We start from the raw sequence: 69,690 nt of genomic DNA on the forward strand, positions 1-69,690 counted from the left end.
ATGGGGGAAACAAAAGAGAAGAAAGGTATTATAGAACCTAAGGTAATAAAAGCAAACAAGAACAAGCCTAAAAGTACAAGTGAAAAGTCTTGGGAGTCTGATCTGGTTTTCAAATGACAGTTCTCATACCTCAGTTTCCTCTGCTGCTCTGCACAACTTGAGGTATTCCTGCTCTTTGTGGTGCCAGCCATGCATGTTACCCACAAGGCATGTGCACAACAGAAAGACTACAGGATCAGACACATAACAGACCATTAAGTTCAGTGGAACAGAACCAAGTGTAGGTTCAGTGATGACGATCCCAGCAGGCACAGCAGGGAAGGGTGAATGCCCATGGTCACAGACGACTTTATCCACTTGTCCTTCCTACTCCCTGCACATTCACCCTGGCCCTCAAGAGTGCAAGGAGAGAATGCCAGTTGTGGTACCCCAGGCTCAGACAGCTGTCTGTCCCACCACCACGCCCAACATCCCTAATCTCTATTCAACTCTTCCCCAATTTACTACACATTAGAAATTTGTTTGGATTTAGCCAACATTTCACTGATTGTTAGATGACAAGATTGCTGTAGAGTTATTACCATAAAATAACCTGTGTCTTTATTAGGTAGATAGGACTCTGACACTCAAGGCTGCTAACATACATCAGAGGTACACAGAGGAAGCCTCCTCCAAAACCTCCTTGACCAAAATATGAATCAGATAAAGGACCAAATGGAGGACAAGATATTCCAAAGAACAATAACTAATAGAACTCATTAGATCTGATGCTGTAGTTTACTCCATCCTGTCAGTAACCACAGCACAGCAACAGCATTCAGGTCAACACAGAGGGGAATTTGTTCCCTCCTCACCAACACTTGTTATTGAGAGGGTTCAAGGATACCATTTTTACGCCACCTTTCCTTTCAGGCTTACAGAAGTATGGGGAAAGTCATGAAGACACAAAAATGCAGTTGGTATTGCTGTTTTGAAGGCATTTCTGGAGACCAGCAGCTTTTACCAGTGAACACAAGCTACCTTTCAGTCTTTCTAGTAACTCTGCTTTATACACACACACCTCCTTACGCAGCTCTCCTATACAGCCACTCACAAAATAAAAGCCACACAGTTCTGTTGTTCAACATTGGTTGTATTTAAGAACTACACTTCAGAAGGTACCGTGTGTTTGTCACACCCCACCCCCTGCACACACACCCCTAGCAGAGAACACACACAGCTTCCCAATACCATGGCAAGGGGCATTGAAAGCACAAGGTGAAAAGGGAAGGGGGGGAGTCAGTCCATCAGTGCATTGTAAATGAGCTTTCACAAAGTCAAGTGCAGCAAAACCTGTTCAGACACTTTAAAAGTGAGACCTTTGGCAAATAAAGAAAAAAAGGATCCTAAAGTTTTGTAAGTACCATTCTCTCTCCACATGGGATATCAGCTCCCACCCTGAGCTTCAAGAGTTGATGGTGCCTAACAAGTAGTACTGGAGACTACTGTGTGCTGAATAAACAGTACAGAGATGGGATTTAATTTGAGCATCTTTCAACCAAGGGCATGTGCCCAGGATTCCTGGAAAGGCCTTGCTTTTGGCCAGTCAGCAGCTTAGCCTACTTCCCCACCTGCCCAAAGGCTGAGCATTGGTAAGTATCCCACTCAGTGACCTTCGTCTGGATCTAACCACAGCTCTGGAGAGTCTGCAACAAGTAACATGGCAGTCAGACTACTCAGCAACACAGACATATTTCTTAAACAAGGACCCTGCAGCTGCCAATTATACTTCATTTGTTCTGACCTGTAAAGCAGCTAGACAGCTAGCCCCTGGGACCTCCTGTTCGAGAAGCCTTTCACCTTTATGCAAGACAAGCTCACAGCAAGTGGTGCAAGAGCTGTCCCAGCAAAAGATGCGGCCCAAGGCCAAAGACTGAGTGCTTCTTAAGCAGCACGTTCTCAACACATTTATCAGAATCCCATGTCAGAACAAGCCCTGAAGAACAAGGGGGAAAACAATTTGGTCTCAAAAGACCAAATTCCCCAGTATTCTCTGGGATGACATATATGGGCTACAAAACAGCTTCTCCCACCTCTAGCTCTTGGGATCCATTACAACCACAACAAATATACAAGACCATTGCACCACCCCCCCAAACCAGGGACAGCAGTGCAGAACACCTCAGGAAATAAAAAGCCAGCCTCCATATGAGCCTAAGGCTTTTGCATGGAAGAAGAGGACGAAAAAAGCAAAATAATTTTTCAGAGTGATTGCTGAGGACTCTTAAGCAGAGTCTTGTCTGGTTCCTACGCCCTGGTCTTGTCACCTTCCCACCTGCCATGTCAAGTCCCGGAACACAAAAAGGATCAAGATAAACTTAACCACATTTAAACAGAAAGCCCTGACCTCTTTCACATGACTGTACATGGAAGGGAACCATACACTGGCATGGATTTAACTGATGGACAGGAGCCACACAACATCACACAAACATGCGCACCTGTGCGCAACCACACACACTTGAGTTCTTGCAGTTTCAGTAAAAAGGGCACTTTCCTGTGTTAGTCTGAGGAGCCAGCACCCCTGGTGGGGAGAAGGGAGGCTCTGTACCTATCTGACACTGCATTTTGACAGTCTAGCTTGGCACCCCTGCGGAATTTAATTTAAAAATGTGGCTTCATCATTCAAGACTTGGAGAGTGCCCTGGCCTTTATGCATCTCCCTTCACAATGCTACATCCCCTTTTAACCACACTTGCAGCTTCAGAAGAGCAGGAGAAAAGCCTTCGCTCCCCAGAGAAAGCTGTCAGAAAGGAAGTTTATCTAGGCTCCTACAACACAGATGTTATTTGGAGAGCATAGGATTTGGAGCTCACACACTAGATTAATTCACTCTGATCTCTACCCTGTACTAAGTCCAAAGATGTCTTAAGTTGAAGAAATTGAATCATTTGTCCAGTTGCTCACCACACACAGGCCATCTCACATGTTCATTTCTGTTATGCAAAAAGGTGCCAGAGTTGAGCGTGGACAGGTCCTCTAACAACAGAGGACTGTGAAACCTATCACTTCCCATCTTATTTCCTCTGCAGGCACTAACACATAAACTCAGTCAGGAGGCCCAAACCCTAGGAGGCTGAGGAAACAAGATCACTCCTGGTTCTCCTCCAAGCTCTTCTTCAAATGCCTGAAAATCCTGAAGCAACACATCCGAGTGCCAGAAGCCATGCTCTTTGTTGTGGCAAACAGGGAAGAGGGAGAAAAAACAAGTTAGTGAGCATGAATCCAGCTTCCAATAAGTGCAGACTCTTTCTTGGGAGGTTCGGTTAGATGAGAGTGGAGGATGAATGGGGTACTAATGGTTTTGCAGTTCCAGTAGCCCCCTTTATTGTAGTGGGGCAGGGATGGGCCAGGAAACCCATCAGTCCGTTAAGTGCTGCGTGCAATACTAGCGCTCAGTATCTTCCATTGCTTGTGAACAAAGCAGCTCCAACATCAGTCACCCGGGCAGCCAGGCATTAGTCATACCGTCCCTTAATCATCATATTCAACAAGGGACCCACCTGTTTAAAGCAAAAACAGATCATTAGCTAAGACAGTTACACAGAAATGACAGCTGCAGAGTCTGCTCCCTCTCCATCACAACACTTTATGAGCTGAGCAGCCCAGGGCAGAGGATCTCAGTGCACAAACTGAGCCTAAGGTACACCAAATCAGTTTCGAAGTATTTTCTAGATAAAACACTGGAGTACCTTTGAGCACATCCTCAAATACCCTACCAAAATTTCAGGCTTCTCTGCCAACACACTGCTTTAGTTGTCACCAAAATGTTGCAGCTATGGTATTTGTTTGAAACTTTTTCACTTCCTACCCTACATTTGTGAGGAGCCAACAGTCATCAGGGGTTGCTTTTTGCAGGGCAGAGATGGAACATTCTTACTGAATCCTCTCTGGTCCTTGGAGTCACTTGGAAGGAAGGCTAGGACTGACAATTTTGGTAAGGTGTTGTTTTCAGTCAAGACCACTCTCATTTCTCAGCACTGCCTGATCACTGAGGGAAGTTTATCATGCTATGGCAGTGAGATAATTTAAGGGGAGAGGCATGATCTCACACAAGTGCACTAAAGAGGAGTTCCTGCACAATGTTAAGGATTACAGACCATGAAAACATTTCTAGTCACGTTCAGTATTTCCACTTTCAGATCAGCAGGAGATCTTCAAAAGCATACTATTAGTACTTCAAACTGTTTTTCTGAAATACCAGTTGGTTAAAATTGCAAAGAATTCAGATGACTGAGACATGCATTAAGGGGGAAGAACACAACAATAGAAAATATTTCTCTTATTTAAGAGATTTGGATTCAACAGGTAAAAGGGTTTTTTTTGACAAATACTGGGTATTGTTGCTGCAGAGAAGGCTAAGGACAGTTTGGGAGCAACACTTTCGTGGCAGTGCCCACAGCCAAAGTATACCTTCCCCCACATACAAGAACGATTACTCCATTGTTTGCAGCCTCTTCTGAAGTCCGCTTCAGAATTATAATTTAAAGAGCTTGCCTTTTTGTAGCCAAAGGATCTTCTGAAGACAGCAGGAAGAACCATTCACAGCAACAGAGCAACCCTGCTTTCTCCTACCCTCACTGTGAAACCTGCAGAGCCAAATAGTTGGCATCTCGAGTTTTGCATTAAGCCATAACAACTTTGACAGCAGTGACTATATGGTTCTTTTCTGTACCTCTTGTGGATTTCCTAAGGCTTCTCCCAACATCTTCTCAATGTTCCTCATTATTGCCACTTTCTGATGAGCCTTTAATGGATATTCAATTCTCTTTGGGGTTGGAGCACCCTGAAATATCAAAATAGCTCATTGCATGTTTCCTGAATTGGCAGATTATTCTACCACCTCCCAGCCACCCAGTTCTCCACATGCCACTGGAAAGGGAGAAAGCAGCTTTCAGCTTTAAAGCAAAGGATTTGGTGCAATGAAGTTCTCATATTGACAACACATGCTAATGCACATCTACCTGAAAAAATCCCCTTGGATAGAGCTATCCAAGCAAGCTGCACAGGAAGGTGCTTGTACTTACCTTGTACCAGAAGTTCACAGTGATGGTAATTCCCCCATTCAGGAGAGACTCAATGTGGTGCCACCTGCATAGAAACCACACGATAAAGAAAATAAATTATTGCTGTAGCTTATAGTGAAATACCTTGTATGGATGTGTTCAGACTGCACTAGACAAGCCTTGCCCTATACTTCCGTCATGAAGACCTCAGAACTTCTGGAAAGCTCTCCTTATTTAAATACAGATCCTTTTCTCACACATGTTAGTGGAATACTCTCATACTCCGGGAGAATTACCATGCCCACCCAAGAAATGAGAAGTAGAAGCAGATTGGCCCAAGATATTCCAGAAATTATCATACTTGCTGGAGAAGTCAAAACAAAATTCTCTTAAGACCCAACCCAACACTAAGCAGAAGACCTTTTAAACCTCTGTTTGCTGGTCACTGTGCAGTCCCACCATCCTTCTTACCAGTACATAGGTATGTATAGCACATCCCCTGGACCCACCACCGTCTCATAGCCAACCACACTCCGGAAGTTTGGAAACTTCTCATAGTCAGGATTGTCAAAGTCCACCTAATGGAAGAAAACATTAAGAAACTCAGAAGAACTTCCTGCAATGACAGTCCTCGTTATTGGCTCTCAGTATCAAATCCCCGTGTCTTATTAGTTTAATGTCTTAACTCCATTGCAAGGTCCTGCAGTATCCCAAAAGTACCACCAACTCAGGATTCCTACAATTTGTCTCTGAGAAAATCTGTATTTGACCAACTGATCAATGAAACAGAACAGAGAAGGCAACAACTGCAGCCCAGCTGCACTATCAGTAAGAAGATGTTTATAGGCCTAGCACATGCAAGTCAGGACCAGACACAAACTGAAACACCGCTATTCTGAATGTATTCGCCAACTAATAGATCTGAACTCAGGTTTTGCAAAGGCTCAGCAAGTGGTATGCAGCTTTAATTCCAACACAGCTTCCTCCCACCTAGCATCTTCACAAATGCCCTTTTTGGCACAGAGCAGAGAACAGAACTGCTACTCTCACCTGGCTCTGTCTGTCACACGGATGGTGCACAGGATAAGGGTAGAGGCATTCAAACTGATCAGGAGGGAACAGGATGCACCTCTTGTAACCCTTAATCTGAGCGAAGAAGTTCTGCTGCTCATCATAATGAGCTGGTGTCACATTCCCTACACACAGAGAAAAGACGATAATCAAGACACTCTCCGTACAGGTATGAAAGACTGAAGCAAGTTATATTCCTTGCTAAAGACAGTAAATACACTCGCACACATTCAGAAAACTAAACAAGGAAAATGAACACAGAAATGTTACAAACTGATCACTGTATCAGTCAGCCTTTATTAAGCAGTTGCTATCTCACTTAATTTCCATCCTAAGTCCATATTCAGCAACTTATGCTCTACAGAATTAGGATTTCCAGCTTGCTTCCACGAACAGCAGATGGTAAATGTTGACGGGACATTTTTTTCCTAAAACACTGTTTAGATGACAAGTTGTTTTAGATGACAAGTTGTGGAATGGACTTCCAAAAATTATTAGTCTAGAGAAAAGGAGTCTAACAGTCTGATTTTGAAAAATTTCTTGCAAGAAAACAAGTAAGCAGATCTTTGTCATTGGGGCTCCCAATAGCACCTCCTCAGTCTGTTTAACAGTTATGAAGCTTGTCTGCTGCTACTAGATCTTAAATTTAACCAAATATTTAAATACAGTGGGTTATTTTGTACCCCACAAACCCAAGTTTTTCAGGCTGTTTGCCAATCCAGGTATTACTCTTTTAGCTTGCTTATTATATGTGTTTTCACTAAGGAGAATTAAGGTAAGTTAACTCCATAATCACATGCTCCTGTAAAGACATTCCTTTCTCTAGCACACACTGGTTGAAGACAATTCCTTCGTTCTTATGCATAACCTGTTGATAACAGGATTTTACTGATCATATTATGCATGACCTGTAAGGAAGTGTTGGTACAGTGCTTTATAGGAAATTCTCTTATCTCAGCTAGTGAAACAAGTGACAAACTACTGTAAGTTGAGTACAACTTGTTGCAAAGGGGAAAAAACATCTGCTGTCAGAACTAACGGCCATGAATTGCCAAGTAATTATAACTGGACAATTATAATTGGATGTGACAGGCACATTGATTATAGGCCATCCCACTTCACAGAACTATGTGTTTTCCTTGCCCAGTTACTGAGATTACTTTCTACTAGAATGCTCTCCTGTTCACAGCGCAGTAGTACCTCTGTCTTTTAAGGCACCTGCCTATGAGTCAGTCTCCACATGGATTTGGAATTTCACTCTATCCAGATATTTTTAGGATTTATCCATCTTCAAGCTCTCCAGTGCCCTTTAACCTTCCAAGAAGAAATTCAGCTCCTAACTGAAAGAGAATTCCTCCCCACACTGTACCAGCTCATCCAAAACAAATGCTTCACAGAATAATCTTCCTCCTGGGGAGACACTGGACACGCTAAGAAAAACCCAGGAGACTAACTTTGCTCAACTTGCAAACCCTTTTGCATTTTAAATCTGCAGACTCTGAGCATTTTAAATCTACAACATCTGAAGAGTTCAAACAATAAACAGGACTCAGAATATGATTACCAATTACTGAAAACATAGCCCTACCAGCATCACACAGAGCCTCTCCATGAGCAGATTACATCCAGGCATTCACAGTATGTCCTTAAGGAATCACAAGCTATTCCTCTGGTTGTTTCCTCTCTATAACCCAAGTTAAGTTGTGACAGTCTCCTCCCAACACAACGCTTTAAACTGCCTGCTCTGAAGGAACACTTTGAAACTAGTGGAAAATCTAATTGAAAGACCTTATGGAACTGAAATGCAGAACTGCTCACCAAATCATCTCCCCTTCTCCTCCAGTCAGAGGAAACCGCTTACCTTCCATGCCAATAAGAAGCAAGTTAGAAGTCAGTTGACCCCAGCCACGTTTCCCTTGCTGTTTGTTAATCCAGTTCCAGTTGAAGCCAAGGAAATCCACCACAATCTTCCTTCCAACTGTGTCATTCAGGGTTTGCTGCAGATATAGCCTGTATTTTCCCAGAGACAAGCAGAAATCACGTATTAAGCTTTGTCATGAACATAGAGACGCATCTCTGCGTCGCTTCAGAAAGATTTCAAAACAGAGACATAACTCCTAGAAATTCTGTTCTACCATCACATGCCATAAACATCTGTGGAAAGAAACAGTTTCAAAAAGTCCACAAACTTTGCTGAAAGATTTCTTGGTACAGAAAGGAACAGAACTCGGTTTGGCTTGAACAATCACAAGGGAAAAAGAATTTAGAGCAAGAGCAACACCCTCACAGTGCAGGAGGAGGCAACTGTAAACAGACTGTCCACCATCAAATATAAAATACACTCATGAATAATCCCGAGATAAATGCCACCACTCTAACTCATCTGCAATAAAAGTTACCTCTTCTACTGGAAGCGCATGACAGCAAAAAAGGTCCCGGGAAACCTAGCACGTTTCAGTATCAAATTACTTGAAAGTCACACTAACATTTAGACATAGAGGATTAGAGGAATCAAATATCTGTATTAATAATCGCAGTATTACAGACTACTGTCTGCAATGCTGGAAGAAAAATGCATTTTTAAGCTCAAGGACTGCCTCCTCTCAGAAAAAACACACACAAAGCTGAGAAAGAAGGGAAAGTCGGAGATGACAAGTGGATACAGACACAAGAGTTGCTTCCAATTAAGACACAATTAAGCATCCGTAAGTTCTTTTAGAGGGCCAGTGACTGATAAAATTTACTGATGGTTTAAGTACAGTTGCTAATAGTTATGTTTTGTATAAATGTGAAGCTCCTCTCAGTAACTTACAGCTCTGTTAGTGGTACAGGCCATCACCACCACAAATACACTGCACATATGCAACCTTTTCTCACCTTTCTGAAAGAGGGTTATCACCAGCTACCTTGGTATTCTGTAAAAAAAGGCTGGGTGCTATAGCTTGTACCTTTTAATCAGATAACTAAGCTCCTCTGCCAATACCATAGTCTGCCAAAAGAAAGTGAAGCTTAAGGCTTTGTCTTTCCAAACCCTACCTCAGACAGAGAAGAAAAAGTCTCTGCAATGTGAACAGTTTGATTAATTGTGTGATTAACAGTGTGACTTTTTTATCAGGTAACAAGGCTGCTGTCAAGTAGCAACCCTGCAGGAAAAAGCAGCCTATAAAAAAATTAAAAGTTAGAGAAGTTTTAATCACCCACACTCACCGAAGAGAGACCTACCCCCTACTTAGACCTGCAGAAATGGAGAAACCTCCACATATCACTTACCTCTCGGCACTCCCTTTTTGTTGTATTTCTTTGAGTCTGTCCACAAACTCAGCAAACTTCATCTCTTCCCTGCTTGACTTGGGTTTGAAGTTCTTAAAATTGGCCATCTTCTTCTCATCGTAGTATAAAAACTTGTGAGTGCTGGCACTATACACTGAGAAGTCCCCATTGCCAATGTTTTCCTGGAGGTAATCCAGGTCCCATTTCAGAGCAGGATAAACCAGATTCGTATCTGTCAGCACCACCGGCTCCTGGAGAGAAACAGGAAGTTTATTGATTCAAGGACCTCTTGAACTTGAAAACGATCACATTCATTACTGCAACCACACAAACTCTCTTTGAAAATAGGGAATCAGAAAAGGCATTTAGAGTAATCAGACACCTTGGTCTGGGGAGAAAAACAAGCAAAACATGACAGGAAGTTTTAAGAAATTGTTAGCCTGCTCTTACAGCAAGCTCCTGGTAGCAATGGAACAGATTCCACTATCTACTTAGCTAATCCCTAACACATAAGGTTAGACAAACACTAGGTGGGAACACTTTTAGGCCTATTTGGTCCTGCCACATAGCAAGGAGACACAGTAGATTCTGTCTGGTCACTTCCAGCCTCAACTATGAAGGGGTAAATGCTAGCAGCAAGATATCTCTGAATCCAGAAACAGACACAGCACTCATCTCTTTTGTCAGAGGATCACAGATAACCTTCAGCCATCAAAAAGCTGATATTACCCCATCTCTTCTATACAAAAAAAAAAAACCCCACTACAAAAGGAAGACAAAGGGCATTACTTATCTCTTCACCTGTAAATAGTAAACAACCTACACGAGAATGACAGCTGCTATGTTTCCATAGTTGTGCATGCACAACTTCCTTTTTTTTAAAGAAAGACTGCAAGAAAACACCAAGCGATCTCATCAAAATTAGATAGAGCTTGCCCAGAACCAATACAAAAGCTGCTACTGCAAGGCAACCTTCACATCTGTGGCCACTTTCACTCAGAAAACAACAAACGTGTGCCCATGGTTTTACACATGTCCACAATTTCCATCCGGACAACAAAGCACTTAAAGCAAACGCTTCCCGCAAATTTCACAACTCAACACTGTGGCACCGAAAAAAAATGCCCACTACAACTACGAGGAACGAGACTGGGGCAACAAACAAGCCCGCGCGCGAAGGGGGCATGGCGGGCGCTCCGCAGCTGACAGCGCGGTAGCCGAGAGGGACAGAGCAGGGGTGGGAAGGTGGGTGCACCCGGGACAGCACCAGGACCCGGGAGACCCCCGCTGCCTGCGAGCCGCTCCACAGGCCCGGGCCTGCTCTGCCCGGCCTGGCGGGCTGGGCTGGCAGCCCCCACGTGGCGAAACACAAGCCCCCCGGTCCCGCCGTAGCCGCCGGGCCGGGCGGGGCCGCCGCTGCCCACCGCACCTCGTTCTCGATGAGCTCCTCAGCGCGGGGGTCGCTGTGACTGAGGCGCGGGATGGGCCGCGTCTCGAAAGAGTAACGACGGAACTGGGAGTCGCTCCAGCCGGACCCTGCCGCTATCGCCGGGCCCTCCCGGCAGCCCGCAGCGGCGGCCGCCGCCGAGGAGGAGGAGGAGGCCGCCGCCATCGCCGCCTCCACCGGAGAACCCGGACTTAAGAAGTCGGAAGCGGAAGTTGCCCGCCCATGGCAAAGCCGGAAGCGAAGGGAGAAGGCGGGAGTCAGAGGGGCACCATGGAGAGGGCAGGCGGGAGCGGCGGCGGCGGCGAGCAGCGCCCCCGCGCGGGGGGAGGCTGAGGACGGCGTCAGCTCTTTTCCGCGTTTTGGCCCTTTCCAAGGTGTTTAAACATCTGTGGGAGCTGCGAGTACACGCGGGGAAAAACCCACTATAGAAAGCAGAAAGGATCCTCTGTGAAGCCTCGTGCGGGCCTTCGGGGCCCTCGGGGCTTGGCCCCGCGCCACACTGCCTGCTTTCAGCTGAAAGCCCCTTCCCCTTCTCTGCTGAGCCGCTCCGCCGCCGTGCTGCCATTTTTTCCAACTAAAACAATGAACTGCCTGCTGTCCTCGGTCCGTCTACAGGAAATGTACAGCCATGTTTCGTGCCTGAAAACTAGAAGTTTAATTAACACTTGCTACAAGAAAAAATATGTAGCACTGCTCAGTGTAACTAACCTCTGCCTTTCGATCACGAACAGACATTGTGTGGCTACCTCGTATTAGCAAGACTTCATGAATTGCCTGCCTGGGGCCAGAGCTATTGATTCTTTTTTCTCAGTGTATGTTTATTATGTGAGACAAAGTCTACGTTTTGGTTTTAATTTGCAAGCAGCAAGAACGATGATTGCTCTTTCCCAAGAATGAGTGCCACATGAGGTATCAGCTTTTGAGAAAATTTGGTCTCTGGCATTCAGTGGTTTTCATCTTAGAGTAGATGGATTTGCTCTTCTAGCTGTGTAGAGCTTTGCCTTCATGAGAATAATGCAATCTGTTTTCCTCTGTCCTTCCAAAATTTATTAATGTGCTTAGTTTCTCGGAATATCAGTGCCCCTTTGCCCTTTAAGTCTACAGCACTGCTCCTGTAGAAGTTAAGTAAAATTTATACAACGTATTTGCAAATATATTTGGATGTTTAGGAAGCTTGAGCCACATCTACGGAAGACTTAAGCATCAAGCCAGAAAGTAAATCACCAGTGGTGAAGAGCCAATGTAAGCAGCAGCTGACCATGATCCAAGCCTGCAGTGAGGTCAGAGCCCAGACCAACAGCGCAGCCGACAACCAAAGGTCCCCATTCCCAACATGACGCTGCTGTCCCCAAAGTGTTGCGTGCTGCAGAGGTGGGACAGGCACCCAATGCTGCTCCACAGAAAACACCAGCAGCCTCCACACTGGAGGGTTGGGCTCTGAGTTAGTAACTTTATTAAATAACTAACTGACATACTAACTTCACTGCATGCTTGGTTGTAAGGAAGATGGTGGAATTAAGACATCATCCCTAAAACAACATGATGAGGCCTTCCTTTGGGATAAGTGAAAGGATCCTATTCTAGCCTGCAACAATGCCCCCACCTCAGGCATGCTGTATCTCAGATATATTTGTGTGGTTCATCACTATCTTCATTCAGTTAGTAGGTTTACAACTAATGCTGTTATTAGAAGGAATGACTTTAATGACAAATTGTCTATGATAGTTTTTGATCTACAAAGGTTTATAATGTAGATCGTTATAGAGACATTACCCATTACAGCTGATGTGAATAACTGAAGGAAAATGAGTTCAACTACCATGGAGTTTACATAATGAAGTAAACTGCAAAATCCTTTAATGTTCATATTGATTTTATCTACAATAATACATCGCTTACATTTGAAGAATAGCATCACTAAATTAACATGCCATTTCAGCTGTTTGCATTTCCCTGGCTCCACAGAGATAAGACGATTACATTTGGGTATTAACTTTAATAATATTGATACTGATACAAAGAAGGCAATTTGCATAACGCCGCCAGCAACGGCATCGATCCGATTGAGCATCGACCCGGCTGCTCCACAGGAGGCTGCCCCCCGTCTGGAAGGTAATACCTGCCATAAATTCCCATTACCCGCTTCAGACAATGACAGCCTGAGCGAAATATCGCACCCATGCCCGCTCCGTCCATTAGTTCTTATGTCAATATTATAATAACAGCGGCTGATTAATTAAATGCCCTGCACGGGTGTCTTGTACCCTGCCCCCGCAGACGGTGGCTGGGTCGCCCCGCCCCCTTCTAGCCCCGCCCCCGAGCTTGTATGTCCCTGCCGGCCACCGTCGGTCGCGCCTGCGCGGTGGAGGCGATGGCGGCGGCCGGGCTCCGCGGTGTCCTCTGGCAGCGGGCGGCCGCCCGGCTGTGGGCGACGCGGGCCGCCGCGGCGGTGCCGCCAGGGGCGCGGGCGGGTGAGCGGGGAGACGTAAGCGGCGGGGGGGGTGACCTCATCCGGCGACGGGGCGGGTGTCCTTGGGGCGGTGGGCTGGTGATTCCGGGGCCGGGGTGTGAGGGCGGTGCGACCTCCCTGGCCTGGCTGCGGTTGCCGGCGGCGCCCGCGCCCACCCTGCCTTGTTGCTCTCCCCCCAGCCTCGGAGATGTCCAAGGACCTGGTGCCCGGGCCGTACCCCCGGACACCGGAGGAGCGAGCAGCTGCTGCAAAGAAGTACAACATGCGGGTGGAAGACTACGAGCCCTACCCCGACGACGGCTTTGGGTGAGCTGAGGGGGTCCCGTGCCCCTGCAGCCGGGGAGCAGGCCAAGCCAGCATCTCCTGGCCTTGTGGCCAGGTGCCGCTGTTTTAATGCGAGGCTAAGAGTGATGAACTGAAAACCATCTCTGAAATAAGGATTTCAGGAGGTGTTTAAATGTTGGGGAATACTTTGACATGTGTAAAATGCTAGACAGCTAGGGTTCTGTATTTCAGTTAAGCTTTCATTTTCTTCTAGCTAGTATAGCCGAAAAAGGCCACTCTGAGGAACGCTATTTGTTACAATGACTGGTATCAAAGTAATGATTGTTGTACTAGTTGTGTGTGTGTATTTAAAAAATGCATATACATAGGAGCTATAAAAATAAAATAATGTTTAAGTCTTCCTTTTCATTAGGCCTGCTGTATAGTGTCTCCTGCAAAATGTATCTAAATTAATACAGATTTCTTGTATGTTTTATTTTTTTGTCTGTTTCTTGCAGGTATGGTGACTATCCCAAGCTCCCTAATAAGTCTCTTCATGAGAGAGATCCCTGGTACCAGTGGGACCAGCCAGACATGAGGCATAACTGGGGAGAGCCGGTAGCTCCTTTCATTATGATTACAATGCTACTGTTATTAAATACTAACATGCATGTCTTGTTAGTGCTTTATGTTTAATTCTCTGTGTAATTGTACACCCAAGTGCAGGTGTGTGTTGTCTGTGCAAGCAGGGACAGTCAGTGGGAAGCGAAACTTAGGCTATGGCTATCATGGTAAATATTTTGAATGTGCTGAGGAATGTTAACATCTTATTACATATGAGAAGGAAGGTTTCACAAACTTAAGTTTCTTTGTAGGAATAGGAAAGTCTCATCCATTTTCTTTGCCTGATCTGACTCAAAATGAGAGCTTAGTTCAGAATTATTTAGCAAATAAGCCATTGCTTGAGTAAAGTCCTTTTAGTACAATGGAAGTAGCTATTGCTGCTTTATTCCTCCAGGGTTGTTTTGGGATAGAATACAAATAAGGAGATTTTCTCTGAAAAAAGTTTGCAAGATATGATGAAGAGAAATGGATGAATAGAGCATGTGTGTTAACTTTCAAAATCTAAAATTTCTTCTTGTCAGGAGTAACTTTTCAGTTAATGTATGGTTCATCTGTGATTACTGAACTTGGTAATTGGCTTGAGCTCTCCTTACTGAAAATAGTGATTATGTAAGCATGTTTATATAATATACAGTAGTATAAACATGCCAGAGCATCATAGCATGTGTACCACAGTAAAGTGTAGTTGTAGTGACTGTGGAAGCACGTGAAAAAAAACACGGTGATTCTGTGTTGTTGTGGTGCTTGGTACAGGAAGGCTTGTATAGGTACCCTTGCACATATGGGGTTGGCAGTGGTGGGGCAAGTGGAATATACTGGTGCATTCCAGGTGTCAGCAGATGCTTCTGTTGAGGCAACTGAATTCTGCTCAGTCTGTCTCTCTTGATTTGATAGCAAACAACTCTGTGTGCAAAGGTAAAGATGGGGAGCTAGAGGCAGTACTTGAGCTGCAAATTAATGAGTTACGTGTGTTCATTAATGTGAAAGGAGACTATAGGCAGAACATGCATGGGACTTCCTTGTGTATACTTCAAGGCAGAAGCTTAAATGCCCTTCTTCAATTAGGAAGGGCATTAGCTTGCTACCAGCCCTGCTCTTGTCATGGAGTAACAGCAGCAGGTGCTCTACTTGTTTTGAGGAACCAGCTTCCAAGTTGCAGGTAGTTGCTGCTTTGTTTGAAATAACACTGCTGCTTCTGTTTGGGAATGTGACTGAACTTCCATAAATGAGGGTACCGTTCTATACCATGCCTTTTCAACAGTGCTGGGGAACAAATCTAAGGTGGAGTGATTATGTATATAAATAAAAGCTGCTGTTATGCTCTAATTAAGCATATTGCCTGGTATAAGCATAGGATGGAATTTGGAGTCTTATTTTGAGTTTTACTGTAAGTGAATTTTGAGTTTTACTGTAAGTGACAACTTGCTGTGACTCTAAAATCAGAGGTAAATTGGTTATCTCCTCTGTGGCTTTATCTCCACTTCTAAAGTGGAGATGAAACAGTTTCTGGCAGTTTTGTGAATGCCGTAAAGTACCACTTCCCTTAATAAAAGCAGCTTGAGCACTGTTGGTAAATGTGCAGCTGTTTTCCTTTGTTCTTTAGATGCACTGGGACTTTGACATGTATATTCGGAACAGAGTTGATACATCTCCTACTCCGGTTCCCTGGCACACCATGCGCAAACACTTCCTTGTCTTTTTGAGTACCATGCTGATCATGTTTGGTCTTGGAGCGATCTGTCCGTCTTACAGGCCTGTGGTGAGTGACACCCTTGGGTAAAGGGAGGAAAAATAGCAGTGTTTCTTGTCACTGCCAATGTACAGAAGAGTCGTTTTGCTGAAGCTGAGTGATGAGTGTGAATGCAGAACCTTGCTGCTGGCAGGGGATGGGCCAAGGGATGTCCTGTGGCCTCATCAGCCCGAGTTATTCCGTTGACTGGTTTGGCTCAGCTCATAGGTTCTTTTTCATAGTGAGCAGTTCCTGTTCACAGGGAATTAATTTTGAGCTATGTTTCTTACAGTATCCCTTCTTTAGTCTAGGTATTCTACTTCTCTGTGTGCATCTGCTTGAGGGAGATACTTTATCTCTTCTCTTGCCCTGTGTTTTTAGTTATATCTCATGATCTGGATCATTTGGAATGTACTTCTGAAAAATATGTCTGAATACACAAACAGCTTTTGCAATATATTATTCTCATGCTGTGAGACGAACATTAAGATTAAATGCAAGACCACCTTGATGTTTCTGTTAAAGGACATGGGTTCATGAATTTCTGAATTTACTTTCCTTGTACTCTAATATTGCTGCTGAAGCACCTAAGAAATGGAAATTTAAGTTGTAAATGACAAGCCTTGATTTGGGCAGGGGTGGGATGGGATGAGACTTTTTTCCCCTTACCCTTTAATTTGCTTGGTGAATTTGCCACTCTTTATCTCTCCTTGTAGGGACCGAAGCAATATCCCTTCAATGACCTGTATCTGGAGAGAGGAGGAGACCCCAATAAAGAGCCACCAGTGGTGACACACTATGAAATCTGAAAGTTACTGAAGTGCTATATTTCTCCTGTGTCAGCTCTGCTGGGGATGGCATCTTCTCTAGTGTTCACTGTGGCATATGTTAATGCTTGTTCGTCAACGTTCAACCACTAACTGCAGTGAAATATATCAATGATACCTACTGTGCTAGTTGTCTTCTGTTGGTTTGAGAAGGCTGAACGTTGGCCAATGAAATTGAATTACCTTTGCCATTTTTCTAAATGGGCTAGTATCTGTGGGCAAAGTTCTGAGTGCAGTCCTAGGACTGCTGCTAGTTTATGTACATTGTGCACAAACATTCCTTAGCTAAGCTGTTTATGTAGGAGATATACTGCCTGTTACCAAGTGCCTTACTGCAGGTGCTGCTTGGAGTTGAACTACAGTGTCATCATTTAATGTGAAATGACAGGCAGAGCCAGACTGGCAAGTGCCAGTGCTTGGGAGTTCATACTGTGTGAATAACTGTCCGTCTTTACTGGTATTTGGTTTTGATCTCTTCCTGGTCTAGATGCCCTCTTAAGTGAAGCTTGTACAACCAGTAGGGAGCACTAGTGAGGCACAGAGCCTTGCAGTGTATAGCTTGAGGCTGACAGCAGAGCTCTGGACAGCAGTGGTATGAAAAGGCTGATGAGCAAGTCCAGCTCTGGCCAGACCTGTTGTGGTGCGCCTGGGCTTTGGTCCAAGAGCACAGATGCCCAAGTTGGTTCTGTATGGCCTGAGCTCATCCACTAGCGTTGGAGTTATATCTGACCCATGAAGTCTGCCAGTCTTGCTGCAAACCAGTGGTCTAGGGACCTCCTATGGCTTCATCAACAGTTTGCTTGGGAAAGTTATTCATAGCATTTTATTAAGCTGCTAGATTTTTTTCCAGCTCCACTCTTCACTTAAGTTTTTCCCCTTGTTCCTGAAGGAGACAGTACCTTCAATACCAATTTACGGTGAAAGTTTTCTCAACTCCCTTGTGCTGTGTCTTAGACCCCGCTGTTTGGCTGCAGGAGTGGGTGATTGCAGAAGGCTAAGGGCTTGGCCTCTTCTGCATGCTTCCTATAAACTGGATGCTATGCCCTGCTCTCAACACCCTGTCATGACTCATAGTTTTGCGGTTTAAGAGAAGCCGGTATTTGAAGACAGTGATTCACAACTTTTCAATCTATAAAGATTTTTAACCCCAGATGCTAAAGGACAATTAGCTTGATCTCTGTGTAGGGGTTTCTGTAAGGGTGTATGTTCAAGGGAATCACATGATTGAATGCTAGGACATAGGAATATATATGTGTAAATAAAACTGACCTCTCTGGAGGTGCTGAACAATCACCATTCCTCCTGGCTTTTGTAAACTGTCACCTTCTCATTACAGAAATGCTTACTTTTAAATTATAGGCAATGATGTTTTCACCCTAGAGGGGTTTTTAAAGTATTTTTTGAGCTGTGGGGACCTTAAAGCTGAATTCTATTACAAAGTGTCATGCAGGGGAAAACACTCCTTAGGGATACTTAAGTAAGAATTGCCATTCCACAGCACTTATGTGACAGCACTATATACAGTGTTGTGAGAGTTGTAAGAGTCTTCAAGTAAAATGAAAATGATCAGAGCAGTAATAGGAACTTTATCTTGGTGTATGTAAAATGATAGTGCAGCAGTTGCACAGAGGCAGGTTGAGGCCCATCCAGCTTCTTGTACAGCATACCGCACGGCTGCCCTGCCCCAGCGTTGTTTGCTGCACTCTCCTTTGGGGAGTTTCACACCCAGTCTGTATCTAACCAGTAATTTAATGATATTGTTTTTCATCGGGAAGGCCTAAAGGGTTGGGCAAGAGAATATGGCTCAGAAATCCTTAGGAATGGGGTTTGTAGTGCAGGCAAATTTTCTCAGAACAGGAGAGAGGTGAGGGAAGAAGGTCTGAGTCTTTCTGCTTTTTTTTTTTTTTTTGGCAGCTAAGAATGCTTTTAGGAGAATATATTCCTAGGCTGTGCTCCTTTTGCTTCTGCATGCTGTCTCAGGAAGGCTTAAATCTGTAGCTGAGGTAAAGTTCTTCTGAGGGGGATGACTTCAGAGGCAGCAGACCCCAGATCCAGCTACCGTGTTCCTTGGCCTGCAGCATGAACCATTTTGGACCAGTGGATGGAGCAAATCCAAGTATCTTAAAAACAGAAAAGGTGCCCGAGAGCCTCCTTTGGCTTGGGAGCCCCGTGCTGAGGTCCCTGGTCGTGGTGCCGCGGCTGAGACACACCCACCCTGGTCAGGGGAGACTGAAAGCAACGCCCCCCGCCCCCCCTTTCGGGATACACCCAAAGGGCGGTAGTGGCCATGCCCCAGAAGGCGACGGGCTCCCGCACCCTTGCCGGCGGTGACGGCTGCCGCCCTGCGCGGTGACCCCGAGGCCGTCGGCGGTAGCAGAGCGCAGGACGCTCCCGCCGCCGGAGAATGGCGCAGGCGCGGCGGGGCGGGCGGCGCGCGCTCCCTCTGGCGCCGCGGGGGCGGGGTCACGGGCGGTGCTTCGCGGGCGGGGGCTTTTCGGCTCCCGGCGGCCACCGTCGCGAGGGCTCAGCTGCGGGAGTCGTCCGGGCTTGGGTCGGCGGCGACGGCCAGCGAGCCGGTAAGGGCCGCCGCCCGCCTTACCCTCCCTCCCCCGCCGCGTCGCCTCCGCTCCGCTCGTCCTGACGCGAGTGTCTGCTCCTGCCCCGGCCCTCGCGTCCCTCAGCCCCGCCACCGGGGGCAGGGGCCCGGGAGTTGCCCCCGGGCCGGCCCAGCCCCGCCTGCAGCACCAACCCTGCAGGGCCGCTCGCCCCCATTCCCGCTCCCCCCCCCCCCCCCCCCCCCCGCCCCGATCCAGGCCTGCTTTGCTACCCTGCCGGCCCCGTCCCCAGGTTCCGTGGCTCTGTCCCTAGCCCTCTGCCCCGGGAGCGCCGGACCTTCCTTCCCCTCTGCCGGCGGCCGGCTCCTCGGCAGCGGTAGGCGGGGAGCGCCTGGGGGCAGCTAAGCTGTTTGCCCTGGGCCGCGGAGAGGCCTCTGGGGTAGCCGAGAGCTCGTGTATGACAGCCCGTGTCCGAGGTCAATGCTTTCTTCCTAGACCTTCACCTTTTTCACTACCATACAGGGTAATGCTGTTGTGCGAAGTAAGCTGACTAGATACATGTATGCGCACTCTCATCTGTACAGTGCTGTGGCGCTCAGCAATAGCTTCTGAAAGTGCTCAGAGCACAAGAAGTTCCTTTATATGCCATGGGAGCTGTCATGGAGGAATGTGCTGAGCTCTGCCCTGCAACAACCCCGCCTTGCAAACACCAACGATTAGCTGAGATTATTGTTTCTGTGCCTTCTGCTTTCTGTAATCGGGGTTTATAATAAGCACTTATGAGAACAGCCTGGCTATAGGGTATTGGGGAGCTGCGAAGGAGAGTGTCAGAGCAACGCAAAGGGAAGGGGCAGTACAAAGATTTTTAAACTGACGCTGGGTTGTGGAGGCTGTAGGACAGTTTGTGTCTTAACCGTTGTGCATTGGTTCAGAGGCCTTTTTCAGTTCTGAGTGTGGCTGCTTGTCACCTGGGTGACCTTGGACAAGACTGTTCTGCCCAAGTTTCCCCTTTAGCTAAAGGGGGTCAGGCTATCAGCTCCTTTGTGTGCTGTGCTGGAAGTCCAATATTAGCAGAAACTGTTGAAAGAGGAATGGTTGGGTGCCCAGTGGCCGGAGGAGGACTGGGAAAGTCAGTAGGAGGGGATTTCTGATTGACAGTATTTGGGTGGTGCAAGGGAAGGCCTCACTACAGTGGTACCTGGGATGATTATCATGGCAGCTTTGAGACTCAATTAGCTGATACAACAACAACCACGGTCTTTTACAACATACTTGAAAACCACAAGTTAACGTAGGTGAGGCATTTTTGCCTCCGTCAGCATTGTTTGCATGGTCCATCATGATTTGAAAATATGTGTTTTTACTTTTCGCTGTTTAGCTGTGTGCTCTCCATTTCCTAGTGGTGGGGAGCACTCTGACCTGCTGGGTTTTGCTTTGCAGACAGTGTTACCTTTTAAGGACAGCATGTAGGAAACCATGGCTGGGGCAGGCTGTGGGGAAATGCTTCTGTTCCGCGACTTCCTTTGAGGCTGAGATTCATTAATATGCTAGATCTGTAATCGGATGTCTGTAGAAGGAGGAGGAGGTGGAATTGTCATGATTAATTAATTAGAGGTCCTGAGAAAAGCATGAGGTTTCACAGAAGTCTTAGCTGCTATTTTGGGAGATGACAGCAGGTGGCAACCTCACCCTAAAAATTCTCCTGTGGAAGAATTCAGTACTTGTGAATTTGTCTCAGGCAGCCAAAAGAGGTTGCTAAAGGAGGGCTTTTTCCTGCCTTAAGGATCGTGAGTCCTTTCCTGGATACAGACATTGCACAGTGTTTAGAAGGATCACTTGTCTAAAAGTAAGACTCAAATAAGGCTTTCCCCCCGCCCCCCCCTTCCAAACTCAGAGCCCATTGATTTAAGGAGGTGCTGCTGCTTATCCATGCAGAGCCTCAGCTTCAATGGAGCTGAACTGATAGGAGTTGCTTAAGAGATGGTGTGATACTGTGATCTTTTGACTTCTTTTGCATCCTCTGTGGGCCAGGTCTGTTGGCACTGCTGCTGCTTTGCCTTGAGGACCAGGGACACAGTGTACCTGTTCAACATCTATGATTCAGAACTTCTACAGTTGTTTTGTTGATATTGAGCCACTCTAAATGGTGCCTTGTTTGCTTTCCTATGTCTAGGTGAGTTACCACAGGCAAGACTCTTTACTTTCATGTTCTGTCCTGACTTAAGTGTGTGAAAAGAGTACAGTAATGTTGACTTTCTTATGCGAAATGCTCTATTGACAAGAAAAGCTGCACAACTGATCAGTACTGTTCTGCACATTTTTTGTGGCTTATCTTTGCGTGTTAAATGCAAATTATGCCAGCCATGCAGTCAGTCCAGCACAGAGGGTAAGGAGTGGGAGCTTGTACCATTCACCTGGCTAAGTTTGTGATGCTTGTACTCTTCATTGTTTCCCTACTAGTTAATTTACTAGAGGGAAGAGATCTCTTGGCCATTGTCTAATAATGTTTACAAGGGACTTGCCCTCTCAAAAGCCAAGAGGCCTGTACAACTGATGGATTGTAACTGGAGGAGGAAGAGGCAAGAAAGGGACTGGTAAGGAACATACCAGCTGTCCTGCTCCCCCACATCAGTGGAGTCAGGTAGTGTGTTGTGCAGTAGACTGTTGCTAGTCTAGGTGAACAGTAGACTGTTCACCTGCCTCCTCCTGGGGATATTTTCATTGTCCTCTGACAAAAGGAGGAGACCTGGACAGTATTCCTGCACTAGTATGGGAGACAGATGAGTAGGCATTGGAACTTCTTGGCAGAGAGAAGGTGATGGAGCCTTAAATGTACCCTGCAAAATATGTGCTGGAAGATTGGAAAGTAAGCTTTAGAGGTCTGTTATGGTGATGAGGAGATGACCTTTCCACCTCTGTTTTTAGGCTGCATGAGGAAATAGTTGCACTTGTTTTATTGTACAAGAGTTCTGCTCAGATTCCTGTGGGCCTCAGCTAAGTTGGGGTAAGGTTAATGTGAGAATAGCAATAGGCAGTTTGAGCTTTGGGAGATACTGCTGCAGACTAATACTAAAAAGTATCAAATAAATTCTAATCAAACAGCATATCCTGATAGTGTATGGGGGAGAGAGAGGATGTCCTTATCCTCTGACTGATGGTGGAGAAGAAACTCTAAAAAGGGTGTGGAGTTATTAGTCAGGAAGTCGAAGCCCAAGAAGTAATGCTGACTTGATTTCCCCTTGTATGGGCCTCAGGAGGCCATTACTTCATAAAAGCCACAAGATGACAGAAGGCTTTTTCAAAACTGGGTTGGTTTGTTTCTTTGGATGGTTTGGATAGACAGTGGGCTGGCCACAGCAAGCTACCTTTATGAACTTGGTTACAGATAAACATTCATACCCTGGCCTGAGTAAGGCCAAATGCTGAAGCACTGACACTTGTAGCCCTGCATCTGAACAGAGCGCCACGTGATGCATACTATGGTTTAACTGTCAGCCCAGGTAACACAAACCATGTCAAGTAACCAGGAGAGGTTAATCACAGCGAGCTGGCGAGGCACAGAGTGTTTAGCTGTGCTGCCTGCTGACAGTTTTACCTTATTCAGCACGATATCATCTGCATAGTTAGCAGCTCTGTTTAGCTAGAGTTAAAAGACTGCACTGCAGCCAAACTCAAAAGGTTTAGGAACTGCTCATGAGAGTGACCCTGCTAGCCTGTGTTGCTGACATGCCTAGAAGGCCTGGGTATAGTCTGGGATGGAGAGGTGCTAGGTGCTTTCTCATCAGCAAGAATGGGATCCGATGTGGAGCAATAATTTGTATTTACATTCAGTTTTGCAGCCTCCTGACTGCGTGCTATTGATGTTTGACTTTCAATTATCCTGCTACATTATTCCTCAACTAATCTGTCTCCAGTGACATGGGGAAGTTGTGTTCCCATTTTACAGGTGTCAGTTGATCTATCCAGAGTAAATAAAAAGAATTGTTTTCAGGTGTGCGATTGAAACACAGTAGTTACATCTGGATCGTTTCTTCTCACCTTATCCTACCATTTACAAACTCGAGCAGAAAGTCAAAGGATCTTTTCCTTTTGCTTTTCCGAGGAGTGAGAACAAAGTACATTAACTGAATTGGCACATGATAGCATTGCACTTTGTTTTCTGTTGCCACGTCACTTTTCTGCTTGGAATTTAGCTTGCCCTGTGATTCCTTCTGCTCCCTTTTTTCCTATGTATATACTGACATCAGCGTGTTCAGAGAGACCAGCTAGTGCTTTGCAAATATATTTGTTTAAATTAATTTCTGCAGCTGATTTAAACCATGCTGAACTGAAGACTTCAGTATGTGGTTTAATTTAGATCCCCTTCCTTTTTCTGAAGCTCTCCTATAATTGGGATATATTAAAAATAGAAAGAAAATCAGGGATCAGACAGCTGGGGTTGTGGGGTTGTTATGAAGTCTAAAATACACTAATCCATTCCAGTAAAACTGTACTTGCTACCTCAGGAAGTAGCAAGTAACTTCTCTCTCTTGAGAGCAATTTGTTCTTGTGGTATCTTGGTAATGGGGATATTTTGTTACTGGTGTGATTATTTTCGTGTTGACTTTATCTGGTTATTCTAACCACTGTGTGAAATTTCTTCTAGAGCCTAGAAAATGAAGCTAAAAGAAATTGAGCGAACAGCTGTCCAGGCATGGAGTCCAGCAAACAACCACCCCATTTATCTAGCAACAGGTAAAGTTCTTCACAATTCGTGAATATTAAAGAACAAGTCACAGAGAGATTTTATGTAGAGTTGTATTGGTTTTAACTTTCAACAATTCCCACCTTAATAATCTCTGGAAAATTTACAAGCAATATACTGAAAACATTACAGCTTCTTTTTTTTTTTTTTTAAGTGATTGGTAGAGGATTACTTTTATGCCCAACTTTGACATCTTAAGGGACAGTGATTTTTCAAAGGGTGAATATGTAGCTTTTTTGATCTAACTTCTAATTAAGTCTGTATGAACTCCCATACCTGCTTGCTATGAAAAATAAAACTAAATAAGGTTACATACTTGGTATGTCTGTGGGGAAAAAAAGTTCCTTCTAGTCATGGCCATTTAAGCTCACTTTTACTTTGTTGATCTTCAGGCATTATCACATGGCTTGACAATCAAAGAGTAGAAACCTCTTCTCCCTAAAGTTGCCTGTTTTGATTAACATTCAATTTTCCATACTTCTTCAAAACCTTAAATTTGCATTTTGTTGATATTATTCATTATTCGCTATTGTTGTTATAATTTTATGTCCTGAAGCACAAAGTCAGCCTGTTAACTGAGTTGGCAGTAGGTGAGTTTAGTGTCTGTGTGGAGCTGACAACTTGGTTTGTTGTATTGGGTTTGTGTGGCAAAGTTTTGGTAGCGGGGGGCCTACAGGGGTGGCTTCTGTAAGAAGTTGCTAGAAGCTTCCCCTGTGTCCGATAGAGCCAATGCCAGCCGGCTCCAAGATGGACCAAGGCTGAGCCCATCAGCAATGGTGGGATAACGTAGTTAAGAAAGGAGGGAAAAAAACTGCACAATTGCAGCCAAAGAGACAAGTGAGAATACGAGAAACAACTCTGCAGACCCCCAGGTCAATGAGGAAGGAGGTGTAGGATGTGCCTCAGGCACCAGAGCAGGGATTCCCCTGCAGCCTGTGGGGAAGCCCATGGTGAGGCCGGCTCTGCCCCTGCAGGCCATGGAGCTCCATGCTGGAGCAGATCTCCACCTGCAGCCTGTGGGGGACCCCATGCTGGAGCAGGTGGATGCCTGAAGGAGACTGTGACCCCATGGGAAGCCTGTATGGGAGCAGGCTCCTGGCAGGACCTGTGGCCCTGTGGAGAGAGGAGCCCAGGCTGGAGCAGGTTTGCTGGCAGGACTTGTGACCCCATGGGGGACCCACACTGGAGCAGTCTGTTCCTGAAGGACTGCACCCCTGTGGAAGGGACCCAGGCTGGAGCAGTCTGTGAAAAACTGTAGCCCATGGGAAGGACTCACATTGGAGAAGTTCATGGAGGACTGTCTCCCTTGGGAGGAACCCCACGCTGGAGCAGAGGAAGAGTGTGAGGAGTCCTCCCCCTGAGGAGGAAGGAGCGGCAGAGACAACATGTGATGAACTGACCACAGCCCCCATTCCCCATCCCCCTGTGCTGCTGTGGGCTGGGGAGGTAGAGAAAACTGGGAGTAAAGTTGAGCTGGTAGAAGGGAGGCTTGTGGAGGGGAGGTGTTTTAAGATTTGGTTTTATTTCTCATTATCCTACTTGGATTTCATTGGTAATAAATTAAATTAATTTTCCTCAAGTTGAGTCTGTTTTGCCCATAACAGTAATTGGTGAATGATCTCCCTGTCCTTATCTCGACTCACAAGCCTTTCATTGCATTTTCTCCCCACTGTCCAGCTGAGGAGGGGGAGTGATAGAGTGGCTTTGGTGGGCACGTGGCGTCCAGCCAGGGTCAACCCACCACAGTTGTCTGACCAACATGAGAACTAGTCAGCTCTGTCTCCTGCCTGGGTTGTGCAGTGCTGCCATATTGTTTTGATTTTTTTTTTTTTCAGGAATGACTGTCAAAAGAAAGTGACAAAAGTTCAGCTGTTGCCTTAAAAGCAACATTATCATTGTTGGGGTAGTCTATTTTGTGTTTCTCTAATAAGGCCAGAGTTGTGGTTGGATCAAAGGTCTTGGCTTCAGTCTGCTTTATATCAGAAACTGCATAGTTTCAAAATTTGTACTGCTTTTTAGTAGTCTCTTGGGCACTTTCCATGCCATAGGCAGTTACAAAGCATCCCTGTGGTAACTGGGTGACTGTTTGCCTGGCAGTGTCCCATTAGGCAATGTTAAATCAATTTTTAGCTTTTATTCTGTAAGCTAGGGAGAAGGAAGGAAGCCACCACTGTGTGACTGCTAACTGTTTGTGGGTTGTTGGGGCATGTTTAGTTGGCTAAGGTTGAAAACCCTTAGCTATAGACTAGGTTTAGAAGGTGTGATCAAGACATCTGGTCATGGTTGAGGAGCAGTATACAGAAGTATTTGGGATCTAACTGTAGCTGGGTTTTATGATGCGACTGCATTTGTAATTTAGATAAGGACTTAACATCAGAAGCTGTGGCTGTTTGGAAGAGGGTATATGAATTACGCCTATCCTAAGAAAGTAAGGTATTTGCACAACAGTGACCCTGGTGCCCAGAATTTAATGAAGTTTAATTTCTTTCAAAGTCTTTGTCGTAACTGTTGATTCCTCTTTCTGAGGTTTTCAGACACGTCCTTTCTTTGAACAGATGCAACACCAAGGTGGTGTTGACTATGAAGAATAGGTTTAGAGTGCCTTGCTCTTTTTGTATCTTGTGCTCTTGAAAAAAGTGCCCACTTGTGTTGCCCTTGTACTTCTGCTAGGAACATCTGCTCAGCAACTGGATGCATCCTTCAGTACAAATGCCACCTTGGAAATATTTGAGGTTGACTTCAGGGATCCCTCCCTGGACATGAAGCAGAAAGGAACACTTCCTGTCTCAAACAGGTACTGGAGGCTCATACTGATGTATCAATCAGTGGAACTGAAAAGGGTTTTTCTGGTACAAGAAAGGAGAGGAGGAGATCATGTTTTCAGGGTATAAAGTGATCTTTTGGATCAGTTGACCTCTGTCTTCAAGAATTGAACATTTTTGTCGACACAAATCATGTTGGGTTTAAAAGTTGAGCAACTTGACCATTGGAAAAATCTGTAAGGACTTACATGGTAGTCAGTGAGTAGAGTCGTTCTGTACCATGTGAATTTGATGAGGCTAATAATTTGCAATAAAAAGACTAGAGGCAGAGTGAAACTTATCTTTCAGCTTTTTAAGACAAGGTTATTTCTTGGGCTCATCACTGTGGGTAACCACCGAGTGTAAAACACAGCCTTGAATTCTAACCAGCAGATTTTAAAGGGCGTAAACATATTTTTCAGATAATGGCTCTGCAAAGGAAGGAACCTTGTCCTCTAATCTAATTTTCTGTATCATGTAGGTTAGAAGATTTCACCCACCAAATCCCATGTGAGGTCCTAAACGTTTTAAACAAACCAAACCAAAACCAAACCAAAAACAAAACAAAAAGAAGAGAGAGACAAGCTCTTCTTTTGTACGTTCCCTTTAAAAGTCTTTGGAAGGAAGCTAATTTCTCTTTGCACACAAGAGCCATAGTCCTCTTAAAAGGGAAATGGTTATTTAAGGTGCAGACTGATTGTTATGTTTGATAGGTCAGAACATGTGTGTGGTTTTTGGTAATGCAGAGGGTGTCTTGACTTCCACCAAATATTGTGGCCTGCACCAGCTTTATTTTCTTCTTTTTTAGGTTTCATAAGCTGATCTGGGGTGACTTTGGAAATGGGTCTCCAGAGTCTTCTGGAGTGATCATTGGTGGGGGGGATAATGGTGTACTCACAATGTACAGTGTGCACCGCATCTTGGCCTCAAAGAGTGAGCCTGTAATTGGGCAGACAGAGAAGCATTCAGGTCCTGTCCGAGCTCTTGACTTCAACCCTTTCCAGGTATGCAACATTAAGATACTTATAACCAAACGGAAGTTAACCCCCATCTTAAAATGTTTTTCCCTTGTGTATAGGGACTTATAAACTGAAGGAACAGTTTTTAACTTGAAAGAGGCATGGTAGTTGTGACATAAGGCTAGTTTGGGACTCAGATTTGGGTTCTGTTCACAGCTTTGCCACTGAATTCCCCTGTGACCTCGATCCAGTCTCTTACCTCTCTGTGTAAAAACATGTCTTGTAATACTGTTACATGTTAGACCATTACCCAGTTGAAATCAGAACTTCTTTTTTTCATTTGTTCACTTGATGTTTAATTCAGTAGAGATCTGATCATACAACATAAGCAAGTAGTAAACAATACACAAGTTCTCATAGTAGCACAAAAGAAAATTGAAAGTAGTCTACAGACCCTTGTGGGAAGCCTGCATCTTCTCAGAAGAAATGTCCTTGGTGCTGGGATGCAGGGCAAAGGCTCAGTTGGCCAGAGACAGTGGCTTCCAGGCCTGTGACAGAATTTTATGATGACTAATAGCAGCCACCTGCACATGTAGTTTGCTAGACAATTTTAAACAGTTCTATACCATGGCACAGCTGAAGGCATGGAGGCCAGAGATGTGCTTGGTTTATAATCCGGTTAGTATCTTTCTGCTTACCAGTGGCTGTGAAATGCAGCTCTCATCTGGACTTTGGAAAATTTTGGGTTTTTTCCTCAGATTTATTTTTAAGAAATCCATCCCCTTTCCTTGTGAGCAGGAAACTCAGCTGAGCTTTTTTTTTTTTTTTTTCTTCTATAGAGTAACCTCTTGGCTTCTGGAGCCAATGATTCTGAAATTTTCATCTGGGACTTGAATAACTTCAGTGTACCTATGACTCCAGGGGCTAAATCACAGGTAAACAAGTTTTCCTCTGGGCGATACCCCTACAGTTTTATATCTCAGTAGGCAAGGCAAAAAGATGTGAGTGTGTGGAGTCATCCTGGTCTAGTCAGTCTTTGAAGGGGGAACGACTTTGATGTCTGTCAGGAGAAGGATGAATCAGAAGTGACTGATCGGCTTCATTCTGGGGAGGTGGAAAGAGTGTTGTAAAGGCGGGGGAGGTAGGCTGACGAGTTCTGGAAGGATGCACTTTGCATGGATGGGTAAACTCTTTGTGGATTTGAATCAAGTAACTGACCAGTTTATCTTGTGATCCAGCTGGGGCATGTGTGATGGATTAACAAGGTTTATTGGACCTTCTCTGAGGAATGAATTTATTTCAGGCTTCAGCTGAAGCTTTTCATATCTCATGAAAGTAATATCCATAGCAGAGCCAGTGAGCCATTTAATGCATCTTGGCTATTACTCCTAGATAATGTTTCCTGAGTTTTAAGGAAGAAGCTTCTGATCTTCTGATGCTGATTATATTATTCAGGGCAATCAACTCCTGAAAATGGAAAAATGATAGTAAACTTGTCTAAAAGCAGGCCAAGTTTTTCCTCCAGTAAGCCTCCCATTTGTTTCCTTGCCTATCTCCTGCCTTGCGGTAGATATGGTAACGACAATTAATCTTGAATGCTTCATCATTTTCCATCTCACTGCACTCCTGAAATGTTGCACAAGGTCATCTTTCCATTTAAGTTTGTTCCAGGAGGCAGGGTAGAAGCATCTATGTTCTCTCAGCTGCAGTTCTCTCTGGACTGATTCATAACACATTTGTCAAGTGCAGAATCCAGTACCTGCTCTCAAAATACAAAGGTGCTTTTCCAGGTGACATTCCTCCATAGAATTTGACTGTCCACTGTACTTTCTGAGCAAAGGACTTTCCATGCTCCCTAGTCTTTAGGGTCAGTGCTGCTGATATTTCCAGTTAATTGATCAGTGACTGAAGAGAAGAATCTATATATCACCAAATCTCTTAGTTAAGCTAGTGACAGAATCCTGTAATTCGTGTTCCCTCAACATGGCGATAATGGATGTGTGGCCCTTCCTGTCTTGGCAGCCTCATGAAGACATCAGTGCGGTGTCCTGGAATCGGCAGGTGCAGCATATCCTGTCCTCTGCTCACCCCAGTGGCAAGGCTGTGGTTTGGGACCTCAGGAAGAATGAGCCTATCATCAAAGTCAGTGACCACAGCAACAGAGTGAGTGGAGGAAAGGCTGTGATTCTAACTAGCTTACAACATGCCATGTGTAACTGCAGAGCAGTGGCACAGGCTCTTGGGATCAACTGTTTTTACTGTGGGAGCTGTTGGGACTGGTTCTCTTGGAGCTGTAGCATCAAAGCACCTCTCTCTTTTTTTCCCTAATGAAATGGAGAAACAAGACCCATAGCTGTTCCTAAAATTAGGGCACCCTTGCGTTCAATTTCAATGTTCACAGCTCATTTACGAGAAGCCTCCTGTGTTTTAATCCCAGCTATCTTCCTAAGTCAACTTTGAACTAGTCCTTCAACTTCTGTATGGTTAGTGTTTTTTTTTTCCTGTGTAGAGAAGGTAGAAATACTTGCTTCCCACAGCAAGATGTTGCTAGACTTGCTTTATGTCAAGCATTCTAGGCGAGTTAAGTGCAGAGTCACATGGCTCTGGGCCATTTGTGCTATTGCCAGCTTGCTTTGCTGAATTTTCAGCCTATGCTATTTTTGTTCCTAGATGCATTGCTCAGGAATGGCCTGGCATCCAGAAGTTGCAACGCAGCTAGTCCTTTCCTCTGAGGATGACCGCTTGCCAGTGATCCAAATATGGGACTTACGTTTTGCTACCTCTCCTTTGAGCCAGCTGGAAGGGCACACAAGGTGAGGACCTGCTTGTTGTGTTGCCTTTTCAAGGATCTCCATCTTTAAAAGGCAGACACCTGGGAGACTGGACTTAGGAGAACTATGATTTTTGCTGGGCCTGCTTTGTTTCACAGATGGTTGTGAAACAAACATCTTGTCTCTACCCTCAGCAATCTGGTTGAGGGTAGAGATAAGAACTAGTATTTCTGAGCTTAAGTGTTGGTGCGTGCTGCTTTCTTGGTGACGTGGTGGGAGAGTGGACTGGGTATGAAATATGACTGATTTCTTTCTGATCTATTTTAGAGGAGTTCTCTCTGTCTCTTGGTGCCAGGCTGACCCTGAACTGCTCTTGAGTAGCGCCAAAGACAACCGGATCTTGTGCTGGAACCCAAGTATGGGGGAGGTACATAACCACAGCTATAAGTACACATGGTCTGCTTTATAGAGTTGTGTGCTATGCTATGTGTGTGTCCCTTCTTTGTATCCCTGTGGAGTGCCAATTTAATTTCCTCCAGTATGTCTCCTGCAGTCTTCCTGTCTGGTGTGAGTGAAAGGGCTATTCGTATCCAGACTGAAAACAGCAGAGACAGGGTGAGATTTTCTCTGATACATCTGTGTCCAGAGATCATAGAGGGAAGAAAGCTTTAACTAAAACTTAGTTTTCAGCTAATTATAATTACTCTTGCTATGCTCACACATGTAGTGTTCTCTGTGTCCGTTTGTTTCATCTTCTTTCTTCTCCTAGGGTAGTAAGTTTTTTTGGGGGAAACTTGAAGGGGAATGGGGAGCATTTGTTAAGGTCATTGAGAGGGGAACAATGTAATTAAATAAGTGTGTAAATTTTATTCATAGTACAGTGGCTTCACATGTATGTTCTTATCTAGCCATGTATTTCAAAATTATCACCTTTGAAGTATTTACATATCACCTGAATTAAAATAGGACCATGTAAAAAAAAAATCTTCTGCACACCTACTCATTCAATGCTGAATTTCTGGATAAAACTGAATTTTGGACTTTGAACAAAATTCATGTGGTTGATCTTGGTAATAGCACGGGGAAGGTACTCTAACGTTACTGAACGAAGTCCAGCTGGGAGCCCCAGGCTGGATTCATTTCATGGGACAATTTAACTTAGCTGACCACGTTTGCCTTGGAGACATGTAAAAAAATTAATTCATTTTCACAAAACACATGAAATGATGCTGTTGTGGTTTCATGGGGTTTGATGCTCACTCTGTACAAATTTGTAGTGGTTAGAAGAAAGTCAGAGTCTTAACCATTCCGGATGTCTAATTTTTACAAAAGTCTTTTCACTGTGTTTTAGCAGAAAAATTAAAAAAACCCCACAATTTTAGTGCAGCTGGCTCATCTTTATGCATGCTATGGTAGATTTGCAGAGTCTGAATTCAAGTTAGACATTTATGCATAAACTATTGTTAGAGGACTCTTCTTGACTTGGTACCAATGAACAGAAAATTTTCAGGTGATACAAAAATTGGAAAGGTTTTCAGTACTAAAGACAGTACAGTTATACAGAGTGGCTGATCTGGTGAGTTTGGGGGGAGGGTTGGTTTCTTTGGTTTAGGAGGATTTATTTTTTTTTAATTTAGCAATCTAGATTTTAATATAAGCAAATGCAAGGTTTTATATCTAGGAACAGAAAGCGCAGATCATGTTCCCACAGAGAAGGAAGCTGTGATTCTCTGTGCTTTGTGCCTGTGAGGCATAAAGGAAATATCTTCATTTTACAAACTGGAGGTTCAAAGTCAAGGTTGTTAGTGAGTTGCCCAACATCAGGCAGGAAGTCTGTGACTGGGCCATGAATTGGACTTTGGATTTTTGAGTGCTTGACCAGAAACTTTTTACCTGCAATATCCTTCATAGTTAATCTGCAGCTATTGCAGTCCTCTTTGTTCTTCTACTTTTTTTCTGTAGGCTTTCATTTTCCTTGCCAAATTTGTTATTCCAGACTATTCTTTCTGTTTACATGTTCTTGCTCATGGCACCTTCTTGCCTTTTGGCTTCTGTTTTTCTTGTGTTGTTTTCTGGTGTGTCTCCCTTGGTTAACAGCAGGTGCAACAATACTATAGGAAGAAATTTTTCATGATGAGGGTGGTGAAACATTGGTCCAGGTTGCCCAGAGAGGTAGTATACACCCCATCCCTGGAAACATTCAAAGTCAGGTTGGATGAGGCTCTGAGCAGCCTGCTCACTGCAGGGGGGTTGGACTAGATGACCTTAAAAGGTCCCTTCCAACCCAAACTAGTCTATGAATCTATGATTCTATAGTACTCTGATAGAGTAGGACTTAGATAGCAGAGCAAAACTGACTTGTTGCTTCGGGGTTTTGTTCTACAATGAGAATCCTATTTTATAGCAGCTTTCTCTGGCTTTCTGCTGTTTGAGCTCAATGCGCTGCAACTCTGTTGCAAATGCGTCCTTCAAGAAGCAAAAATAAGAGACTTGTATACATTGGTGATATGTCAATAAAGTGTGACACACTTGCTGTGGGCAAGTAATTTGGGGAAAGCAGGGGACTACTCATGTCGTGCTTCTGCCATCTCTCTTTCTGTGATAGGTGGTTTACGAGTTGCCCATTCGGAGTCAGTGGTGCTTTGACGTCCAGTGGTGTCCTAGGAATCCTTCAGTCTTCTCTGCTGCCACTTTTGATGGGTGGATCAACATTTATTCTGTTATGGGTGGGAACTTAGAAGCTCAACAGAAGACGCAGGCTGACAAGGTAAAGACCTGTGAACATGTTACAGCTTGGCAGATTGGCAGTTACTCACCTGACTTTTGAGTGTGTTAGAAACACACATGTATGACAGTATGATTTTTAAGCGGTGCAGTCTGTCCCACCCACCGGGACATATAGCTGTATGGTGTGAGAACAGAAGCTACCTGTGTGGGGACTTAATATCCACCAAGTCTCAAAGGGACTACATTGCCTCTTGACAAAGATGTCTCAGTATTTCTTGTAACATTCATTAAACTGTGTGAAGAGGACCAAGATAAAGTGTAGTTTTGATGTTACATATATTTTATCGTTATTACTAGTAGACTAAAAATAAAGCAGTGCACCTGTTAGAGCAACAAGCTTGTCTTGTCATTAAATTAAAATTAAATACATTGATACTGATTCATACAATACATTATTCTTTATTAGTTCAGAAGAGAATTTTTAAAAGTAGCTTAATTAGTAATTTTCCTCAAATCAATTGACTATAACTTGGAGCATGTTAATATTTTTATACTGAATCCCATTACTTAGCCAATGAATAGATGGACAAACTCTGAACAGATTAAATGTCAGTGTTGCCTGAAATTTTAGTTTTGATCTGGTGTCTAGTCTTCTAATTCCCTCTGTCTCTCCCAGCCAACAAATGCCTTACAATACAGGTTTTAAGAGAATATGTATGAGCTGGCTTAAGTGTTATTTATATAGTCATTTACAGCTGACTGAGTTCAGTTTCATAAGATTTGTGGGAGACATAAAATAATTTATCAAGCAACAGCTGTAGGAGATTAAGGATTTATTTAACCCATGGAGAATTTTTTTCTGTTCATTCTTCATGTGCATGTGCTGCACTTCCATTGTTCTAAATTGGAGAACAGTAGGGCAGAATAACTCCTAGATAAACAGAATAACAAGTAAGAACACAAATAGGAGGAGATAATGACAGGAGGTGGGGAGTTCATGGCTAAGAGGTCTCTTTCCTCTGGATTCCATGCTATCAGGACAGAAACTCTACTGAAGACCTGGTGGTTGATGTTACTGGTACCCCGGGAGCATGTATTTATTTTTTCAAGGTTTAGGGTGATTGATCTGTTAGGTATAAGCTGTTCCTCCAGGAAATGGGCTTTCTTTGGAATTGGTTTCTGCTCAAGAAAGACTTGAAAGACAAAACATGTAGGTCTTGCCTGTGATTCTTTGTTTGGCAACCTTAGCTTGATCAGCCTTACGTTGCTTCCTTTAAGGTATGCTGGTCAGCTGTATTTTGGAGCTGTACCCTATGGTCCAGTCAAACTTGAACAGGGTTATCTTTAGCAAACAACAAATCTATGCCAACAATGTTAAAAATTAAGAATGCTTGTGAACAACATTTTATGTATGCTCACCAACTTCCTAAATGTCAGAAATCCAGATCAGGGGCCACTTTTGACACTCTCTTGTCTAGGCAAGAAAGTCTGGAGAGATTATTTCACCAGCCTCATCTAGGCTATAAAAGCTTGAGACAGTCCTTAAAACTAACCCATTTGAAAGACCCCAGCAGCAGAAGGGGAGTCAACATTCCTTTGTGAGCAAAACAAGAAATAAGCTGGACAACTTTTGACTATATGTTGTCATTGTCTTGCATAAAACAAGTAATTTTGTAACTCCTGTGTTTATGAGCTGGGTGCTAGGCCAAGCAGTGTTTGTTAGGGAATTTGCATTTTGCTAAGGAAGAATTACTTGAAAATCTCTTGAGGTGAAGCTTTCTTGAGAAATAATTTCTGGAACTGTTTGGAAATAACCATTTCTCTCACACAGGGGCTTGGTGGTGTTCCAGGAAGAGGTGCTGTAATAGCCTCTTTCTTCATCAGCGAGGAAAGTAACTAATTACTAAGCAATCGTTTTTTATCTCCGTACAGAGAGGAATTGAATTATATCTTATTCCTTTCTCCATCTGATTCTAGATCTCTTCCTCCTTCAACAACCTGGATCCCTTTGGCACAGGACAGATACTTCCTCCTCTACAGGTGCCAGAGCAAGTAGCTCAGACCACCTTGATTCCACCGTTAAAAAAGCCACCCAAGTGGATTCGCAGACCTGTGGGCGTTTCATTTGCAGTAAGTGAATGGAGCATTCTTAGCTTAAAATGCAATAGATGTGTCGTCTTGTGACACAATCTTTTTCTTTCGCTAAAGATAAACCTTTATCTTCCCATTGCTAGTTGTTTTAAGGCCTGTTTAAGGTGCAGTGTGGTGTCCTGTAGAGCGAAGGTCTTTTGCTCAACATTCAGATATATTTCCAACAAGAAAGAGAATTCTGTAGCAGAGAATGGCAGGTTATAAGTAGGAGTTAACAAAGCTAAGGAAGATTCATAAAAGCTGTCCTTGTAGGCTGTGACATGCATTCCCATCCTCCTCTGTCTTTCTCCTTCCTATCCAGGTATTTAATTTTCTTCACCTCTTTGCTCCTAAATCAAAAGGCTGAATTGTTCTTTTAGCCTGTGTCTTGATTTGTTCTCTGTCTAGTGCCTGGCATTCGCATGATAGCTTTTACCATTGCAGCCTGGCTCTCCATGTCAGAAAAGAACAAACAGTTTCAAATGGTACTTTTTCTTCTGTGGCTCTCTGGCATTTACATCTGATAGCACATACACAAGTGTCATGGTTATCAGTTTTCAGCTGAAGGGCTTGTGATGTGAACTCTCTCAATGTCCCTACCATCCATACACATTAAGCTATTTGGGTTCCTTGCAATCGCAGCTGCAGCTTGAGTCTGCCTTGCTAAATGAAGAGCTAAGTGAGTTGCTTTTACCTTAATTTATAAGAATGCTTACTGTGTCTCCTTCTGTCTTTATCAGTTTGGAGGAAAACTGATCACCTTTGGTCTTACCAAAGCACCTGGACAGCAAATGCAGCAGACTTACCCACACCAGGTATTCATCAGTCAAGTCACTACTGAAACTGAATTCCTGCTCCGATCCAGAGAACTGCAGATGGCCTTGCAGTCAGGGAACCTCCTTGATTATTGCCAGGGCAAGATCCAGACAGCAAAGTTGCCATTTGATGAGAACCTTTGGAACTTCTTGAAGGTAGGATGTCTGTGGTGAAACACAGAAGTCAGTTTTTTTATGATCCTGGGGTGACACGTGTTCATTACAGTCCTCTCTAGCCCTTTTTAAGATATAAAAAGGAACTGAATAGGCTAGTTAGTTACTTGTCTAAAGAAAAGTTTTTGCAGTTGAGGTCTTGGAGGTTGTCTTATTTTTCAGTAGGAATGGTCTTTTCAGTGGACTTGTTTGGGCTTCCTTTCAAGGTGCTAAACCAGATTTTCTTATCTCAACCCACTGTCAAGCTATATCTGCCTGCTACCTGTGGAGTTCTATCATTATTATTTCTCATGGGGACTGACTGTAGCCCTACATAGGATGATGACTGACAATTTGATAATATGAAAGAGTTTGGTAATGGGGAGCGGCTGCCCTTCTGGAGAGGTAAAGCTTAGCCTTGGTAATGGTTTACAGACAGTCGTTGGCAGACTGTGTGTGAGGCGAAATATTGGGATCTTTTCTATAGTATTACATTTGCATGGGGAATCATATCTCTTGAATAGGATGGCCAGGTGTTGTCTAGGTGCTGACAGGAGTCTCCATTGCAAGAGTCATTGCAATGATGTCTTCAGCTGCATTGTATGAGATACATCAAACTGTTGTTCTCATGAATTTTTATAATCCAGCTCACAGTCCTGTGAGACCACTCCAGCACATGGAAGACCTATTACTATTGAATGTCTTAAACTACAAACAAAGCTTCTGTATAAAAGACTGTCCTGCATGACGATTTCTGCATCTGCAAGAACAGTTTCTACTGACTGTTTACAAGTATCTTATCCATGTACAGTTTGGTCAGTTCTATAGTAGGAACAGCCTGGGACTTACTGAGACAGACAGTTTCTCCTTGCAGAATGTTCTAAATTAAATTAAACAATACAAATAGCGCCTATCAATTAGGCTGCCTGCAGCCTGTGGGAATTTCTAGGACTGTCTGAAATCCCCACCCAGGGAGCATCTGTAACAATTAGTTAACTAATTTTTGTGAAGCCAGCTAGAAGTTCAGGCAACCGCCTTGTCTCAGTTTCATCCAGACTCTAATCAGTCCATTGTCTCTATGCAGAGATTAGCTTGGCAATTCCTAGACTATTCAGGGAATTAATGACCAAGTACACTAGGTATGCATACAGTCATAGCCCTGATATGCAGTTCTACCTCAATTGTAACTATGTGACAAACTTGAATTTCACCCTTTTATCACGATTATAACTTAAATTCCATAGATTTTCTCACAGTACTCATTAGGAGGACTTGTCATAGTTGAGTTCCTTATCTATAAACTGGGCTCTAAACTTCGCTGCTGCCAGAAGCAGCCAGTGATTGGCAGTGTGTAGATGCCTAGGATTTTACATATTTTCTTATCTTTTTAATATCCTTTGGGACTCAGGTGAATCTGGAGCAGGAGTCCAGGACTAAACTCCTCAAGCTGCTGGGCTACAGTAAAGAGGATCTGCAAAAAAAGGTAAGGGGTCTTTCCAATGGAGAGAAACCTTTACAGGACTAAAGCTGCTGCAGGAGAGTTGTAGGGTCCCTACTGGAAATGAGTGAGTGATCTCACAGTACACTGAAGACCAAACTGTGTGAAATTTCAGCTGAGAATCATCTCAAGTAGTCCCCATTAAAAAGCAAATGCGGGCACTTTTGTAAGGGTATAACTGTAGCTGTGCTGGATCAAAGCAAAGGGGTCGTGAGCCCAGTTATCTTGCTTCCAGTTGGTGCTCTGGGAAGTGTATAACAGTGCAGTTGTGAGAGCTTCTTGTAGCATCTAGATCTCTGCGTCTCAGGGTATTCCTCAGCCAGGAAGAAAGTGACAGATGAAGACAGTCTGGCATAGCACTGATGGAGCTGCAGGGGAGGAAACTCTTGCAGCAGCATGGACAATGCTCTGAAAAGGATAAATAACTTTTGATAGGCAGCCAGCCAGGAATAGGGAGAGGTGGAACTTTTCAAACAGGTGAAAGAGCTGGGGGAATTGTGTCTGGGGCTTGCCAGTCACTTGGTGGCTTTGCTGCCCAGGTGTTTAACTTTGATAGGGGTTTCACACTGTGCATGTCTCTTACTTTTCTAGATCGCCTCATGTTTGAGTAATGGGATCCCAGATAAACAGCCCCTTCCTGAGGCAGATGAGACAAAAGCTGCACAGGCAGATCAGGTACGTCCTGTACATCTTGCCAGCCTGGGAGAGCAGTGGAGGGCAGAATGAACAGGAAGGTTTAATTCCAACCACAAGACGTTGAGCTCAATGCAGGCATCGCAGAGGGCAGTTCACAGGCCTGTCAGACCCTGACAGAGTCAGATTAAACGATCCTAGCGGTCCCTTCTGGCTTTAAAACAAATCAGCAAATGATGAAGACAGACTTCTGGCTGTTAATTTCACCAGTGCTGATTTCTTCAGTGATAGAATTAGCCTCACCCCATCTTAACTTCATGCTACAGTTCTGGATTTCCTCTATGAAGCTTCTGCTGTGGTATTTCTTTTGCATTTCTTTCCTTTTCACTTCTATCCTTTGAAATGTATTCTCACATGATTTTGGGATGTCCATCTTCAGATGCCTTCCAAGGCCTGGTTCACCAGGTACTGTAAATTTTGCTCTTCTAAGGTATCTAAAACTGCTATCCTCAAGTTAGTAATCTTCTTCACAAACTTTAAACACTGGCTGAAATATTCTAGGGACAGGAATCATGTCCTGCATTTCAACAAAGCACCAAGCATGGCTGTGATCCTATCTGTTAGTTACAGATACCACTTGTTGGGCTTGTCCCTATTACAACAGTCCCTAATACCGTTGGCATTGCATGTCTTATACCATCAATCTCCTAAGCTTTGTCAATAGTAGCACTGCTCTCGTTGCTGCCTTGGTGAAACTGTGCAGGTTGATAGAGCAGTGACAGGAGGCATGATGAAATCAGATTTATATGAGCATGCTCAGCCAAATAGAGGGCAGCCCCATCCCACCCTGTAATCCACTAAACTGTTTTGGGCAGGATCTGTGTGTTCAATAAATTAATTAACCTCTTGCACTCTTTGGACAGATTTTGCTAAATTCCGGTGATGAGGTAGCTGCTGTTTCCTCTTCAGCCTTTTTTGACAACCTCATCCCACAGAATATGAGCATGTTCGAGATTCCTGTCACAGAAGGTATGTTACATGAAGTGTGTTTCTGCCCTCTTAGGAAAAGGGCAGAGGAGGGAAAGCCAGAAAATTAGAGAGACCAGGAAGAATCTGGTCCACTCCAGCAGATGGATACTTTTAAAACACATGACCCCTCACAGTGTCATGCAGCGTATCTCAGCATTGTGCAGAGAAATACTCTTCCCAGATAAGACACCCATTAAAAATACAGGAGAATATTCTAGATGATGGAAGACTTACAGTCAAGTCAGTGTTTTTTTTAAAGTGCAACACCTGTTTTGGGTTTCCAAATTTTCTTTTAGCTGGGCTTCCATATAGTAGTATTTTTTACGGCCTGCTCTTTAAAACAAACATCATCAATGCATCTGGGTGATGCCCCTGTGGGTTGACTCTGCTTCTCACCTCTGTAGATACAGATGGACTCATCAGCCAAGCCCTATTGTTGGGTAATTTTGAGGGTGCAGTGGAGTTGTGCATGCAAGCAGAGCGCTTTGCTGATGCCATCATCTTAGCTATAGCTGGTGGGGAGAACCTGCTGAAGGAGACCCAGAAGCACTACTTTGCCAAGCGGAAGACAAAACTCTCCCTGGTAAGTGATAGTTTTGTGTGCCCATTGAGCAGGGGAAGGTGTGTGATATCTTGGCAGTTTGTCTGAATATATGTGGAAACGCTTTGGCAGGAAGTAGAACGTCAGCAGAATCTGTGCATCTCCTCTTGACATTTACTCTAGTATCTTGGTAGTTTTATGACAACTTCCTGTTGCCCACCTGGAATGCCTGTGTTCTCTCTTCATTTTTTTTATGTAGTGGTCTCTGCCTCAGCACCCTGTGCTTGTAACCTGTGGAACATACTGTCTGTTTACAGCTCAGCTAGGAAGTTCCTAGCTTATTAATTTACAAATGATGGAGTGTAACAGGGGTTGGGATATCCTAACACTATATTCCCAGTCATTGATACTAGCTGTTCTGAAATAGGGTATGTTTTAGATAGATCTTTAGTCTTGCCTAATGCGGCTGTTTCCATATTCTCTTCTGTGCTTTGTTGGGCTTTTTTACTTTCTTTAGAGACATTGGGTTCCAATTACTGTTAAAATAGGGATGCTGGGATTGGTGGACCTTAATGTACAGTGAGGTAGTTGCTGCATAGTGGGAAGTGTGACTGGAAGTGAACTATTGCTGTCGGTGCACTTACTTAAGCAGTCAGTTTATCTTTGTCTTCAGTGATTGCTTGACGGGCCTTCTGCTTCCCTTACAGCTGCTTTCCTCCATTGTGCAGCAGAACTGGCAAGATATTGTTTGCACGTGTGATCTACAGAGCTGGAAGGAGGCACTGGCCATCTTGTTAACATATTCAAAGCATGAGGACTATACCCAGCTTTGTGGTATGCAATGTTACTACATTTTGATACGATTTCTCTTGGGGAGGGGCACCTCTGGACGGCTCACAGAGAGGAAGGAAAGCACTTGCTATTCATTACAGCCAGCTGGAACTTATCATATAAGTGTGGACTGTTGAGATAGGAGAATGATAGATGAACACTGTAGCTGAGAATTGTGGTGTAAAGTTATATATGCTGATATTTCCTGTCGCCTCTACCAATAGCATGGAAAAAATGGGATAAGCAGTAGGCTGAGGGCGATATTTATTATTTTATTCTGGGGAGAAAGGGATTTCCTTGACAGTAAAAGGTCAGGTAGCTTCAGTCCACATGAAAGAGGTTTACCCTTCCAGCATATTCCCCTCCCTTTTAAGCTCAGAAACAGGGGTTAATGGACATTTGATGGCTTCAGTGGTTTCCTCAGTCTTGTTAATAGTCCAACATGCTCAGCAACTTGTTCTTCTGAGAGTTAGGGTGCAATCTAGTGACTGAATCTAACGAAGTTACTCATGTTGCTTAGCTGGGAACTAGCTCCTGGCTGATGGGAACAGCTAAGTGCTGTTGGAGAAATGCCAGCACTTTATACAAGTAAGATGACACAACTTGAAATGCAAGAAAACGTGACAACTTTTACAGACCAAATTGTAGGGGTGGGAAGTGGCTGTGATGGTGGTGATAGTGAGATAGCTCCAGCTCACCTTTATCTCCTAGCATTTGCTAAACATTGACAACTACCAGATTATTAGCTGTCCCTGGTTCTGGACACTACTGTTGCCTGGACATTCCCACACCTCTTTGGGAAAAAAAGATGTTGAATTTTTTTGCTGAATTCATCTGTCATTTTTAAGTATTTTTCTTTCTTTTCTATGTCTGGGCAGAAATATAAAAATTGGCAGGTTTATTAAAAATTACTTCTTTTTTCAACCAAGTTGGCTTTGGGATTCCTTAATGATGCCTATTTCTCTGTGTTATCCAAGAATTATACAACGAAGCTGGTGAGGGGTCTAGAGAGCAATTCTTACAAGGAGCAGCTGAGGGAACTGGGATTGTTTAGTCTGGAGAAAAGGAGGCTGAGGGGAGACCTTATTGCTCTCCACAACTACCTGAAAGGAGGTTGTAGTGAGGCAGGTGTCAAGTCTCTTTTTCCAAGTAGCAATTGATAAAAGGAGAGGAAACAGTCTCAAGTTGTGCCAGGGGAGGTTTAGATTGGATATTAGGAAAAATTTCTTCACCAAGCATTATCAAGCTTTGGAACAGACTGCCCAGGGAAGTGCTTGAGTCACCATTCCTGGAGCTATTTAAAAGACATATAGTTGTGGCACTTAGAGACATGGTTTAGTGGGACTTGGCAGCGTTAGGTTTATGGTTGGACTTGATGATCTTAAAGGTCTTTTCCAACCTAAATGATTCTATGATTCTAATTAGGTGCAGATAGAAAGCTCTCAACACCTTCTCGTAGTAAGCCAGAGTAGGATTGCTAAGAGATTGGGGTTAATGAGCTCTTCAAAAAGAGAATGTGTTAACTATTGGCTGTATTTCTTCCTCTCTAGACATGCTGGGTGCCCGCCTAGAGTCGGAGGGAGATGCAGCCCTGTCCAATGATGCCTGCCTCTGCTATATCTCATCAGGCAATGTGGAGAGGTTGGTGGAATGCTGGGTAAAAAACCATGAGACTTCATCACCCCTTGCCCTGCAGGTACAGGTGCTATAATGTTGGTTTGACTCCTCTTTAGGCCTGTCTGCTAGCCCTGATCTGTTTGCATTACCCCATCAAACAGAGTATCTGGCTTCCAGCAGACAGTGGAGACCTGTTTGTGGTCACCAAGGTATCTCCTTCTAGCCTGGATTACAGACTTACATCTAAAGGAGGCTTGCACTCTTAAGCATTAAGCATTTGTGTGTTCAGAGTACTGATTACATTGCACATAAATCCAGACATAGTCAGGAGTTATGGCCTACCTGCCTTTGTATACTGATGTCATCTCTGAGCTTCCTTTTAGCCAGGGAAGTTTAGACTGTACCTGTTTTCTTACTGGTAGTTGCCTGGGAGTCCAACTGTAGGCTAACCAAGTTAACAAAAATGTTAGACTAGCAAACCGTTAGATTTGCTTATCATGTCTAACTGTAATGCTCCAGTTAGCTGGCTGTACCTTCAGAACAGCCTCTGTCAAAATAAAATGAAGTCTAGACTGTGTTATTCCCACCACAAGTAGAATGATCATATATGGGAAGTCACAGCTTGCAGATGATTCAGGGCTTCTAAGTCAGTGTTGTTACCTACCTGTTACACTTAAACCAGTCCTGGCTAAGTCATTAACCCCTGTGGTGTCCACCAGTCACTAGAATGAACTAGACAAGTCTTCCACTCAGATATCTGCAGATAATGCTCTCTGCTACAGAGTTCCCTGGTTTTGCAACCCCACTAGTGAATAACAGCAACAAAAGGCATTGTCAGCATTCCTGGTTATGTTTGAATCTGGCCTCCTTCCAGTTATCACTTATCAGCCAGTGATGCATGTATCATTCTACAGATATAAACATTACTTTGATTTCTAGGAGTTGAAGGAGCTTTGAATAACTAAAAACCTTCTGGTCTGTCAGCAGTAGTAGATCTTCCTAGTGAATTTCTTCTGGTATGGGTTTAATCCTTCCTCTTCCAAGCTGATAGCTCGTAACTCCTAGAGTTACAGTAGTAACTTCCTAGTAAAAAGATCACAGTTGATTGGAACATCCTTGTGGCTTCTGATTTTCTTTTTTCCTCACAAAAAAAGTAGCAGTGTCAGGATTTTCTTCCTCGTTCCTGTTTTTCTCCACAAAGTGCAGCTGAGTAAATGATCATCAGTGATAGTATCTGGTGCAGAGTGGAGTAACTTCTGTTCACATTGGACCCAGTGTCAGTTGAAAGTGGAGAGAGCCATCTGGTATTGTCTCAGCATGAGATGGACCAGTAAAGCACGTCAGATTGAGTGGTCCACTTGTTCCCTCCCCCTGGCTTATTCAGGATCTCATAGAGAAGGTGATGGTGCTGAGCAGGTCCACTGAGATGCTCCGAGGCACAGCAGGACCAGTGCCAGGCCGTGTCTTGGCAGAACGAATCACCCAATATGCCACTCTCCTGGCATCACAAGGATGCTTGGCAGCCGCAATGAATTACCTACCCAGCAGCTCTAAAGAGGTGAGTGAGAAATGGGTTGTTGTGGGAAAGAGTAGCATATAGAGAAAAATTATATGTTGTACGAGAGAGAGCTTTAGTTTCGACAATGCATCAGGACTTAAGGTTTCACCTTAATTATGGTAACTTGAGAGTAGAGGTGTGGTTTTTTTTCCTAGGGGACAGCTTTTGTCTTCATTTGCTTTTTCTTTGTAGTACCTTTGATTCAGGGAAAAGGAAGGGAGCTATAGAACTGTAAAATGGTTCCTGAAGAACAATGCTGGGAAGCAGCTCTCCAGGGGAGCTGCATCTATTCCTGAAACTAGCTGGTAGAGGAAGGGAATGGGGAGGTCATCTTAGGAGGGAATACTCTAAAGACTGTGGGAAGATTGGTGAGACTTCATCTGCCTGGGAATATGGCAGGTCATGTCCCAGATTGTTGCTTACAGGTTTGGTTTTGGTTCTTTTGTTGGTTTTTTTTTTTTTTTCTGGTGGCTATTGGGGAAATGGTTAGTTTTGCAGGTTGATGCTCAGTGCTTTGGGTCAGGGTCTGCTTTGAATGCCTCCCCAGCACCTTCCATCTGAGGCTTTCAGGGCTCTTCCCCTAAAGCATAATTTTTTTCAGCTCCTGATCGAACAGCTCCGAGACCGGCTCTTCCATGCTCAAGGAGAGAATGTGGGTGATCAGCAGCCACCCCCTTTTCCCTACACTCGTGTCAATGTAGGTGTCATTAAACACACATCTCCAGCAGCCAAGGGTGGTTCCACCCCTGAAGGAGCAGCCCACAAAACAGGTCCCAGACATCCAGAGAAGGTAGGCCATAAATTCAGGTGTTTCATGGCTTGGGGAGGGGGAGGAAGGCTACTGGGTTGTGGAAGGCATGTAAAGTAATATGAGATGATGCAGGCACTGAGGAACTCATCAGTGATGTTCTTCACTGGAGTGAACACAAGCTCTGTGATAATCCAAAAGAGAGCTGTCTGGCGTCTTTTTACAAAGCCCTGTACCACATGCAGTCACTGGAGGAGACTGTTACAAGTGTAGTGATCCACTGAGATCTCACATACTGAGGGAAAAGAGGGCTGTGGTTCACTCTCCTATGCCCATCTCTGTTGGGATCACCCTGCATGGCTCGACCTTAAGGAGAAGGAGCTGTGGCGTTGATCTGCACGGCTCGACCTTAAGGAGAAGGAGCTGTGGCACTGAGAAGCTGGTAAACAGCTGGATATCTGCACGGCTCGGCCTTGAGGAGAAGGAGCTGTGATAAACAACTAAGAAGAAGCGAGGAAAACAGGAACACCTGCAAGCAGCGAATCCTGACTGTGTGAGAGGCGCATGGACAGCGCGTGATATTTTGTATATAGCCAATTGCAATAGTGTGTGTAACAAGTTGTAACCAATCATGAGTGTGTGCGCAGTGACTAAGCGAAAATTATGATATATATTGGAGTCAGACAAGACAATAAACGGCTTCGGAATATAACTCTCATAGAGTTGTGAAGTCCATCCTTCTCCCGCAACTGGTGACCCCGACGTGATATGATCTCTGGGATCTCATCGTTGAACACCGGTCGAGCCGTGCAGATCAACGCCACAGCTCCTTCTCCTTAAGGTCGAGCCATGCAGGGTGATCCCAACACATCTCACCCTCATATCTCAGTAAAATTAGTGTACTATGGCTTCATCTCGGTTTTTGCACAAGACAACAGTTCAGGAAGTTTTGCTTCCAGCCTCTATTACTTTGTTACTGTTCCTTCATGATTTCCTTTGGCTGTGCTTCCCAGAAGTCACTGTATAGGAACTGGCTCCTGAGGACTAACCCTTTTAGGAGCTGGAGAATACTCTAAAGAGTGTGGTGCCCAGCTTGTTAAGCAAGTTATGTGGTGGGAAAGGCCTTTGATCCAGTCCATCCAGGGCACTGACAGCAGCAGCAGCATCTTCTCTTGCCTGAGAAGTGACAGGGAAAGTGCATCTGCTTGTGTGTGTATGCACATGACTGTCGGCCATTTGCAAATTCTTTTTTTTTAATTGCAGCCCAACTATCAGTCATCATTTGCCCCTTCAGCACCTTCTCAGCCTTCAGTGCCTTCCCTCTTCATGCCTCAGCCAGTGCCAGCGATGTCTATAACACCTCACCACGTTGCCCCTCCCCAGGCCAGCACGGGTCCACAGACAAGTGTCTATTCCAGAGGGCCCCCATACCCACAGTATAACTTGGGCTTGGTCCCAGCAACTGTTTCAGGGCCAGGTAAGCATTGTCTGATAGTCGTGTCCGTTCTCCAGGTTTTCTTAGACTAAAGCTTTCAACATGGATAGCTGCTCTACTTTCTTCCTCGTAGGCCTATTGTACTTGCAAACAAGAAGTCAGCTGAGAGGCTTCTCAGTGCTTCTGACGCATCTAGTTCTAGCAACTGTTGCTGCATGTCCACTGATATTAAGCATATATAGAGGTGGAGAAACCATAGCTAACTTTGTGGCAGAGTTTGACTGATCTAGCGTGGGTTACAGGGGATATGCCTGGCATGGATATTTTAGGGTATGGCTTGGAGAAGGGCAGACTTACTAGCATTAGAGAGAGCATCAGGAGTAGTTTGCACATGAAACATGTGATGCTGATACTCTCTCTTTCTCAGTTGTAGCTGAGTCACAATCTCAGCCATTTGGACCAGCGGGAGTCAGACCTGTTGGTCCCACTCCCTTCCCCAGCCAGCCTTCTCTGCCAGGACAGTCTATGTCCATGACATCTCCTGGTGTTGCACCACCTGGACCTGCCCTCTTCACTCCAGCCTCAGTTCCATCATCTCAGCTTCCTGCGGCTTGTTCTCCCCCTGTGGCAACCCAGTCTCTTCTAGGTTTCTCTTCAGCACCTTTCAACTGCCCCATGAATGTGGGTTACCCTCAGGGAGGTCCTGGAGCTCCATCTACTAAGCCGCTGCCAACAGCCAGCATTCCTCCTCCTCCCACAGGTAAGCACTGCTTGTGTGACTCGTGTCCAGGACACTCCTGGGTGGGGTTTGCAGTACATAATGGACATGGGCCTCCTGAGGTCTGATCTATGACCATAAAGGCTGGATGTGGTGCTGAGGCTAACCTTACAGGCACATTGTGCTGTCTTGCTGTGGTGGTGAAACACAGCAATGATGACAGTTTCATTCAGCCTGTTCAGCTGCTCTGTACCCCAGTTGTGGTTACAAGATGCTGTCTCTCCAGGTCACTAGTGCACCCTGAGTAATCATCCACTCCAGAGGTATCTGCTGTGACTGAAAGGGTGGTGGTTCCCAAGGAATGCCTGGTGATCTCACCCCTGCTTATGTAACTTACACAAGAAGTGCATTTGAAATGCTGGGAGAGCAGGGTGCTGCTTCTCTGTCCATGGGATACCCCTTGCTTAGCTTCAGGATAAAATTCCTCTGCTGTGCTCTAGTTCTCCCCATTTTTTCCTGTTGCCATAAAGTGCTTGCCTGAGAATCGCTTCTGGATTCCTGTGTGCAGTGCTCTAGTCCTGGAGCCTTTCCCCTCTGGGTATGTAGTTTGAATCCAGCCCAGCCTGCAAGTACTGTGAAGCCACCGAGGCGAAGGGCTACGGAGCGAAGGATCGCGCCGGGGGAGCCTTCCCGACGCGGCCAAACCGCGAAGGCGGCAGCACAGGGAGCGAGAGAGTGCCCCAGCTTTCCCCCCCGGCCGGCGGAGCGGGCTCCTGACGAGCGGCAGCTCTGACTCAGCGCGGGCGGGGCCCAGGGCGGCGGCGGCCAAAACCCCTCGCCTGTAAGAGCAGCCCCCGGGAGCGCGAGCGGCCCGGAGCGCGGCGAACAAGGCGGGCAAACAGGGCGTGGCACGTCAGGAGGGCGTAGCGCGTCAGTTTGCGCGGCAGTTCGCGCGGGCAGGGCGTGCAGGGGAGGCGTGCGGGCGGGGTACAGTACAAGTGGCCATCGTCCTCCCAGAGGAGGCGCAGCCATGGTCGCCACTCGGCTGAAAACCGGGGCCAGAAAGACTGTGGCGACACAGACGGAGCTTCCGCTCAGGCACGCGGCTGTCCAAGTATCCGGCTGTAGAGAGTGCCTGAGCCTGTCGGTTGTACCAGAGACCGACGGGGACACTACCCGCGTGCGGTGCGACCAGGTCAGCGACCTGCTCAGCCTGGTGGCAGAGCTGAAAGAGGAAGTGGAGAGGCTGAGGAGCATTAGGGAGTGTGAGAGGGAGAGAGATTGGTGGAGCCACACCCTGGCGGCCCTGAGGCAGGGGCAGCTGATGGAGGCTCCACAAGCAGCAAGAGATCCCCTGTCCTCTTGCTGCCGGGCAGAAGGAGAGGACCTAAGAGATGAGGGGAAATGGAAGCAGGTCCCTCCTCGGAGAGGTCGGCGAATTCCCTCCCGGCCTCCCTCACCATCCCAGCTGCCCTTACATAACAGGTATGGGGCTCTGGAACATGAGGGACAGGAACATGAGGACCCTGACGAAGGTCCGTCCAAGGGGGTGCCTAGGGTGAGTCAACGAGCCCCACGCATCAAGACGTCCTTAGTTAAGAAAAAGAGGAGGGTGATTGTTGTAGGTGATTCCCTCCTAAGGGGTACAGAGGGCCCAATATGTCGACCAGACCCAACTCACAGGGAAGTCTGCTGCCTCCCTGGGGCCTGGGTGAGAGACGTCACTAGGAAACTCCCTGGTCTGGTTCGGCCCACTGATTACTACCCGCTGTTGGTCATGCAGGTTGGCAACGATGAGGTTGCGCTAAGAAGCCCAAAGACAGTCAAAAAGGACTTGAGAGCACTGGGGCGACTGGTCAAACACAGGTAGTGTTTTCGTCAATCCCTTCAGTGACGGGGAAGAACGCTGAAAGGAACAGGAAAGCACACCTGATCAACACGTGGCTCAGGGGCTGGTGCCGTAGTCAGAATTTTGGGTTTTTTGACCACGGGGCGGTTTATACGGCACCGGGCCCACTCGCAGCTGATGGAGTGCAACTGAGGTCAAGGGGCAAAAGGATTCTTGCTCATGAGCTGGCAGGCCTCATTGAGAGGACTTTAAACTAGATTTGGAGGGGGGAGAGGCTAAAACCGGGCTCACTAGAGTTGAACCTAGGGATAGGTTCAACATGCCAGAGTTGAAATCGATAGCCCAGCTCAGGTGCATCTACACCAATGCACGCAGCATGGGCACCAAACAGGAGGAGCTGGAAGCCAGCACCAAACAGGAGGAGCTGGAAGCCATTGTGCAGCGCGACAGCTATGACGTAGTTGCCATCACAGAAACATGGTGGGATGCTTCTCATGACTGGAGTGCTGCAATGGATGGCTATAAGCTCTTCCGAAGGGATAGGCAGGGAAGGAGAGGCGGTGGGGTGGCTCTGTATGTTAGGGAGTGTTTTGATTGCATAGAAATCGAAGATTGTGAAGACCAAGTAGAGTGCTTGTGGGTAAGGATGAGGGGGAAGGCCAATGAGGCAGATATCCTGCTGGGAGTCTGTTACAGGCCACTCAACCAGGATGAAGAGACGGATGAGACATTCTATAAGCAACTGGCGGAGGTCTCGCATTCACTGGCCCTTGTTCTTGTGGGGGACTTCAACCTACCAGACATCTGCTGGAAGTATAACACGGCAGAGAGGAAACAGTCTAGGAGGTTCCTGGAGTGTGTGGAGGATAACTTCCTGACACAGCTGGTGAGTGAGCCCACCAGGGGAGATGCCTTACTGGACCTGCTGTTTACAAACAGAGAAGGACTGGTGAGAGATGTGGTGGTCGGAGGCTGTCTTGGGCTTAGCGACCACGACATGATAGAATTCTCGGTTGTGAGGGAAGTAAGGAGAGGGGTCAGCAAAACTGCTATCATGGACTTCCGGAGGGCAGACTTTGGCCTGTTCAGGTCACTGGTTGAGAGAGTCCCTTGGGAGACAGTCCTGAAGGACAAAGGGGTCCAGGAAGGCTGGACAGTCTTCAAGAAGGAAATCTTAAAGGCGCAGGAGCAGGCAGTCCCCATGTGCCGTAAGAAGAGCTGGCGGGGAAGGCGACCGGCCTGGCTGAACAGGGAGATTTTGCTGGGACTCAGGGAAAAGAGGAGAGTTTATCACCTCTGGAAGAAGGGGCAGGCAACTCACGAAGAGTACAAGGATCTTGTTAGGTGAAACAGGGACAAAATTAGAAAGGCAAAAGCCCAGCTAGAGCTCAGTCTGGCCACAGTCGTAAAGGATAATAAAAAATGTTTTTACAAATATATTAACAACAAAAAGAGAGGCAAGGAGAATCTCCATCCCCTACTGGATATGGCGGGGAACATTGTCTCCAAGGACGAGGACAAGGCTGAGGTACTTAATGCCTTCTTCGCCTCAGTCTTTAATAGCCAGTCCAGGTATCCACAGGATATTCAGCCCCCTGAGCTGGAAGACGGGGATGGAGAGCACAATGTACTCCTCATAATCCAGGAGGAAGCAGTCAAGGACATGCTAAGCCACCTGGACACACACAAGTCTATGGGGCCTGATGAGATCCACCCGAGAGTACTGAGAGAGCTGGCGGAGGAGCTTGCCAAGCCACTCTCCATCATCTATCAGCAGTCCTGGTTAACAGGAGAGGTCCCAGAAGACTGGAGGCTTGCCAATGTGACGCCCGTCTACAAGAAAGGCCGGAAGGAGGATCCTGGGAACTACAGGCCTGTCAGCCTGACCTCTGTACCAGGGAAGATTATGGAGCGGTTGGTCTTGAGAGTGCTCACAGGGCATCTGCAGGACAACCAAAGGATCAGGCCCAGCCAGCATGGGTTCATGAAAGGCAGCTCCTGCTTGACCAACCTGATCTCCTTCTATGACCAGGTGACCCGCCTAGTGGATGAGGGAAAGGCTGTGGACGTTGTCTACCTGGACTTTAGTAAAGCCTTTGACAGCGTCTCCCACAGCATTCTCCTGGAGAAACTGGCGGCTCGTGGCTTGGACGGGTTTACTCTTCGCTGGGTGAGGAACTGGCTGGATGGCCGAGCCCAGAGAGTTGTGGTGAACGGCGTTAAATCCGGCTGGCGGCTGGTGACAAGCGGTGTTCCCCAGGGCTCGGTTCTGGGGCCGGTCTTATTCAATATCTTTATTGATGATCTGGATGAGGGAATTGAGTGCTCCCTCAGTAAGTTTGCAGATGACACCAAGTTGAGTGGGAGTGTTGATCTGCTGGAGGGTAGGAGGGCTCTGCAGAGGGATCTGGACAGGCTGGATTGATGGGCAGAGGCCAACTGTATGAGGTTTAATAAGGCCAAGTGCAGGGTCCTGCACTTTGGCCACAACAACCCCATGCAATGCTACAGGCTTGGGGAGGAGTGGCTGGAGAGCAGCCTGGCAGAAAGGGACCTGGGGGTGCTGGTTGACAGCCGGCTGAATATGAGCCGGCAGTGTGCCCAGGTGGCCAAGGCGGCCAACAGCGTCCTGGCCTGTATCAGGAATAGTGTGGCCAGCAGGAGTAGGGAAGTGATTGTGCCCCTGTACTCGGCACTGGTGAGGCCGCACCTTGAATACTGTGTTCAGTTTTGGGCCCCTCGCTACAAGAAGGATGTTGAGGTGCTGGAGCGTGTCCAGAGAAGGGCAACGAAGCTGGTGAGGGGTCTGGAGCACAAGTCTTATGAGGAGCGGCTGAGGGAACTGGGGTTGTTTAGTCTGGAGAAGAGGAGGCTGAGAGGAGACCTTATCGCTCTCTACAACTACCTGAAAGGGGGTTGTGGCGACGAGGGTGTTGGTCTCTTCTCCCAAGTAACTAGTGATAGGACAAGAGGAAATGGCCTCAAGTTGCGCCAGGGGAGGTTTAGATTGGATATTAGGAAAAATTTCTTCACTGAGAGGGTGGTCAGGCATTGGAACAGGCTGCCCAGGGAGGTGGTGGAGTCGCCATCTCTGGAAGTGTTCAAAAAACGTGTGGATGTGGCGCTTCAGGACATGGTTTAGGGGACATGGTGGTGCTGGATTAATGGTTGGACTTGATGATCTTAAAGGTCCTTTCCAACCTAGTGATTCTGTGATTCTGTGATTATGAAGAAAAAGAGAATGTTGCCAGTAGATGGGCATTCCCTCTTTCTATTTCCCACAGCGTCACCACATCTGGTGCTTGTTAGTTCTTTGTTTGCTGTCTCAGGGGACAGGTTTAGCCAGGCTGTGGCAATCCCTAACAACAAGGCTGACAATCCTTAGATTTTTGAGCAGATGCATCCACAAGCCACACATACTCTGAGAGTGAAAGAACTGAGGCTTTGAACTTTGCCTCCACTTGAAATCTTTGCTGAGTTGTGTTTAACCAAGAATAGCAAATCCCACTGTGTGAAGCCTGTGGGGACTACACACAAAGGCTCTAAGCTAAGGCTGGATAAATTCCTTCTGAAAAGCTATCAGGGATAGTAGTCCAGTGACATTACTCACTGAGAGAAAGCTGTTGGTGATGATGACTTTCACACCCTGCCTTGATTTTCAGGTTTCTTCCCTTGGCTAGATCCCCACGTGGATCATGCAGGTAGTACCCAGAGAAGCTTCCAGACCTGTGTGGGAGGCAATGTTGCTGCTTCCAGTGAAATGTGGGGTGTGTGCGCACGTTTTACTGTGTGTGCATGTGTGCATGCTCATTGCTAATTGTTGTTTCCTTGCATGCCCGGGGAGCTATACACCTGAGGTAGTGGACATTCTTATCCTGAGGACTAGTAAGTGACAGCTGGGGATGCGGGAAGTGAAATGAAAGCACTATGCTCTTATTGGTGAGTTTGTGTACAGAAAGCAGGGGCTTCAGCTTCTTCCTTCTCTACTTTCCTCCAGTCCTGGAGGAATTAGCATTCTCAGCCTCTGTGTCCCTTCAGGCAGTTGCTGGGCCAGCAGGACAGAGAAGCAGCCCCTTTTCCTTTCTTGGTTCCCTAGGCAAGGGACAGGCCAGTGGCTGTAACTGATCTCTTGTTTTTCTCCCTGTTACGCTCCCAGCCTCATGCATGGCTTTACTTGTGCTTGTGCTTTCCGCAGGTGGTTTAGAAGAGGTGGGTCCCAGCATGAGCAGTGGTGGAGTAGAGCTTCCCAAACAGAATTTGGGGGCTCTATTCCAAGGGGAACTGGAAAGCCATTCTGGCTTTAGTTACAGGGCAAGGTTTGGCTTTGAATTTCAATCCATTTGCTGGGGAGAATTTGGACTGTAGAGGTTTTCTGACTGATGTTTGTACTGATTTCTCTCCTTGGGATTCACTTATGATGGAGAGTAGGTATCTTCCAGTCTACATGTCAGTGGGGTAAGGCTTAATGTCTTAGTGGGCTGTCTCTGCACAGTGACTGCTGCTTGCACCAAAGACCATCTGCCAGACACAAAAGATTATCTAGGGAGTCTCAGCTTTATTTAGGAAATCTGAGTGCTTGGTAGCCACTTACACCATCAAGCAAACCTTGCTGTATGGGGTGGGACTCTAGAAAGGGAGTTGTCCCCTCAGTAGAGAAACAAAAGACCCCAGTGTTTCCCTGTTGAAGGAAAGATGATTCCATGGCAGGGATTTTAAGCACTTTCTCAGGCTTAAGATGCCCTGCGGGAATTCACTGCTGGGAAGTTCCCTTCTCCTGGTAGCATTTACCCCCAGTTTTAATGGCAGCATATGGCACGCCCAGATCAGCAGTGCAAACTGGTTTCTTTGAGAGTATTTTCTTGCCTGCTGTTACTGTTCTGGTTTTGATGGGTACTTTTCTTTAGCCTGATAAGAGACTGTAAGATCACTCAATCTGACTGGCCAAACTTGCTTTGGAAATTCCTGAACATGATCTGAACAGCTCATGAACACATTCTCACTAGAGCAATGAAGAGAGATCTCTGCTTGTAGAAATCCCACGCTCCTTGGAGCATCAGGGACAGGGTGAAGGACAGCGACATGTTGGCTGATCTCCTTTCCGGACGGGATAATCCCTGACTCCAGCCAGTGACAGTCTTGTTTTTTCTAGGACAGGCATTGCTGGAGACTGCTGCCATGGGGCACTCCTTTCAGGGTTGGTGAGAAATCCTATTTCACAAGTATTGTAGGCAAGATGGTCAGAGTTTTATCCCAGAAAAATGCAGCAGGGTCCTGTTGTCTCATGTCTGATGATTAAGTGCCTGGCTTAAAGACTATAATTTAAATAGTTGTTTCCTGTGAGGATTCAGAGTGTCACTAGGTTGGAATAGTGCCAAGGACTCCTAGGCCACAGGCTCGGTGGGGGCCAGCAGAGTTCTAGGGCACAGAATCCCCAAGCCAGAAGTAAGTGCCAACTTAATTAAACTACTGATCCAAACTCATCAGAGAGTGAGTCTTGAAATCATGGGAAAAGGGAGGGCAAAAAGAGGCTGCCAGAATTTTAATAATAAAGGTAATTAAAGTAATGAAGCACCTTTTGCATCTTTCCCCTGTGATTTTTTTTTTTAAAGCTCAGTTCAGGATCAGTGGCTCATTAAGTGTGGCACTGAGCTCCAGCAATTCTGATATTGCCCCTTAGAATTATGCCACTTTCTCACAGATTATTCCTGTCTCATGGGCTTGAGGTTATTAATACCGGTGTGACAAAAGAAGCATTGGGGTTTTGTCTAGAGATGCGGGTACCCTTACAGGATAGCAGCAGACAAGGTAGTTGGAATCTGACCTTAGCAGAATGAAGCGTGATTGCAACTCTTTTGATGTCATGTTGTCTGATGGATTTTTGATTACCTGGAGCAAGGTTAGAAGCTAGGTACCACAGAAGCATCTGCTGAGACACGCCTCTGCTTCCAAGGCATTTACTGGTTAAGTCTATTCCCTTCTAGTTGGGAACCCAGCAAATTTTGCTAAGCTTTGGTTCTGAACATGGTTTTGGAAGGGGAAAATTGCAATCCACCCCTAACTTTTCCCCCTTTTATCACAGCAACCTGTATTGCTGTGGACTGCCACTGTGAGGCACTCCTGCGAATGTTGGTGAGAATCTCTCATCCATAAATCCCCGAACCCTGATGTGCACACACATGCAGGTCCTGACCAAGGTTCAGGCCTGACTCTGAGGCTGACTTCTGTAGCCTGTGAAGAATGTGGAAAGCTTCAGGTAGTTGCAAAAAAAGCTTTCTGTGTGGGAGTGGGTGTGTGTCAGTTCAGTTTGATCAGACAACACCTCATGAAGCCTGTGCACATACTGGGGTGCTAAGAATGAAATTAAGCAAGAGAAAGGGAAGCAAGAGCAGTTCTTGGGCTTGTGAGCTGGGTCTGAAACTCATTGGTTGAAATGGTCTGAAGGTGCAATGATGGGGGAATTGGAGCCATGTGCCCTCTTGCTGAGGGAGGTCCCAAACCATGCAAGCAACCATGAATTGTTGCTGTGGCCGCCTTCTGCAAGTCTGACATCTGTGTCTTGTTCTCTCTCCTGGCAGCTCAGGAATCTTGGACTGATCCCTCTGCTGTAAGAGGAGGCCTTCAAAAGAAAAAGGTAAGCTTTCAGCTGTAATATGTGCTGGTTGTCTTTTAGCCAAGAGATGGCTAAATGCAACAGATACATTCCTAAAAATGCTCCCCATCACATTCAGCAGGTCTCATTCCATGTTGGTCTGTCTACTTCTGCATTACATGCATACCTAGGACTGGAGTCTTAAGTTATCTTGGCCCTTTGCCATCCAGACTCGATGCCGTTCTCCAGTGTGGCTGTTTTGTAACATGGTTGTCCTCTGCGATGCTGCATCCTCTGTCCGTACTTCCCAGGCTGACTACAGTCGCCTGTTGCTAGAAATAAGGATTTAATCTTATCCCCTTGCCCATGCACCTTTTTTTATAGTGGCTGGGGAGATCTTGCTCACTTCACACCTGACAGCTGGGGGCAGCATTTCCCCTCAGCACAGTAAGACCCGCAGTGATTTTCTTCAGGTGCTGATACCAACTGATAAGGCACTTCTGCTGAAAGAAGTTGGGATAGGTGTAGCTGTGAACTGTCTGCCATGTTGGCCCTGGTGCTCTCTGCCTTATAGTGATTGCACTGGAGGACCTGTGAGCTGACTTCTTAGCAACAAATGCTCTCAGTACCCATTTCTATCACTGCTGCCTGCTGGCAGATGTGACAAGAAGCTTCTTTGGAATCATTCCCACCCCCCACTCCTTTAGCTTGGAACAGACTTCTCGCCCTTTTTCTGGCAGCATAGCTGGGAACCTGCTTCAGGCTGTGCTCACTACAACAGGATTAGCCTCTTGTTAAAGCCATCTCCTTTTGATCTAGCCCCGTCAGAGTGAATCTATCCTGACTCTCTGGCTTAGCAGGGGCACGATGAAGTGTTTGCAAGAGGATTCTCCCCCTATGTCGTGGGATTTTCCCCAGCACTTGCACTGTTGGACACTTTACTGCTGCTAATCTCTACATTCAGGACTCGTGCCGTCGCAGAGCCAAGGCGGCTTTCTGAGGACCAGTGCTTTCAGGGGCAACGGATCTGTTTGATTGAACAATTCCAGAGGAGTTTTCTTGCTGTCGCTTTGACTGTTCATCTAGGATGCAAGAGGAAGGGCCCCGTGCTCTGAGTCAGGGGCCTGAAAGAACAGGGATGTGTTACACATCATCTTGAGAACTGGGCACTATGCAAGTTAGAAAGGAAGTTGAATTTGACTGTGGAGAGTGTAACCAACCCTCCTTCCTTGGACTTGGTTTTCGTGATATTTTTTTTTTCTTTCTTTTTGCTGACAGTTGCCTGAGAAATTTACTCCTCCAGCTCCCATCACAGCTCCAGTAATGAGCCTGCCTGCTGAGCCCCAAGGGATCCATCCTCAGCTGTCCAGGTTGCAAGAATCTGGCCAGTCACCCCCAGGAGCACCCAAGGAGGGCAACCTGCAGGTACCCAGGGAAAGTGGGGTGTTCCCCAGCCACCAGCTCCTTGTCAAGTAGAAAAACAACTCAGCTTTTGAGATTCTTATTACTTGGCAGCTGCAGGGCTTATGTTGCTCCTAAGCCCTTATAAGACATCTCTGCCTGAGTGTCAGAGGAATTACCAGGGTGGAAAATGACACCTGGGTATGCTGGGAGAGAGGGAGGGAGTACAGGCAGAATGTCAGCCTGCAGAGAGTTGGGAATCCACAGAGACCTGAAGCTGTACCACAGTCTGAAGATTATAATGTAACTCTGTGCTTCCAGGTATTCTCTGGGTTTGAAAAAGGGTGAAATTCTTTCTGTTCATAGTTGCAGGAGGGATTTCATGCTCCTGTTGCATTCATGCAGTTGCTTCTCTCTGTCAGTATCACCAGCTACCTGTGGAGAGGGTTGAGAGGAAGGAGGTGCCCCCTGAGCACCAGGCTCTGAAGGCCACATTTGAAGGCTTGGTGCAACGCTGTTCTGCTGTTGCCACTGATCCAGTAAGTCCTCCCTTCTCTGATCTTTGGCTTTTTTGCCCTCACAGATGTTTGACTGGTGCTTCCTTCTTTTGGTTGGGAAAAGAGAGAAAGAGTCTTGTCCCCATAACCAGGCTAATCTCCACCTACCTCCTTCCTTGAGGCTGTAGGCTTGTCCATCTCTTGGGACCTGAGATGTATTCTCTAGCATTTATCCACTGCTTCTCATTGGCTTATTGGAGAAATGGTTCTGTTCTTCTGGCTCTTTTTTCTGAGGAAAGTAGAAGAAACTACTGCTAATTCAGCTTTCTTTTTCACTGGCTTGATCTGTAGATAGTTCCTGCAGAGATGGTATTACCAGCTGTCCTTAGAGCTTAGAGGGAAAGGCTGAAATATCCTGGGTGGAAGAGAAAGCCAGACAATCTTTGTGTCCAAGTCACTGTAATTTCTCCAGCTCTGGTTCCTGGAAGGCTGTTGGCATACATGTCACGTTGCGTGAATGTATCAGGCCAGACTGTCTGGAAGCAGAAAAGCAATGTTTGCAGCATCATGTTAGGTTACTAAGTCTTCCCAGAGCTTGGGGGCACCATGAAGCCTTCCAGAATACCTCTGCTTTGTGGGTGTTGGGACGAGCACTGAGCCCAAAACGCTACCCCAGAGTCAGACAATTTGTGTGTAGCAGCAGCTTCGGCATGTTTGCTCTGTGCTTTCTGACACTGCAGTGCAGAAATTTCCGGGAGATAACCTAAAGGTTTCCTCTATGAGCAGAAAGACCTGTTGTTTTGGGCTTAAGCACTTGGTTTACGTGGAGGCTGAGTAGCTGGGTTGGTACAGCAATGCAATGCGCCTGAGGTCCTAAGGCTGCCAGGCCTGTCCCAGCATTGCCCAGAGCCAGGCATTTCTATCCATGGTATTACTTACCTGTGAGTGGATTATCCAAGGTGGGGTTAATGGGGACAGTCCCACCAGAGCTTCAGTACTCCAGCCCTTTCCTTGGTGGTTACCTAGAGTGGGAAGGATATTCCCTCTTTTATTCAAGACCAGGAGGAAGCTGTTGCTTAAGTCAGTGAGGGTGAGGTTGTCTGAATGCCCCATAGGTCAACTAGTGGATGTTTGTCAAGATTTGGAAGTAGTCACACTGTCCTGTGGTCTGCAAGCACTGGCAGAAGGGAGGAACGCCTAGGCTGGGAGATGGGAAAAGGGGCAAACGCAGCTTCCTGTCTTGGGAGAGTACACATGCATGTATACATACACAGTGAGGTCATGGCTGGCTTGTATCACAGTCCCTGGCTGGCAGAGGCTGAGATGCAGCTGAATTGTAAGGTGCTGTGAGAAGAAGAGAGGAGGGGAGGGACTGAGCGAGGACAACTTGGTTCTGGGAGAGGTGACTTTGAAGCTCTAGCAGAGCTAGCAATGCTTGTTTCACTTCAGAAAACCCGAAGGAAGCTGGAGGATGCATTGCAGCGACTGGAGTGTTTGTATGAGAAGCTCCGTGAGCAGGTGGTAAGTAGATGCCACCATTCTCTGTGGTCCAGCTGGGCTCCTGATCCCACCTTTGCATGGGGTTGTGAGCCTTGGTGTCTGTTGCGGTGTTACCAGCACATATCCTCTTGAGAAAGCTAGGGGAGTGCCAAACCTTATAATACACCTTGAATCCAGCCAGACTTATCTCTTATTCCTTAACCTTGGCCCAGACATAGTGTAAGGAAAAGCTGGGGAGGTATTTGCAGGGTGCTTTTACCCCCAGGAAGTATACTGGCATATATACAGGTTCCAGATGGGAATAGACAATTGGGGGTAGTTGTTAAGTGTGAACCTAGTGTAACTTCTGGCTTAGAAAACTCTGAAGCTGCTAATGCCAATGGCTGGAGGGATAGCTATCAAGAGAAGAATCTTTTAACATACACCCTTTCCCTGAGTGTCCATATTAGGCCTGAACAGGGACAGGATTCTGTCCTAGATGGACCTTTGACCTCCTCAGATACATCAGATATTCAATTAATGCTGCAATGTCATTACTTAGGACCTGCATTCACTGTAACCCAGCCTGGGTATTAGATTAATGTTTATTGTAGGCTGGGAAACCAAGGGAGGAAGCAGGCTATCTCTCCTGCCTGTGCTTGACTGTGTAGGTGCTGTTTGGTGAGGATGAGGTGGAGAACAGGAGGGAAGGGTGTGAAGGGAGGGGGGTCTGCGTTACAGTGCTGAGCATGCTGACTCATTTCTGCTCCCTCCCCACAGCTCTCTCCAACCATCCTCATGGGTCTCCATGAAATTGCCCGCTGCATTGAGGCTAGGAACTACCAACAGGGTCTCCTGGTTCATACCCAAGTGGTGAGCAGCAGCAGTTTCAGTGAGGTGTCTGGTTTCATGCCCATCCTGAAAGTCCTCATGACCATTGCTGGCAAGCTGAATGTGTAAAGTGTGGAGCAGCTGGAACAGTGCACACTGAGAGCTGGTGGACTCCCTCACCTGTTGATGTGCTGCAGGTTGTGGACTCTCCTTCTGACTCTGGAGAACTAAGTCTGTGCCAGTGCCTGGAACTGTGCTGGGCCAGCACGCCTGGCTCCATCCACTCTCCAGACAGTCCACTGGTGCCTGGGACTCCTGGAGACTGTTCTTTCTTTCTTCTATCTTACTAGTCTGAAGTTGTTTCCCAGCCCAGGGATCTTAATTTCAGGCTGTCCAGGTTGCACAGAGACCATCCCTCTTCCCTGTATTCTTGGTACAAAGGGGTTGCTTTTTTTTTTTTTTTAGGAGACAAACAGGACTGGCACCTGCGGCGCCACCAGACAGAAGAGCCTCAGGCTCTATTCCCAGCTGCAGTGTAAACTGCCTGAGTGATATCTGGGCTCCCTTGGGACCTAGGCTGGGGTGTCCCTGCTCTGTTGGGCTGCAGTGAGGATCTGTCTTCTGGTTCCTCCTTTCTCTTCATTCTGATCCTTGACTTGCCCTCTTGCCCTTCTGCACCCATATCCTGCTACAACTAGGGCTAACTACCAGCCTGCACTGGGCTAGCTGTGGTTCTCTCTCTTCTTCACCCAGCCCTCTCTTTTCCTAGTTGATTCTCCTGTTTACCCTCTATCCCCCCTCCTTTATATCTTTTTCCCAATAAACTGCAGGCTTGAGCCCTTTATATTTCAGGCCCAGGGTTGATTGCCCCGTCCAACTCCTGGGACTTTCCCATTCAGGGATGTGAGCAGGCTGGACTGCTCTGTGCGCTCCTCCCCAGAGCTGGTCACATCCTGTTTTTGGGCTAAAAGCTGGCCTTTCTGGCTCCTGGCCTTTTTTACTTCCTTTGTGTTAGCACAGTTGGCCTTTTGCCCACTGGTGTTATCTAAAAGCTTCCTACATCAGGCTTTTCAGACAGTCTAGGGGCTTCAAGAGGAGCAGGGATTGTTCAGGTCCCATATAGAATACCCTTGAGCTAGTCTGACCAGCCCAGTCACAGACTTTCTCCCCAGTACGGGGAGACAGCTCATTGCTCCAAGTGTGGTGCATTCATTCTACCTACAGTAACAGATACGTGCAGAGGTGGTTCTCAAACGCCCCTTGGCACTATGGTGGTAGGAAGATGCTGTCAGGTCTCGAGGATATGGCTGTACTGAGGCTTTTCATCACTGTGGCATTTCCTCTGGGGTAAAACAGGTGATTGAAGCATAGGTGTCCTGGGGAGAAAGTCTGTGAAGACAGATGGGATTTTAGGGCACATCTGTGTGCTTGCACCTTTCCCTCTGTTCCTCCCTCCTTGCCTTCCTCTCTCTCTCACCATCTTTCACGCTAACCAGGCAACGTAATTGTTGGGCCCTAGCTGGGAGCAAGGCTTCTTCCCAACATTTGGCTGCAGCCAGCCCCTGCTTCCTCTGCTTGCTGATTGAGTGATAATGCCATCGTGGGCCTGTTGTTCAGTGACTTACATGAATCAGCCTGCTCTACCAGGAGACAGGAGGGAGGTGAATCAGGGAAGGGAGGGAGAGGACATGTCTCATTCTCTCCTTTTCAGGTCAAAGTGCCTCCTTGTTGGCTGCTGTGTTGTTTCTATTGCTGCGGTTTGATGCACAAAGAGATTACAGAACAGTGAAATAAAAGCTGTGTTTTGTGATGCTGCCAGATTTTTTTTAATAGGCTTGTCACCTACAGGGGACTTCCCTCAGTCTGCAGGGCCATCGGCTGAGAGCTGAGATACCGGCTTTGGTGAGAGGGGCAATTGAGAATGATGTGAGGCAAACCCGATGCTGGGTTCTGCTGGTGTGGGCAGCAACTGCCCTGGTGTGGTGAGACCTCAGGCCTTACCCACTGCCTAGGGCTGTAGGGTCTTCTCCGGATCACCCACCTCATTTGTGACTGTTCTGCATTAGACACAAGAAGGTCCCTGGGTTGTCTGAGGCTCTCTTGGGGAATCACAGCAGTGTTGGGGATTTTGCACTTGACATTGGGAACTGGAAGTATGTCAGAAAGGAAACAGGGAGCCCTTGATGAGATCCTCTCCTGCTGGAAATCAATATTACACCACTGAAGCCATGCCATTAAACTAGGATGAGGATCTGACGTGTGTGGAATCAGATTTATACCACTGAATTGTCAATTCTTACCATTAGTTACTAACTTCTGAATCTGTTGGCTGATTTCATTTAGGCTTTTAAAGAGGTAAAAAGGCTAAAGTGAAACCAGTACTAAGATAAAGTTGGGGGGGGAATCAAGCTAGCTTCTGCAAAAAGACTACTGTAATCTCAAAGACTTTGTTTTCTTTTTGCTGTCAGCTGGCTAGCTTAGTATATATGTGCAGGCCAGCCAGTCAGCACACATGAAACTCTGAAATATGCAGGACTCTTTCACCTGGCTTGTGGTTGCAAGACTTGGTAGGAAGTAAATGTTGAGAAACATTGTTTGGATGGGGAAGATTTGAAGGGGTGTTGCTGGGGAGGGACCACAGTTTATGAGTTCTGGGGTGTTACAGACACAATGCACGCATTCAGGGAAAACTAACCTTTGTTAGTTCCACTGCTGGCAGAGGCAAGCACCAAGTGTAAGGGAGTCTTGCAGAGCTTCTGCAGCATGGTTAGCAACCAGTCTGGCCTCCCAGCTGTCCCCCATCGAGAGAGATGCACGCTGATTTTCAAAGGCAGCACTTGTGTTATGACCCCTTCTGATGCTGTACAAGTGAGCAGCTAGCCCTGGAGGCATAGATTTTTTTTTAACAAGTACATGAGGAAAGTCCCATCTTTCTGAGATCGTTTAACAAGCCTGGTATTTCTTAGATTCTGCCTTTCTGGATCCAGTTATAGTACCCTGTGCAGTCCAGCACCTCTCTTTAACTCGGGCCACTTATGCCATTGAGAAATAAGCACAGATTTTCCATGTATTTCTCAGATGCATTTGACTTTAGCTTCCTGCAGCATGCACAGCTCCTGCTACCCATGGACTCATGCAGAGACCGGCTTTTTACCCTGCCTTTGCTGCGAATCCTTCCTGCTTGCCCCTTTGTCCCACTGTTCCTCAGTTTTGCGTCAGGTTTACCCCAGCGAGCACTGTCCCTAAAACTCTTGGTAGGGAAACAAGGCAGGGGGAAGTGAGGTGAACCACTTGATGGTCTTTGAGAGACTTGTGGCGGAAGCCCTGTCTTTGTGACCCAGGTGCAGTATATGTCCTCGCAAGCCCCACTGGAAAGCGCTCCTCCATTAATAGCGCTATCTTTCCTGGCTGGTGTTTGCAGACAGTGGCTCCTCGGCATTGCCTCCTCCCATGTAGGCACATGGTACCACAGCATCCCTGCCCTGCTCCACAGAAAAAGCACTTTCTGCTGGATGAGAAGGCCTTTGGGTTGACAAAGAATGGGGGGGGAGCGGTTAGGAAAGGATCCCTGGGCACAGAGAACAGAGCTCTAATCCTGTTGCAGATAACATCATGTCTGCAGGCTAGGCTTGTGTGTGTTTGGGGGAGCTGGAGGGGCAGAGATTGTTAGGCAGTATTTGTTTGTAAAGCCACTTGCTCTGAAGATAATGCTTGCACTAACTTCTATTGAGGGAGCAGTGTGAGTCCCCACAAAGTCCTTTCCCAAAGTGTCTTTGAAGCCAAGAACCCATTGAAAGGAAGAAAGGCCAAGAGAGGGGATTAGTTTGTTCAGCAGCTGTGAATTTCAGTGGGAGGCTGATGAACTCCAAAGTCTTTGTTGAGATTTTTTTTGTAAGGAGCCCTGCTGGAGGGAGAGACCCACACGGGGCCGCGGCCTTAGACAAGAAGGAATCCGAAGCGGCAGGGAGCTGTAAACGGGCCACAAGGACTTTTCCCAAACACTTTTCGGAAAAGGTGTTGTGAAGAGAGGGGAGGGGGATTAGCATGTGAAATGACACTTTCCATTGACTCCACAGAGGGGAGGGGAAAAGGGCTGGCTGGCTGATTTATTAGCATTTTGTTCCCTTCTCTATTCTGCTTCCCCAGCAGCCCCCCTCCCCTTGCTCCCCTCCTCCCTGAGCCCTCTAAAGAGGTTTGGATTGGAAAAGAGAGCGGGGGGTTGCCTGTTTGTGTGTCATCTGGGCGAAGGTGACCACCTGGGAAGCTGAATGTAAATATTTCTCCTCTGAGGAATGCGCCTTCATTAAACCGAAATGAATACATGGAAGCATCCAATCCTGCCACACAATGGCAGCAGTGCCTTTACCACTAAGGGCTCCTTGCGCTGGGGAGGGGGGACCCCTCCGGCCCCGACCCGCTGCTGAGGTCAGCACATTTTGCAGCTGCAGTGTCGCCATCTTCTCCTGGAGAAAGAAGCACGCGGCGGCGGAGCTCACGCATGTAATGCTCCCCGCACGTCCCCTTCACCAACAGACGTCAGTGTGCCCAGCGGGCGCATCCTGGGCTGTGCCACGGCCTTCACAGTGCAACCGTGTGGGGCAATAATGTCAGCAGGGGAGGGGCAGGGTAGCACAGCCTGACATGTGCTGAGGAGGGGGAGGAAATGGGAAACAGCTTCCACATCTTCTCCTTTTCTTACGTTTCCTGCTGGCTGTGGAATGGGGGTCACAGAGGGACAAGGGGGTAGAAACTGTCCTCTCTGCCTTGCAGTGGTCCTCAAGCCAGCCCATGCTGGAGCCTTCCCTACTGGGTGAGAGGCTCTTGCCACCTCTTTGCTTTCCTGCTCAAGGATGCATTCCCAACGGAGGGAGATGGAGGAACTGCTGACAGAGGTGCAAGGGAAACCAAGGGCATAGTCATAGTATCAATAAGAACCTTTGCTCAAACAGGTGGTGGTTTATGTGTGAAGTGGAAGTATTTCAGGTTTCCTTGAGAACAGGCCAAGATTCTTTCTTGCATCTTCTAAGGGATAGATTCTTGCTCGACGTGAATGCTCTTGCTCTGGTGAGACCCCAGCTTGCCCTAGGTCCAAATTCCCACCCCCAGCGAACTAGTCCGAGGATTGAGGGGGTATTTGATAACTAAGAGACACATACAAACTGCTGAGTGTCTTTAATGTATCATCTCTGAAGTGGGCAACTGGACCCTGTATGCCCCCCTCCCATCCCCTTTCCCCCTGGCAGCTGCATTGCGGTTGGATGCAACCTCAAGCAAGCTCAAGGAGAGGGCAGGCCCTTTCCCTTCCTGGTAGTGGCCGAGGTTGTGCTGCATGGAGGGAACTGCTCAGCCTTTCTTATGCTTAGCAGATGGGTAAGTGGCTGGGTTTTAGTCTCCAGAACTGTAACTACATACATCCACACATGCAATTGGATGAAAAGAACCACCCAACTGCTTAGACACAACAGAATTTTGCAAGCACTTGGCTACTGATTTATTGCATTGGCTATTGGTTTACAAATATTGGCTACAAGACATGTCTAATGGCCAGTAACTTAGCTCCACTGGCTTCTCATCTGGCTAAAGGACACTTCAAACAGCAAAGTAGGTGATAACCTCATAGCCCGGTGGAGATCACTGTGATGGTGCAGTGAGCTTCCCTAGGTCCTGCAGCTGATAGCTTCTTCCCTCTCCCTACCCCAGTCATGGCAAGGGAACAGACATGCATCAACTAAATCTTCCTGCTACTTGCTTAGCCTATAGAATATATACAATAAGTGGTAGAGGAAAAACTGCTACGTATACATCACAGTAACTGTGCAATAAATTAAACTTCAAAGTGCTTCACTTTCCTATTTACAACACCATTAAATAGTAAATGACATTATTTTCTCAGACTAGGAGGAAGTATTTAGTTAGTTAGCTGACAGGGTAAGAGTGCTTGGCAAGTACACCAGGAGATGGGGAATCTCTAGGAGAGATTTGGCAGGAAAGAGGGACTGGAGAAGTGTGAGGGCATCTTCATGGCATCAATCAAGGGCTTTGGCAGGATGCTCTGGTGAAAAGGGAGACCAGACCTGGAGGTTTAGAAGATACAGAGAAAGCATGTAAAAAGCAAGTGATGGGACTCCTCTTTTATACAGCTGTTTAATGGGCAGGTCAAGCAGCAGCTTCAATCTTGCTGCTGCCATTTCAAATGCAAAGTAAAGCACTAGAGAGCTTAGCAAAGCTGTCAAAGGATGGGAAGTGATGCTGTGGGCCTCCTGGAGGCTGGCTTGCTGCAGGAAGGAGTTGCATGCCTTTTCTATTCCCTCGTCGTGTAGGGCTTAATAAAAGGCAATAACTTTATTTTAATGCCTCTATTTTTTTAGGGTACTAGAAGCCTCTTCTGTTTTCGGGGTTGCCACTCTGAGTTGCCCAACTCTGGTGGTGCCATCTCAGCTTCTTTGTGCTTTCCTAAGTGTTGATCTCACTTACTCAAAAGCCTAGAGCTGGTACTCATTTGGGGAGCAGACAAGCTCAAAAGAGTAGGAGTCACCAAGACCACCTGTGTTTTCAGCAATAAAACCAGTCACTGGATAGAGTGACTCTGAGTTGAAGAGACTGAATCTCACCTCATTTTGTCAACACTTGAGGGTCTTCCCAGGAGTCATCACCCACTAATGGGAAAGGCCCTGGATGGCCAAGGCTTAGGGGCTCAGGTAAGCTCTTTTGCCTTGTCCAAGCCCCAGTGAGGTGGCGTTGGGAATGAGACAAAACTAAGCCAAAGGGAAATGGTGTCGGGGGCTGATGGGGAGGGCAGGAGAGGAGAGGGGCAGACAGGACCATGGAGGAGCAGAGGTAAGTTAGAGCTTTTTCTTGAGCTTGCGGCTGGCCCCACCACCCCCGCTCCGCTCCCGCTTCTCCTTGCGGACGCAGAAGTACTTGGTGACCCTTTTGCGGCACTGCTCGCACCGCACGGCGCAGCACCAGTGGAACTTGCAGTTGCAGCTAGACACCATCTCTGCTCGCCTCTCCTCGACCGCCAGCCCGCAGTCCCCACACAGCCGCCGGCAGCTCCGCTTCTCCCACTTGCTGAGCGCCTTGCCCCGCTTCAAGCACTCCCTGCCCTCTGTGCCCAGCAGCCCCAGCGTCTTGTTCTCCAGGCAGTAGTCAGGAGAGTCTTCTAAATGGACCAGCTCTTTCTTGGAGATGGAGCTGAAGGTCTCGGCGATGGCACCCCGGCTGGCAGCGCTGTTCCCTGCCCCCTGCAGCAAGTCTACCTTCAGGGCTTTGTGGTACCTCTCCTTGAGGTAAGTGCCCACCTCCCGGAACTCAGGCAGCTGCAGCCAGCAGGTCTGGGTGGTGCAGCTCCCCGACACGCCGTGGCATTTGCAAGTCCTCTTCATGGTCCCTTTCACAGCCTACAGGGTGAGGAGAGAGAGGGGTTCAGGAAAAAGCCCAGAGGGGTCATTTCTGTGCTGCAGCGCATGGAGGAACATGGCTCCAGGCCTGCGGAGGGGTTTGCCATCAACCCCCGCCCATGCAGTAGTCCTGCCCAGGGGTTGTTTGCTTAAAGCTCGCAGATTTGCTTCTCCACAGTACTCCCAGACTTGAACTGGGAGGAAGAGGACAGCAGGAAACCATTAACAGTGTAATCACGGAAGGTTTGCTACCTTATAACAAACACCACCCATCACATCAGTACTGCTGCCATCCCCTTCTCCTCGGCAAGGTAGTGTTTCTTCTGGACACGTGCTTTTAGCCACAGCAAGTTGTGACTCCCCACAGTGAACGGCCAGAGCCAACCTGGTGTGCGCTGTTAGGTCTGGAGGGAGAGCGTAGCTCACCTTTCTACCTGCCTCATTGTTATGCAGGTTCATAGCAGCTCTGGCATCTTGTCCCGTCTCCAGGGCATCCACAAACTGCTTGGAGATGGCTTCCCCAAAGCCCACGTTGTCGCTGCAGCCTCCCCACAGCCAGCCTTGCCCCCCTAGGAAAGGAGAGGAGATGTGTGTTGTCAGGGAACTAGCCCCTCGCCTGCCTGGCTTGTGGCTCTGGGGACAAGAAAGGGTCTCATAAGTGACGGGAGGGAATGGAGGCTGTGGGGCAAATCCAGCCTTTCGCCTCGTGATACTCCCCAACTCCCTCCCCTTGGGCTCATGCCTTTTCTACTGAGGCCTGGCCAGTAAGTGGCTCATGCAGGCAGCGAAGGGGTATGTCCTGTGCGACAAACCCAGGGATTTCCAGGCTTTCCTATAGAGCAGGGTTCAGAAGCTGTTAATTATTACGCATTAGCAAGCATATAGATGAGGCTTTGGGTCTTCAATCACCTTCCCTCAAACCCTGACTTGAGCTGGTTCAGTCTGCCTCGCAGGCACAGCACCTTGCTAACGTGGATTAGCAAGCTGGTGGAGGCATCCTGGTCAGAGGGAACAGGTTCCTCTGACAGGAAACAACACATGCCTGGCACACAGGTATCGAGGAGGATGCCTTTTTGGTACACCCAGAATCCTGGGATGACATTTGGCATCTCAGAAGGGTCTGATTTTCCAGTTATCATAAAGAAATGAGGGAGTCAGCATAGAACTGGGAAACTGTGCAGCAAGATGTGGAGGGTACTATTCCTAACTGCGTGGGAGCTAAATAGCTTAGCTGGGCTGGCTGGAAACACATCATGCAGTTTGCTGCTTTTCCTCCTAGAGAAAAATGCCAAATTCTTTATGAAGATTTGAAATCTGGAACATTCTGACCCTAACGTGCCTTGGCGATACATCTTGGGAGTTGTGGTTTAATGGCCTCGTGCCACTCTTGAAAGGCCCAGCCCTTGCCTGGGCTTCCCCAGAGCATCGTGGTCCTCTCTCCCAGGGGTGTCTCATGGGAGGTGGGTAATTGCAGCGGATGATGAAGTCCAAATCAGGAGCTGGGACCAAAGGGAGAATGGAAACCTTTCACCAACTTGGATTCAGCACAATGACATTTAGAATTGAATCACACTGTTTTGGACAAGCCCAAAAGTGCCCTTTGCCTTCCAAGGTTTGAAGTTCATAATGGAAATTTTTCATGAAAAACAGATATGTTTTGGGGAAAAGAAGTGTAGCATGACTAACTCAATTTTCCAGAGAAGATAAAATTTGGTGTGTCATTGCCCAAAAGTCTTGCTCTGCTAGAGATAGGCTATCCCATGCCTCAGGCACCTAAGCAGCAGTGGCTGTTTTAAAGCCTATTAGCCCATAAAGCAAATTACTAAATACTGGACGCTCCAGAGGAGTTTGTCATAAATTGACATCGACCACCCAGCACGGCTGGGCAGGGAATGGCTTTTAAAATGTTCTGATAATTTGAAATTTGACCTCTTTCCATTCAAAACAAAAGACTGAAATGTCAATGTTTTCTGTGAAAACCGAGTGGAGAGCTAGAGCGGTGCAGCCTGGGGCTCCCCACCTCGGGGTGCTTAGCGGCTGCGGGCCTGGGTACTGCTGCGACAGGAGCGGGGTGAAGGCTGTCTGCTGCCACAGCGGTTCTCCTGGTTGTGCTCTGGTGGGTCTGCCCTGCTGACAAACGCTGGAGGGGTCTATGAATGCCACCCAGCTTTCCCTCCTGGTAGTTCTTCCCTGGGGCCACCCTGGTCCTGCAGACCCTGGGAGCCCCAAGGTCCCTGATGAGCGCTGCTCTAACCAGACCTGCCATTTGGATGCACGGGCTCAGATGCTCTCCTCTGCCTGTACGATACAGTCATTCCCTCCGGCAGCTTAAACAGAGTTGTTCTTGATTTGAACCAGGGAAATCGCAACCCCCTTCTACTTTCCTGCTCATTTAGAAAGTAATGGAAAACGTCCATTTTTGGGACGGCCTCAGCTGGTGTAAATTGGAGGTGGCCCATTACCTTCCAGAGAGCTACTTTGGTTTGAGCCAGGCAAAGCTCTTCTCTGGGCATTATTTCCAGGTGCGGGGACCAGGAGGAGGAGTTGTTTCTGCAGGCCTCAGCAGAGGAGAGGAGAAAAGCTGTCTCCTGCTGCCTGGGACGCGAGAGAGGGACGGCAGCTCATCCCTCCTTA

At 46.5% G+C, this 69,690-nt stretch overlaps 4 protein-coding genes across 4 annotated transcripts in view; 2 read left to right on the plus strand and 2 right to left on the minus strand.

Annotated features, from left to right (window-relative positions):
* Positions 1-3,497: 3,497 nt before the first annotated feature.
* HIF1AN (hypoxia inducible factor 1 subunit alpha inhibitor) lies at positions 3,498-10,998 on the minus strand (the record flags this gene model as incomplete). Its single annotated transcript, XM_082002526.1, has 8 exons — positions 3,498-3,542; positions 4,715-4,825; positions 5,067-5,130; positions 5,517-5,623; positions 6,096-6,241; positions 7,978-8,126; positions 9,387-9,637; positions 10,816-10,998. 8 exons carry the CDS (start codon positions 10,996-10,998, stop codon positions 3,498-3,500), a joined length of 1,056 nt encoding a protein of 351 aa, XP_081858652.1.
* A 2,484-nt stretch (positions 10,999-13,482) lies between these two features.
* Positions 13,483-16,769, plus strand: NDUFB8 (NADH:ubiquinone oxidoreductase subunit B8). The gene is made up of 4 exons (XM_082002406.1): positions 13,483-13,609; positions 14,086-14,185; positions 15,795-15,950; positions 16,637-16,769. The coding sequence occupies exons 1-4, from the start codon at positions 13,491-13,493 to the stop codon at positions 16,727-16,729; spliced, it is 468 nt and encodes a 155-aa protein (XP_081858532.1). The 5' UTR covers positions 13,483-13,490; the 3' UTR covers positions 16,730-16,769.
* A 6,997-nt stretch (positions 16,770-23,766) lies between these two features.
* On the plus strand, positions 23,767-60,456 carry SEC31B (SEC31 homolog B, COPII coat complex component). Its single transcript, XM_082002591.1, has 26 exons — positions 23,767-24,036; positions 26,717-26,840; positions 27,656-27,851; positions 28,646-28,741; positions 29,829-29,969; positions 30,477-30,619; positions 30,905-31,004; positions 33,183-33,344; positions 35,282-35,434; positions 36,175-36,405; positions 37,811-37,885; positions 38,492-38,575; positions 39,457-39,562; positions 39,967-40,145; positions 40,811-40,937; positions 42,485-42,630; positions 43,936-44,109; positions 44,711-44,899; positions 46,121-46,334; positions 46,726-47,052; positions 52,522-52,560; positions 55,435-55,490; positions 56,727-56,873; positions 57,272-57,388; positions 58,796-58,867; positions 59,606-60,456. The coding sequence occupies exons 1-26, from the start codon at positions 23,958-23,960 to the stop codon at positions 59,783-59,785; spliced, it is 3,657 nt and encodes a 1,218-aa protein (XP_081858717.1). The 5' UTR covers positions 23,767-23,957; the 3' UTR covers positions 59,786-60,456.
* Positions 60,457-66,498: 6,042 nt separating this feature from the next.
* WNT8B (Wnt family member 8B) overlaps positions 66,499-69,690 on the minus strand; it is a gene marked incomplete at both ends in the record, with an annotated part of 6,332 nt that continues 3,140 nt past the window's right edge. The window contains 2 exons of the mRNA XM_082001965.1: positions 66,499-67,056; positions 67,483-67,625. Coding sequence (XP_081858091.1) covers positions 66,499-67,056; positions 67,483-67,625 — 701 coding nt within the window. The remainder of the gene's footprint in view (positions 67,057-67,482; positions 67,626-69,690) is intronic.

This window comes from Phaethon aethereus (assembly GCF_964289735.1).
Source record: "Phaethon aethereus genome assembly, chromosome: 7".
Classification (NCBI taxonomy): domain Eukaryota; kingdom Metazoa; phylum Chordata; class Aves; order Phaethontiformes; family Phaethontidae; genus Phaethon; species Phaethon aethereus.

Excerpts from the sequence above, each read along its gene's own strand:
- NDUFB8 (XM_082002406.1), top strand. The coding sequence starts at position 13,491 with ATGTCCAAGGACCTGGTGCCCGGGCCGTACCCCCGGACACCGGAGGAG. Across the intron at positions 13,610-14,085 it reads TACCCCGACGACGGCTTTGG|GTATGGTGACTATCCCAAGC; the intron begins GTGAGCTGAGGG and ends TGTTTCTTGCAG. Across the intron at positions 15,951-16,636 it reads GTCCGTCTTACAGGCCTGTG|GGACCGAAGCAATATCCCTT; the intron begins GTGAGTGACACC and ends CTCTCCTTGTAG.
- SEC31B (XM_082002591.1), top strand. The coding sequence starts at position 23,958 with ATGAAGCTAAAAGAAATTGAGCGAACAGCTGTCCAGGCATGGAGTCCA. Across the intron at positions 40,938-42,484 it reads GGACTATACCCAGCTTTGTG|ACATGCTGGGTGCCCGCCTA; the intron begins GTATGCAATGTT and ends CTTCCTCTCTAG. Across the intron at positions 46,335-46,725 it reads AGCAACTGTTTCAGGGCCAG|CTGAGTCACAATCTCAGCCA; the intron begins GTAAGCATTGTC and ends TCTCAGTTGTAG.